We start from the raw sequence: 61,490 nt of genomic DNA, 5'->3' as shown, positions 1-61,490 counted from the left end.
CATAACAAACATTCTCTTCCAACAACTGAAGAGACGGCTTTATACATAGACTTCACGAGGTGGACAACACCGAAATCAGACTGACTACATCCTTTGCAGCCAAAGGTGGTGGACATCTATACCGGTAAAAACAAGACCTGGAGCTGGCTGTCGTCCAGATCACGAACTTCTTATTGCACAATTTAGGATCAGACTCAAGAGATTAGGGAAGACCCACAGATCAGCTAGATATGAGCTCACTAATATTCCTAATGAATATGCAGTGTAGGTAAAGAATAGATTTAAGGGACTGGATTTAGTAGATAGGGTCCCGGAAGAACTATGGACAGAAGTTCGCAACATTGTTCAGGAGGCAGCAACAAAATACATCCCAAAGAAAGAGAAAACCAAGAAGGCAAAATGGCTGTCTGCTGAGACACTAGAAGTAGCCCAAGAAAGAAGGAAAGCAAAAGGCAACAGTGATAGGGGGAGATATGCCCAATTAAATGCAAAATTCCAGAGGTTAGCCAGAAGAGATAAGGAATTATTTTTAAACAAGCAATGCGTGGAAGTGGAAGAAGACAATAGAATAGGAAGGACAAGAGACCTCTTCCAGAAAATTAGAAACATCAGAGGTAAATTCCAGGCCAAAATGGGTATGATCAAAAACAAAGATGGCAAGGACCTAACAGAAGAAGAAGAGATCAAGCAAAGGTGGCAAGAATATATGGAAGACCTGTATAGGAAGGATAACAATATTGGGGATAGCTTTGACGGTGTGGTCAGTGAGCTAGAGCCAGACATCCTGAAGAGTGAGGTTGAGTGGGCCTTAAGAAGCATTGCTAATAACAAGGCAGCAGGAGACAACAATATCCCAGCTGAATTGTTCAAAATCTTGCAAGATGATGCTGTCAAGGTGATGCATGCTATATGCCAGGAAATTTGGAAAACACAAGAATGGCCATCAGATTGGAAAAAATCAACTTATATCCCCATACCAAAAAAGGGGAACACCAAAGAATGTTCAAACTATCGAACAGTGGCACTCATTTCACATGCCAGTAAGGTAATGCTCAAGATCCTGCAAGGTAGACTTCAGCAGTTCATGGAGCGAGAATTGCCAGATGTACAAGCTGGGTTTAGAAAAGGCAGAGGAACTAGGGACCAAACTGCCAATATCTGCTAGATAATGGAAAAAGCCAGGGAGTTTCAGAAAAACATCTATTTCTGTTTTATTGACTATTCTAAAGCCTTTGACTGTGTGGACCATAACAAATTGTGGCAAGTTCTTAGCAGTATGGGGATACCAAGTCATCTTGTATGCCTCCTGAGGAATCTGTATAACGACCAAGTAGCAACAGTAAGAACAGACCATGGAACAACGGACTGGTTTAAGATTGGGAAAAGAGTACAGCAGGGTTGTATACTCTCACCCTACCTATTCAACGTGTATGCAGAACACATCCTGCAACATGCTGGGCTTGATGAATCCAAGGCTGGGGTTAAAATCTCTGGAAGAAACATTAACAATCTCAGATATGCAGATTGTTAATATGTTTTCTACTACAGATTAAGGTTACTATGGTAACTAATCATTTTGGCCGGGTGAAGAGGTTGAATTTAATTGTCCCCTTTTCATGTGTTAATGGTTGCATTGCCTAAGGGAGGAACTTGCCTGAACTTGTTTTAGTTTCAGTTTCCCTTCTGTGTAGGCTTGCAGAGAATATGCAGCTGAGAGAAATCTCTCCTCTTAGCAAACAGCCTTTAAATATGTTTGCTTTCTGTAAATAAAATTATTTTTATAGAAATGCCTGGTGTGTGACTTTTCTGATCTCTCCTGGGCCAAAGGCTTTCTAGCACTCTGCAACACAGATGATACCACTTTGATGGCTGAAAGCGAGGAGGAACTGAGGAGCCTTATGATGAAGGTGAAAGAAGAAAGTGCAAAAGCTGGCCTGCAGTTAAACCTCAAAAAAACCAAGATTATGGCAACCAGCTTGATTGATAACTGGCATATAGAGGGAGAAAAGGTAGAGGCAGTGGCAGACTTTGTATTTCTAGGCGCAAAGATTACTGGAGATGCTGACTGCAGCCAGGAAATCAGAAGACGTTTAATCCTTGGGAGAAGAGCAATGACAAATCTCAATAAAATAATTAAGAGCAGAGACATCAAACTGACAACAAAGGTCCGCATAGTTAAAGCAATGGTATTCCCCATAGTAACATATGGCTGCGAGAGCTGGACCATAAGGAAGGCTGAGCGAAGGAAGATCGATGCTTTTGAACTGTGGTGTTGGAGGAAAATTCTGAGAGTAACTTGGACTGCAAGACGATCAAACCAGTCCATCCTCCAGGAAATAAAGCCAGACTGCTCACTTGAGGGAATGATATTAAAGGCAAAACTGAAATACTTTGGCCACACAATGAGAAGACAGGACACCCTGGAGAAGATGCTGATGCTAGGGAGAGTGGAGGGCAAAAGGAGGAGGGGCCGAGCAAGGGCAAGATGTATGGATAATATTCTAGAGGTAATGGGCTGGTCCATGAAGTCACGAAGAGTCATAAGTGACTGAATGAATAAACAACAAAAAACTGAGCTTCTTTCTCATGCATTCTCTGTTTTCCAGGGTTAAAGCATGTTTTTTGTAACTGTTGTCTCTGCCTTGTTTCTCTAATCCAGTGTTTCTCAACCTGGGCAACTTTAAGATGTATGGACATGCTGGCTGGGGAATTCTGGGAGTTGAAGTCCACACATCTTAAAGTTGCCCAGATTGAGAAACATTGCTCTAATCTGTACACCAGCTCAGAATGAAACAAGGTTAAAGGGGCTGACAGATGCAATTCTCTCCTTTCAAGAAACAGCTAACTTATTCCTGAAGTCAATCTTTCCCATTATTTCTCATTACATTGTGTTTCCTACAGGCCTCACATTTAATGAAATATTAATAGTAAGGATCAGGCTAAAAGAATGCTTTTAACTTCCAGATTCTTTAAAATATATTAGTTTCTGCATTTCAATAGGTAGCAGTACCCTGGATGACTTGGTTTGGACTTAGAGCCTAAGAAGCATCAGGCCTGCTAAATATTTGAATGGGAGATCATCAAAAACACCAGGGCAAAACTTTTCTACCACATTGCCACTAAATGGAGAAGTCTGTCAAGTCACTATGAATCAAATGCAACTCAAAGAGATGTTACTTTAGTATATTATTTGCATTACTATGCATCAGCTGTTCAAGGTAGGGCAGGTCAAGAAACAGACACAGGAATTCTAAGAATGCTAGTTCATTTTGTAGGATATGTTTACAGAATCTTGAAAGCCTGTCCATAACCGTCACTGCCTCTTTTAAGGACAACAAGGTCAAAGTCAGGACTTTCCTGAGTCTCTTTCTCATGCTTTTTACTTTCCCAAGATTGAGCAACCATTTCACATCTCCCAACTCTTTCTCAGGGCTGGAGCTAAAGTCCTCTTCCCTAAGGGAGAAAGAGAAAGAAAAGTGTATCTTGTAACCATTATGCAATCTTTTTATAGGTTATGATCATTTAAGAATACTTTAATCATTCCTGGCCAATTCCTATTGATATTCTATTTTTAAATAATGGAAGTTAAAGTGATCACTTCAATCACAAGAAGACTGATGTACTTCCTTAATGAGAGGCATAAACTAAAGTTCACAATGGGATTTAACTGTAATTAGGAAATGAATAATAGCCTAGAAGTGAATCCCATATAGCCCCAAATCTTGCCATTTAATGATCAAAGGGGGAAAAACCTCTAGTAGAGATCCTATATATTGTGTGTAATGAACCACATCTCCACACATCTTTCAGTGGAAGAGAAAATGTTCAAGAATAACAAGAGGCAGAATAAAAGAAGGAAGATGATCATCCATTAACCTGGCTGCTTGAACAAGATGGATCACCTACCATAAAACTTTCCTCTTCCACAGATTGCAGCCCATTTTGGCTGGATAACTCTAGTTATGGCATGAAAGGGACAAAGAAAATGTGATGCCCAAGTTTCTTGTTAAAGCAACTGTAAACTTTGCCATTATTCAAAACCAGCTGGGCAGAAGACATTATGACAACTGAGACAGAAGAGAAGGAGAATATTCTAGAATTAATAGATCAATCCATTTTCTTTCAGATGGTAACTGGGTGTTTATGAGATGAAACAGTATCCCCTTTACTATTTTCCTGCTGCATTTTATATCATGTACATATTTTAAAGTAATTTTAAATAGCCATCCAGAGTTTTTTGGAGTGGGTGACCATAATAAATTTAATAATAATATAAATAGATAGATAGATAAATAAGTTATATCTGTCAGAGCAATTGTATGTGAGAGAGAGATTTTTTTTCCCCCTACGATAACACCCTTCTGAAGTCATCATCTTGTACTGCATCTGCTGTCAGAGATAAAATATTCAATTCATTAAGTTTGGCTGCAGGGCTTAAAGGTAATCAGTTTGTCCCATGTTCTTTCTTTTATATATTTTTAGGCAGAGGACCATTAGTGGTTTAAGAGCCAAACTCATTACTTGTGCAACTTTGCTGAAATCTTAATTTTATGAGGGAAGATAAATTGATCTTACATATATAATCCCATTTCATGGCACAGAGCAATTGAGTGTGTATTTCCTGTTTTGGTAGAGAAAGCTGAAATGAAGATGGAGTTAATTGGTAACTCAGGAAATGAACTGTAAACAAAATTACTTCAGGAAATCTTGCAGCTAATTCTCTTTCTCTTGCAAATAGAATGGGGATTTTTATTGTGATAACTGCAAGATTATCAGAACTGACTCCTATTTCATATCACTTGCTGGAATGAAGAATGTCTGATGTCCTCACATTTCTTTTTCACATATGGGCAAGACAGAGTCTGATGGTGAAATTATAACCATTGCTCATTGTAACCATTATAAATAGAATTAAGTATTACTACTTTAATTACAGAAATAAAACTTTTAACTATAATGAGCTTTCCTTTCTTCTTAGGAGTTGATTTACTGCTTCATTCTGTATGAAAATTAGTTTTAGTGTTATGAATAATCCTAGGCAGACAAGTTTTACATTCTGCCAGATGTGAGCATCACCAACACCTTTCACAAATACATATATTACTCTTCTTTTGTCTGTTTCTGTTTTACTTATATGGCTATTTACATATTTCGGGGGGGGCAGGAGAGAGAAAATTCATCTTCAGCAGAGGACATACATTTACATACAATTTACTCTTATTCAGCAGGTAGCAGCTGTTGACCAAGTCTGTCTGGGCTTGGAAGCCTGGTTAGTACTTGCTGGACAATAGAAAAAAGTGAGCTTTTTTTTTTTTTGTAATCATAGAGTAAGAGTTAATTTTGTAATTGTACTTATATTTGTTGCAGAAGAAATCGGAAGCTGCTTCTTTCTATATATAAAGACCTGGTTAGTACCTGGATGTGAGACGTGGTACTAACGTCTTTATCACTAATAGAAACCTAACTTTTCTGCAAGGATGGCCAGTGTTGAGGATGTCCACATGTTGGATGGGGAACACATCTGGCTCCTGAGCTAGATGTTTCTCTTCCTTGCTTTATGACCTTTTGGGAATGATGTATATAAGATCCAAGTTGGAAAAATCATATTGGAAAAATGCAATGGTAAACCATGACCATAGTGTTGCCAAGAAAAGTTCATTGGCTGTTTCCTTGTAACCACCAGGAATCATGTTTGATCTGAAGGAAACTTTAGTTTTGCTAACATATATCTAGTTACACAATTGTGGCAAGTTCTTAGTGGTATGGGGATACCAAGTCATCTTGTATGCCTCCTGAAGAATCTGTATAACGACCAAGTAGCAACAGTAAGAACAGACCACGGAACAACAGACTGGTTTAAGATTGGGAAAGGAGTACGGCAGGGCTGTATACTCTCACCCTACCTATTCAACTTGTATGCAGAACACATCATGCGACAAGCTGGGCTTGAGGAATCCAAGGCTGGAGTTAAAATCTCTGGAAGAAACATTAACAATCTCAGATATGCAGATGATACCACTTTGATGGCTGAAAGTGAAGAGGAACTGAGGAGCCTTATGATGAAGGTGAAAGAAGAAAGTGCAAAAGCTGGCTTGCAGCTAAACCTCAAAAAAACCAAGATTATGGCAACCAGCTTGATTGATAACTGGCAAATAGAGGGAGAAAATGTAGAAGCAGTGAAAGACTTTGTATTCCTAGGTGCAAAGATTACTGCAGATGCTGACTGCAGTCAGGAAATCAGAAGACGCTTAATCCTTGGAAGAAGAGCAATGACAAATCTCGATAAAATAGTTAAGAGCAGAGACATCACACTGACAACAAAGGTCCGCATAGTTAAAGCAATGGTGTTCCCTGTAGTAACATATGGCTGCGAGAGCTGGACCATAAGGAAGGCTGAGCGAAGGAAGATCGATGCTTTTGAACTGTGGTGTTGGAGGAAAATTCTGAGAGTGCCCTGGACTGCAAGAAGATCCAACCAGTCCATCCTCCAGGAAATAAAGCCAGACTGCTCACTTGAGGGAATGATATTAAAGGCAAAACTAAAATACTTTGGCCACATAATGAGAAGACAGGACACCCTGGAGAAGATGCTGATGCTAGGGAGAGTGGAAGGCAAAAGGAAGAGGGGCCGACCAAGGGCAAGATGGATGGATGATATTCTAGAGGTGACGGACTCGTCCCTGGGGGAGCTGGGGGTGTTGACGACCGACAGGAAGCTCTGGCGTGGGCTGGTCCATGAAGTCACGAAGAGTCGGAAGCGACTAAACGAATAAACAACAAAAATCTAGTTACACATTTAGAAATGAATAGCTTAGTCCATTTTTGATTATTTAAGGTTCCCCACATAAGAGGTTTTCTTTTTTAACAGACATGCTCTGTAGATTCTGCCTGCTGCTGTATTGTACCATTTCAGCATTTTCTACATTTGCAGTTTACAAATTAGTGTCTAGGATGTGGAAAGGGGGAATCCTTCTCTAGCCCTCTTTAAAAACCTCCCTATACTCCAAGGCTTTGTGGGTGACATTTAATGTTTGATCAGTAGTAAGAAAACAGATATGCATATTTGTCTGTTTTGAGAATGCTTGTGGCTGAATCTTTAGTTTCCATGGAAACCGTATCCAGTGTCATTTGTAGAAGTAAAATGTCAACAATTTTGATGCGACTGAAGTTGCCAGAGGGCTGAGAGAGCTATCTTTCAAGATGTTTATATGTTCTCACTACTACTGTTAAAAAAGTCTGAGATGTCTAACTATCAATTGTACAGACACGACAGCCATAAAGTTAAAGGTGTGCATAGAAAAGAAACATATTATGAAGTTAAATACTGAAATGATATTGCTAACCACAAGAATTTGACACTAATTTCTATATTATTAATGCTTTCCTTCTTCAAGTACCTTCATTAACTCTCCAAATTTTAAATGTATCAAGTCTAAAATATCTTGGATCTTATATACATCATTCCCAAAAGGTCATAAAGCAAGGAAGAGAAACATCTAGCTCAGGAGCCAGATGTGTTCCCCATCCAACATGTGGACATCCTCAACACTAGTCATCCTTGCAGAAAAGTTAGGTTTCTATTAGTGATAAAGGGAGATGTTTTTAAAAGTCTGTGGCTGCATATAAGGAAAATCAGTGTTTAGAAGGTCATGGCTGGGGAAGGAATGGGATAAGCAGAACAATTAGGCTTTCATAAAGCTTATATTGATGCTAAATTGTCTCAGGGAAATTACAGGAGCTGAAAATAGGGAGGGAAATTGGATTATTATAAGGTAACCAGATAACTGGACACTATGGTTTGTTGTCTCATTCCTTCCTCTATTCTGAACCACTCAGTTCTTACATTAGCTTGTTCACTTAAAGGTTCCACCAAAGAAGACCCAGATGTTCTGATATATGCATTAGCCTTAAATATATTCCACATTCTGGAATGATTTATGCAATCAAAGGTCTTGCTGTAGTCAGTAAAAGAAAGATAAACCTCCTCCTTGTATTCTGTTGTGCTCTCTATTATTCATCTGATGTTAGCTATCTGATCTCATGTCCTTACGCATTTTTTGAAATCCGACTGTTCATCTGGTATTTCTGTATGTATGGCTCTATTCTTCTTTGTCAGTTCATAAACAAAACTTTGTTTGCATGAGGAATTTGTGCAGTAGTAAAGCTATTTGCACATTACTCTTTTTCAGTATAGATATAAACATTAATCTTTTCTAATCTTTAGGCCACATAGTCTTCAATATTTTTGACAAATAATTGTTAGCACTTTCACTGCCTTTTTTTCTGCATCTTTAAACATTTTAATTACTATCTTATTTGCATTTAGTGCTTGATGATGCCAGAACGACACACACAGCAACAACATCATACAAACTGTTGTTACATACTTCCATTCCCTTGCACTCCTGCAGACAACCATGGTACTTCCCTATCTAACAGCTAGTCTATTTCATTGTTATCTCCTTTTCTAGTGCAGTCCATTCAGTAAATTTCACTTAATGTAATCTCTGTCTACAAAAATGTTTCTGTCATTTTACAATCCTGTTTTTAAAGGGCTCAGTACAGATTTTTGCAACTTTTGTCTCCTTTGCTTCTATTAGGTATAGGCTGGTTGAATCTTCCTATCTTAGCTGAAATTTTTTGTTTGATTTCTCTGATCTTCTTAAAGAAAATCTCATTTCATTTTCCTTATTATTCTGTTTGTTGACATCCTTGATTTGTCATTTCTTAGTGAGACAGTGAAAGTCTCTCTGTCTGGTTTTCATATGCTCTTGTTGCTCAAAGTATTGTGGAGCACCAGAAATAGACATTGCGCATGTCCTACGTGACAGAACAATAGTAAGTACAGACAGTAGTTACAATAGTAAGTACTTGACAGAACCATATATTGGGACCATAACAAAGGATCTTATTTCCTTTAGGGCACAAAACATATGTAGTCATTAGAACTGTTAAGTTTATAGTTAGGGCTGTCCAACTGAGAACACGTTTTATAGAACACATTGGGGTTGCATGTGAAGGTAATGAATTCACTTAGACACATACTGTTTTGTATTTTAGTACACATTTTAAGTGTCTGTATTCTATATCATCGTACAATATTTTATCTCACTCTTTATTTTATTTTACTTTATTTTATTTAATCTTATTTTACTATATCTTACCTTAGCTAATTTTATTGTATCTTATTGTGGCTGACACCCATTGTTTTGATATGGTCAATTGACTAAGTTAAACTTACTTTCTTACTTGTTGCTCAAAGCATTCATAATCTATCCTTGGCTATCTTGATAGCTTGCTCTGAAAGCCACTTAAATCTTTGAAATTTTGGGAATATTTTCACAGCATCTCTTATCTCTTCAGATTCTTTTTGCATAGGTCAAGTGTACCAAACCTGTTCTTTATATTGATCTTACACTGTGACTGTAAATGAAATGTTGCTGCACACCTATTCTCTTTAGTTTTTGAAGTTTAACATATATTTGATGCCAATAATTTATGATCTGTCTATAATCTGCACCTGGAACTGTTCTGGCTGACTTAATTGCACTTCTCTATCACTTGTTTTCTATTACATAATACATTTGATTCCAATGTTGTCCATCTGGTGTTGGCCAGATGTGGAATTTGGAGTTATTTATTTATTTAGAACATTTATATCCTGTCACAATAAAAAATGCTGCATTTTTATTTATTTATTTGTTTGTTTGTTTGTTTGTTTATCAAATTTGTCACTGCCCATCTCCTCCGAATGGAGGGACTCTGGGCGGTTTACAGCATAAATGCAGGTGTTCTTGCAATGAACAAATAATTACTTTAGTAAAATTCTATTAAGTTATTGCCTGCATTTTGTGTTTGCCTAATTCAAATTTCCTATAAATCCAGTTTTTTCCATTCCCCCAACTTGTACATTCTAATCACTTATTAGTACTACCATGACTTTCTAGAGGCTACATTGAGCATTTATTTAATTTGCCACAGAACTCCTTAATGTCTTCCTCCATTGCATTTATAGTAGGTATATATACTTGTATGACATTGATACTCATTGGTTATCTATTAATTCTAATATATATGATCTTGTTGGCTGTTAGGCTCTAGTCAATGACATATTTAGCAATGTCCTTTTTGGGTATTATCACCATTTCATTCCTTTGTATGATCATTTGTTCTGAATAGTATATTTTAAAGTGGTCTGTTATGGGTCTCCTAAGCTCACGTCTACCTAAAACATCCAATTTAGTATGTTTCATTTCTACCTTAACAATTTTGAATTCATGCTTTTCACATTCCATATTTCAGTTGTGTGTCCTTGTAAAACAACAAACTTCTCTTTCAGACTGACTTTGTTACGTCCACATCATCATATTCATGCCTTTTCATGAAAGCTTGATTAGCTTTCTCATTAACTGAAAGAGTGCCTTTCAACCTGGGGAATCTCATCATTGGTACCTAAACTTGTCTGAATGTTTCTAGTTTGTCCATACAGTTTTCTTTGAAATGATACAGAAATGTTGCCATTGCCTTCCTCTGGAATTGTTTTATGGAGTTGTTATATGGGTTCTCTCATGCCTTCAGAGCCCTACCCAATTTCACCATGTTGTGGATTACCCTTAACCTGACTCCTCTTTTGACTTTATAAGTAAGGGTGAGCATGCAGAGGTTTACATTCCTGCAGGAGTCATTCTCAGGATCTTTGGAACTGCTGTGCCCTTCTCCTATATCTAAGTGAAACAGCACAGCATTTCATGCAGATCTTTTTATTGTTACTGTATTCCTTTAGTTTCATAAAACTAATACCTTCTTTTTGCCTTATTTCTTTTTCATTAAAAAGAAGTCCTGTGCATCTCGGTTTAAAGTAAAATGTAATGACTGCCGAAGAGTCATATCAGTTAATGGATTTCCAGAAGATGTAGAATCCTTATTCCTGTATAGTAACTTGCCAGTTAGCTTTATCATACTGTGATTAATTCCACTATTAATGCTTCATTATTCTCTTTGGCCTACAGAGGGCTCCAGAAGAGTTATTGAGGAAAATTGTCACACGCATTACAACTTGAGTTTAAAACGCCACAAAGGCAGAGGTTTAAAAGTAAAGGTGTCAAAGAAAAAGTATTTGCAATATTCTCTAATGTGGAAGACAGTGGAAAATAATATGAAAGCAATAGGACAGAGAGCTGAGGATCCTAAAATTTCATCTGAGGCAGAATGTATTGATTCGTTTTAATATAAAAGAAGGTTATACTGCCTGTCATGCAATGCATTTCCAAGGGACATCCAGAATTTTTAAAAAATATACTTGAAAAGAGTAACATACAATAATACAAACATGCAAAATGTAATCACTGGGTTGGAGAGGCCATTTAGGCCACCAAGTTCAATCCCCTGTTCAACATCTCCGACAGCTAACTCTCCAGCCTCTGCTTCAGCTTATCCAGTGAAAAGATGATAATAGGTTCCACTTCAATCTGTTATTACTGTTAGGAAATTTCCGTAACATTCGTTCAAAATCTGCCTTCCTATAACTTAGGTCCCTTATTTTATGGTGGGATAAGGAGATATTGACTTTCTTGGTAACATCCTTTCATGTACGTGAAAGGTATTATCATATTTTGTCTCATCCCCTCATGTCTTCTCAAGGCCAAGTGTACCCAGTTGCTTCTATTTCTCTGGACAGGACTGGACCCCTCATTATCCTCAATGCTTTCTCTGAACTAATCCTTCTTAAGCTGTAATGTTTAGAACTGAACACATTATTTCAGTCTACCCAATGCAGAATAAAGTAGAAGTATTATTCCCAGTTATTTGGAAACTGCACTTCTGTTGGTACAGTCTGAAATCGCAGTTGCCTGTTTTATAGCCACATCATACTGCTGACTCACATTCAGTTTGCCGTTGGCTAATATTCTAAGATCATTTTCACAAGTACTATAAACAAGTGAGGTATCTTCCAAATACTTGTGCATTTGATTTGTTTTCTAAGTGAAAAACTTCGCATTTGTCTATTAAAATTAATTTCGTTAGTTTAAATTGTTTTTAATTTCGTATCTATCTTCTGGGTTATTAGTTATCTGATGCAATTGTGTATTATATACAAATTTTACAAGCATAACCTACACTTCATCATCCAGTACAGAACTAAGGACTGATGCTTGTGAGATCCCGCTCAATGCATCCTCATAAGGAACAGTTGTTAACCACCCTTTGAATATGGTTTTTGGCTAACTAGTAGTTGTTGTTGTTTATTCGTTCAGTCGCTTCCGACTCTTTGTGACTTCATGGACCAGCCCACGCCAGAGCTTCCTGTCGGTCGTCAACACCCCCAGCTCCCCCAGGGACGAGTCTGTCACCTCTAGAATATCATCCATCCATCTTGCCCTTGGTCGGCCCCTCTTCCTTTTGCCCTCCACTCTCCCTAGCATCAGCATCTTCTCCAGGGTGTCCTGTCTTCTCATTGTGTGGCCAAAGTATTTCAGTTTTGCCTTTAATATCATTCCCTCAAGTGAGCAGTCTGGCTTTATTTCCTGGAGGATGGACTGGTTTGATCTTCTTGCAGTCCAAGGCACTCTCAGAATTTTCCTCCAACACCACAGTTCAAAAGCATCTATATTCCTTCTCTCAGCCTTCCTTATGGTCCAGCTCTCACAGCCATATGTTACTACGGGGAACACCATTGCTTTAACTATGCGGACCTTTGTTGTCAGTGTGATGTCTCTGCTCTTAACTATTTTATCGAGATTTGTCATTGCTCTTCTCCCAAGGATTAGGCGTCTTCTGATTTCCTGACTGCAGTCAGCATCTGCAGTAATCTTCGCACCTAGGAATACAAAGTCTTTCACTGCTTCTACTTTTTCTCCCTCTATCTGCCAGTTATCAATCAAGCTGGTTGCCATAATCTTGGTTTTTTTGAGGTTTAGCTGCAGGCCAGCTTTTGCACTTTCTTCTTTCACCTTCATCATAAGGCTCCTCAGTTCCTCTTCACTTTCAGCCATCAAAGTGGTATCATCTGCATATCTGAGATTGTTAATGTTTCTTCCAGAGATTTTAACTCCAGCCTTGGATTCCTCAAGCCCAGCATGTCGCATGATGTGTTCTGCATACAAGTTGAATAGGTAGGGTGAGAGTATACAGCCCTGCCATACTCCTTTCCCCATCTTAAACCAGTCCGTTGTTCCGTGGTCTGTTCTTACTGTCGCTACCTGGTTGTTATACAGATTCTTCAGGAGGCAGACAAGATGACTTGGTATCCCCATACCGCTAAGAACTTGCCACAATTTGTTATGGTCCACACAGTCAAAGGCTTTAGAATAGTCAATAAAACAGAAATAGATGTTTTTCTGAAACTCCCTGGCTTTTTCCATTATCTAGCAGATATTGGCAGTTTGGTCCCTAGTTCCTCTGCCTTTTCTAAACCTAGCTTGTACATCTGGCAATTCTCGCTCCATGAACTGCTGAAGTCTACCTTGCAGGATCTTGAGCATTACCTTACTGGCATGTGAAATGAGTGCCACTGTTCGATAGTTTGAACATTCTTTGGTGTTCCCCTTTTTTGGTATGGGGATATAAGTTGATTTTTTCCAGTCTGATGGCCATTCTTGTGTTTTCCAAATTTGCTGGCATATAGCATGCATTACCTTGACAGCATCATCTGGCAAGATTTTGAACAGTTCAGCTGGGATGCCGTCGTCTCCTGCTGCCTTGTTATTAGCAATGCTTCTTAAGGCCCACTCAACCTCACTCTTCAGGATGTCTGGCTCTAGCTCACTGACCACACCGTCAAAGCTATCCCCGATATTGTTATCCTTCCTATACAGGTCTTCTGTATATTCTTGCCACCTTTTCTTGATCTCTTTTTCTTCTGTTAGGTCCTTGCCATCTTTGTTTTTGATCATACCCATTTTTGCCTGGAATTTACCTCCGATGTTTCTAATTTCCTGGAAGAGGTCTCTTGTCCTTCCTATTCTATTGTCTTCTTCCATTTCTGCACATTGCTTGTTTAAAAATAATTCCTTATCTCTTCTGGCTAACCTCTGGAATTTTGCATTTAATTGGGCATATCTCCCCCTATCACTGTTGCCTTTTGCTTTCCTTCTTTCTTGGGCTACTTCTAGTGTCTCAGCAGACAGCCATTTTGCCTTCTTGGTTTTCTCTTTCTTTGGGATGTATTTTGTTGCCGCCTCCTGAACAATGCTGCGAACTTCTGTCCATAGTTCTTCCGGGACCCTATCTACTAAGTCCAGTCCCTTAAATCGATTCTTCACCTCCACTGCATATTCCTTAGGAATATTAGTGAGCTCATATCTAGCTGATCTGTGGGTCTTCCCTAATCTCTTGAGCCTGATCCTAAATTGTGCAATAAGAAGTTCGTGATCAGAACTACAGTCAGCTCCAGGTCTTGTTTTTACCGACTGTATAGATGTCCACCACCTTTGGCTGCAAAGGATGTAGTCAGTCTGATTTCAGTGTTGTCCATCTGGTGACGTCCATGTATAAAGCCGTCTCTTAGGTTGTTGGAAGAGAGTGTTTGTTATGCAGAGTGAATTGTCTTGGCAAAATTGTATCAGCCTATGTCCTGTTTCGTTTTGTTCTCCCAGGCCATGCTTACCTGTAATTCCAGGTGTCATTTGACTGCCCACCTTAGCATTCCAGTCTCCTGTGATGAAAATAACATCTCTTTTAGGTGTGTTGTCCAGTAGGTGCTGCAGATCCTCATAGAACTGCTCTACTTCAGCTTCTTCAGCATTTGTGGTTGGGGCGTATATTTGGATCACTGTGATGTTAGATGGCTTGCCCTGAATTCGAATTGAGATCATTCTGTCGTTTTTTGGATTGTATCCAAGCACTGCTTTCGCCACTTTACTATTAATTATGAAGGCTACTCCATTTCTTCTGTGGTCCTCTTGTCCACAGTAGTAGATCTGGTGGTCATTTGATGTGAAGTGGCCCATTCCAGTCCATTTCAGTTCACTGATGCCCAGAATGTCTATCTTTAATCTTGACATCTCACCAATAACCACATCCAATTTGCCCTGGCTCATAGATCTTACATTCCAGGTTCCAATGGTGTGTTGATCCTTGGAACATCGGATTCGCCGTTCACCACCAGCACCGTCGGCTGCTAGCCGTCCTTTTGGCTTTGAGCTAGCTGCGTCATCACGTCTGGGGCTAGCTGAACTCATCCTCTGTTCCTCCCCAGTAGCATTTTGACCATCTTCCGACCTGGGGGTCTCATCTTCCGATGGTATACCGACATATCTCTGGTTGTACTGATCCATTTAGTTTTCACGGCAAGAATACTGGGGTGGGTTGCCATTACCTTCCCCAGGGATCGCATTTAGTCTGACCTCTCTGTCATGACCTTCCCGTCTTGGGTGGCCCTTCACAGTTTAGCTCATGGCATCATTGAGGTGCTCAAGCTCCAGCACCACGACAAGGTAACGATCCTTTGCTGAAGAACTAGTAGTTAAAGTACTGGATTAGAAGGTAGAAGTTCTAGTCCTGCCTTAGGCATGGAAGCCATCTGGGTGACTTTAGTTCAGTCACCTCTGAACCCAAGGAAAAAGCTACTTCCACAAAGGAACTTGTTCCTGTAGTCATTAGGAGTCAGGGGTGACTGAATGGACTATAACAACAAGCCATCTGGATATTTATTTATCATGCAATTCAGCCCACACAATAACACACAACACACCATAAATCAAACATGGACTCTCAGACTTTTTTGCATGCTCCTAAATTGGAGCCAGGTCAGCATATATTGTATTTTGAGGTGGGCATTCCAGAGAATGGGTGTTACAACTGAAGGAATCCTCTTCCTGAATAGCTACAGGAAATAGTACAGTCAGAAAGGATTCTGATGAGTATCGCAGTTCTCAAGCAGATTTATATAAGGGAAGGTATCAGGTATCAAGGATGTTTAGGTTTTATACTAGCACCTGAAACTTGATTTTGTAGCAAACCATTGGTGTTATATGACAGGATATGCAATAAACTTAAGATACAACCCAAACCTCTGAAGGGAGGAGGCCTCCTCACAATACAAAATAGACATCTATTTATGCTAGCTATGCAAATAAAAACATTTTCATCTAATGATACAACTGGGCTTGTGCCTGCAGAAAAGTAGCTCATTCGGAAAGGACTCCTTATTCCCAAGTATAACATATGGGTAACCAAAGTCCCACCCAAAATCAGCCAAGGATTAAAATTACCTCGGTACATCAGTCTCATTCTTCTATAATACTTTTTCAGCAAGTTTCCATGCACTTTTGGAAAAGTCTAGAAAAGCCAGATTATAATTTCAACATTCTTGCCAGTTTAAAGGATTCGTTGCATATCTTCAAAATAAGGAAATCTAAGTTCCACAGTCAGTATAGGTTGATAGAGTTTACAAATCCTTTGGAAGATGTTGCAGACACTTTGAAAAATAGGGGTCATTTATTTTACTGTAGGATTTACTATGCTGTATCATTTCATTGGTGTTTGATATACTATGGAAATTTAGGAGAATTCTTCATCTAAATGCAACAGTAATGTAGTTGTGCATCTTGTAGCCTCTAGATAATGAAGTAATTATATGGGACTTTATATTATTTAATTATGCAACTAACTGGATACAATTTATTAAAAATGTAACCATATGATATGGCTCAATTCTATGTTGATTTTACATTATCCTTTAAGTTTTACCTTAAACAGGAACCACACTATATAAAGAAGTTACTGTATATTCCCTCATTTTACAGCTACATTTCTACCAAGATCCTCTTTCCATTGCCAATACACTTAATGGCATGGTTTTGTTTATGAAACTGTATAGAAATGGTTCAAATATACTTGTGTCAGATCAAGCTATAAGGTCTGTATTATAAAGCATCACTCAGATGCCTGGTAGGGTGGCTTAAAAATGGCTTAACCACTTGAAGTTGCCTGTAAGCTTGTTTGAATAATGTTTCAATGAGACATTTCATCACTTCTATTTCTGAATATGTACTACTTTCTCTTTTTGAATATGTGATAATTTGTACAACAGATATGCCTGCTGAAGCTAGTAATGCTTCTTGTTCTTACAATTCTGTTTAGATTTTTATGCAAAGATTGTGTTTGTGTGTAATCATACAACAAAAACACAAAGTGTGTTTTTGACTAAAATCATAATTTGCCAAATTATGCTAAATATTTAGATCTGTTGCTATAAATCTATATTTAAATTTATTGCTAAATCTAAATATAAGTTCTCTTCAGTCCAAGAAATCTGAAGAGGAAATGACTAAGGTTTCGTTCTGGAAAAATTCCTTTATAAAATAATGCTAATAAAATATGCTGACTAAAAGCAATATTTACAGGAATTTTATTTCATGAACTAATTTATCACTGTTATACAAATGGAAAGAAAAGCTACTTATGCAACATTGCATAAGCAGTCACATTAATGGAATGACTTTATGATTTATTTAAATGTCTGAGGAGGATTTGAAGGTCAGCTGTCATTGCTGAACAAGGAAAAAAGGAAAGTCTTAAGAATGTTATGAAAGCTGTTTTGTTTATTGAGAACAGTACAATTTTCTGAAAGAGTTCTGCTTGTTTCTGTTACGTTTGCTGGAAAACACAGGCTCACATAGTGAGCGGCTTAAATAACCAGGGATTACAGAAGGATTTTCTACATGTATGTCCAACATATTAATAATTTTCTTGATTAGCCAATCATGCGTTTGAGGAAGAAAGTTATAGAGCTCCCCCATTTCTCTGGACAATTAATCAGTTACAGAATAGAAACATTTTCATTGTTTGGCAGGAGAGTACATAGCCAAGTTACCATGGTAAGTTAGTTAACAATTGACTATACTGTAGTTACAACCCAGGAATGTCATTGTTTCCATGGAAAGACTCAGAAATAGTATGTATTATAGAATTATACTGCAGATTTTATAATATGCATGTGATCATATCTGCGTTAACAAATAGGACAATAAATTATGTGGGATGAAGTTTTCCATCACCATTGAAGATATGTAACACAAAATGATTTATATAATTATTTTTATTGAACTAATAGGGTAGATTAGCAAAGTTTTGATTTACATAGTAGATCATTTTTTCCAGGCAGAAAAGTATATATTCAGCACCTCTTGAAGGTATATTACATACTTTACCATGTACAAATCAATGCACCCCTATGTGAAGGAACACATTATGTCTTTCCTAGTTCAGAAGCCATCTTGCACATTTTAAACATCTGAAATAAATTTTATTGACGTAACTAATATTTCTATTTTTTTCCCAAATCTACTAATCATAAACATACAAATACTAAATTATTATAAAACCAGATTGTTGTGCCTTCACTTTAGTTCTGGCTGATCGCCTTTCTCTTTCACCTGTTAATAGGGAGCGAGAAGAAATCCAAGCAGTGAATCTATGGTAGGATCTCTTCTAGTGACTTACAGTGTGCTCTACCATATCTCAGGATTGGTGATGCAGTATAAAGCCTATCATCATTATTTTGATTTTGGTACAACAAAAATGGTTGGATGATTCTAGAAGATTACATAAATTATTAGTGGAGATTCTGCTATAAGGCTAATACTGACAACACCATTGTCTTTCCCCTATGACTTTGAAATCTGACAATAATTTATCACCTTAATTAAAATAGGCTTAGAACACTAGGATTACTAATGTGACAATTATTCAAAATCCAAAGACCAGAAGTCATCTTCTCCCTCTCGCCCCAATTAATTGGAAGATTTAAAACAGACAAAAGAAGAAGGTACTTTCTCACTCAGCTCTCAATTAATTTATGGAAGCCACTATCAAAAGATGCATGAAGGCCACTAACATGGGTGGCTTTAAAGGGGGATTGGATAAATTCATGGAGGACAGGTCTGTCAAGTGTTATTAGTCTTGTAGACTCAGTGTGACCTCCTGGTTGGGGCAACATGCCTCCAAATACAATATGAGCAAGTGTATGGAAGTAAACACAGAAAATGTCAGAGCAATACACTACAGATCAAGTAGTGGTAAGTATATGGTATGGTAAGTCTGGTAAGTATAATTAAAATTGCCTTAAATTTCATGAGCATTTATAGCAGTGTTTCTCAACCTTGGCAACTTTAAGATGTGTGAACTTCAACTCCCAGAATTCCCCAGCTGGCCATGGGGAATTCCCCATGCTTGCTGGGGAATTCTGGGAGTTGAAGTCCACACATCTTAAAGTTGCCAGGGTTGAGAAACACTGATTTACAGCATTACAATCACCTCCAATCCTCCTGAGGAATTTCAGACTTCTGGACTGCATAATTGGATGCAAAAATATAGTTGTGATAGGGAGTGTCTGGGTTTATATAAAGCTATTTTCAGGGAAAGGTAGACAATGGACCTGATTTGGGGTGGCATGAAATAGTTATTTATTTTACTGGTGATTGTTGCATTTTTAGTGCTGGGAGCTGGAGTGACATTTTCTGCCTCTTGCCAAAACAACCCATCCGCTTTGGGGCATTGTAGATTTTTGCATATGTGTTCCTCCATCTCATGCAACTCTCTTGGATACACTTATTTCATATTTTTGGTCCCTCCCCAGGCGCCTCTGCAGTTAAAAGTCCGGACAGTCCGGTTTGCCTCAGCGTACAGTACAACGTTGCTTGTGTCTGGAGGCCCTCAGCTCGGACCTGTGCATCAAACTCCTGCTTGGAGGGCGGCAAGCTGCATTTATCTCTCTCTCCCGACCAATCGAGGCGCGCGCTTTAGCAGGCCCTGCCGGCTATGCCCAGTTCCAGAAATCGGGAGCGAAACCAAGCCGGAACCCAAGCCTCCCAGGCATCAAACAGCTCCCCTGGGCGAAAGAGGCCGGGCCTGGCCACGCAGAGACCGACCCCCTTTCGCAGGCCTCGTCCGCTCCTCACTCCTGCCTTCGTGGTCGTTTCTATGGAAAGGAGGAGGGAGCGAGGGAGGGATGCTGCTGCTGCGGCTGGGGATGGTTATGTCAGGCGGGAAGCGGGAGAAAGCGGGCGGCGGAGGGAGGAGCAGCAGCAGCAGCAGCAGCAGCAGCGAGAGCACCGCACCAGCTCCTGCCGCAAGGAGCAATGCTGTACCGCGGAGCAGGATCCTGGTTGCAGTCCCAGAGCAAACCCAGCGGAGCGGCCTTCACCACCCTCTTGCTGACAGGTTGGTCTCTGCGGAGCCCCCGCTTTGGCCCGGCCCTTCCCGCTTGGATGGCGCATCCTCCTTCGGCCACGGCCTGCCACACCGCTTCTCCTCGTGCCCGATCCTGGCCAAGCGGGGGCTCGCCTCCCTCCCTCCTCGTCCCTGCCCTGATGCTAGTCTTCTCCCGCTGCCCCTGCCTCAGTGGCTCTGTGTTTTTCTTCCACGAACTGACGCCCGCCCTTCCCGAAGTAGCAGCCCCGAGAGGGTTCAGGAAAATGTGCGGACAATAAGGAGGGAGCAGTTGGGATAGTTGCCTTCAAAAGGCATTGCCTTCCCTGGCCAGATGCCATTCTCTTCCCCGTTTCATAGCATCAAGGCATGTATGGAAAGATCCATTACCGGTCTTTCTCACAATAACGGTAAAGACACAAACATGAGCAGACTACCTTATAGAGGAATATATTTAATAAGCATCTGATCTAGAGTGATAAGGCCTGGTGTGTTTAACATATATGGAGAGGCTCCAAGATTTTTTTTATCTGTTACATTTTAAAGAAAATTGGGAAAAATATGGGTTGCAGAGGTGGTTATAGTCCCCCCACCCCTTCCCCTCCATATAATCCTAAACTGTATAAGTTCTCATTATCTTCTGTAAAGGCTGATGGATACAGGCAGCTTTCTTCTGTTGCAGACCAGACCACCCATTAGCAAAGCTTTTTGTCAGCCCTGAGCTTGGAATAACAGGCACATTTTTCCATTTTTGGTTATGTGGATACAAGCGGAGCAATACCAGCAAATGGAGATGAGAGTATCCTGCTAACCAAAAAAGGAAAACATGTGTAAATGCTTGTCTCAGGAAGTGAAGACATAGGACAAGGCCTCCATAAGAAATAAAACCTTGGACGGGGGTAAATTCAGTGGTAGCACAACAAAAAAATAAAAGTGTCACCTCAAATATCTGGGGTTTCTCTGCTTTTTTGTTTGTCCCCATTGGCTAATTGTTCACTTTCTGATAATGTTTGATACATATTGATGATTAAATAACTGCTTGCCTTTAACATTATGGTAAGAGTGCTAAGGATACATAGCATCAAGTATTAAAATGATAGAAAAAATATAAAGTGGAATATGCACCTCTGAGATTGATTGTTTCTTCAGATAATAGGAATTTGTGAAGTTACCTTAAGCCAGATAGATCTGTGGTCTATGTAGTTCAATACTGGCTAAACTGCAGCTCTTTAGGGATGTTTGTTAAACCCAGAGCAATTTACATATAAGGCATGTCCTATATCTTCAAATGTTGGCATTCCTCAGTGAGCAACATATTTTCTTCTTTTATAGTAATTTTATTAAAAATTACAGTTGCAACAATAAAAAACTAAAAGAAACTAAAAAAAAGAAAAGAAAAAAGAAAAAATAGAAGGTGCAGAAAAGAAAAAATAGAAAAGAAAGAAAAAATAAGAATATAGTAAAGAAAAAGAAAAGAAATATATAAAGAAATGACTTCCCCCTTCATCACAAGTATAAACAATTTTAGTAACTTACTACCTTCTCTTAAAATACAACAAATGTTCTCTTCTTCCCTTATTTGTCTGTCTGTCTGTCTATCTATCTATCCATCCAATTTGTATAGCTGCCCATCTCAAACTAGTGAGTCTGGGTGGCGAACAATCGTAAAAACAATTAAAACAGTTAAACACAATACAAAAATAAATACAAATAGCAGCCAAGAGACATAATCTGTCGGTGTCAGCACAACCAGGAAATGGAGCCCTTCACACACTCAGGACCCCAGGCCTGGGCACATAGCCAGATCTTCAAGGCCTTCCAAAAGGCCAGCAGGGTCAGGGCCATCCTAATCGCAGGAGGGAGGATGTTCAAGAGGGCAGGCGCTATAGCAGAAAAGGCACATTTCCTGGTCCCCACCAGCCGACATTCCTTGGCTGACGGGACCCAGAGCACGCCCATCCGGCTGGACTGGATTGGACTGGTAGAAACACTTGGGAGAAGACGGTCCCTCATTTCTTATCTATAAACAAATCCTTAAAGCCTTGTCATTTCAGTCCTGATGTCAGCAAAAGTCCATTAAGGGTTACCAGAGATAACGTATCTATTTTAACCTTGATCAAATAAATCAACTTTAAATTCTTTCCTTTTGCTTTTAACAATCTTGATCTTTAGTCCCTTCTAATAATGTCCTAGAACTTGACTTTTCATTTTAATTTGTCCCTTCTCACAAAATTATTGAAAGCTTTAACAAGCCTCTTTTGTAAATCCAATATAGGAAAACTATTCAGGTCACTCTCTCAGTTTGTTATTTGTATATCCCTTTTAATTATCAAGACATTTGTATGTCCAGTGTAGCATCTTTTTCCTTGTCATCTTGTAGCCTGTCATTTTTAAATCCACTTTCAGATCAATCTCAATCTTGTCAGGTAAAACTCGTTCCTCTTCTGTAACATCTTTTAAACACAGTCTATCTATAGAGCCCAAACTCTTAAAATTAACTTGTCGGTCCATTGCTCAAAAATACCCTTCAGTATGTCCAATGTTAAAATATTTTGCTTCATTCTGTATTTATAAGTTGAATTAAAGTGTTCCTCTCCTTTAATTGTAATATTTAGTTCCTTCTAATTCCCTCTAGCGTCCAACCTTCAAAGTCTCATCCTATCATGTTTTTTTAAAAGAATTAAAAACAAAAGCATTTTTCCATGGGAAGGATTCTTATAATTAATTCCAAAATCTTATTTCAAATCCATCTAGACCCTTAGTCTGTAACTTTCCAAAATCAAAGTTCTAATCACCCTTTTGCTGTTTATTCCAAAAAAATTTTTTTTGAAGTCCTTAAACTTGTATTTAAAACTTCTTTCACTAAGGATTGAAGGAAACTCACCCGGTGTTTTTAGACTTGTCGATCCAAAGGTTCCAAAAAGCAGTTAACAAGCAATTTCCAAAAGTGAATAGAAAAGGAAGTATGCAAACCCAATGTCCTTTTAAAGGTGCCAACCATGGTTTGAGCAAGATCACTATTCCCTCATCTCCCAGAGCTCTAAACCTGCCAGAGACCACTGTCTTGCGATTTCCTTGTGAGGAGCAACTGCCTGGAGCACTTGTGGGCAATCGTCTTCTCCTTGTCTGGAGAGGAATTACGAAGAGCCGGTCTACTTGCCGGCTCTTCATTCTGCTGCGGTCATCGGCTCCGCTTTTGGCAGAGCTGTCTTCAGTTCGCCATTTCTTCCCTGGAAGTCCACAGTGGGCCAGATATCTTCAATGGAGACAAATAAGAAGGCATGTACAGTATTTTGTATTAAGTTGTTTTATTGCAAATACAAATGCTACATTGGGATCAGTAACAACGGTTATACCTTTTCCCAGAGATGTGAATTGAGAATATGCCAGACCATGCGTGCAACATATGTATGATGTGACTTCATAGACTGGGATAGAGTCTCATGCTTTGTGGCCTTCTTTGTAGCCCTATGCTCTGGTGGCCTGAAAGGAGTCTAAGTTCATACAACTTTTTATGTAGGCTGTGTACAAGTGATTAAATGCCTTGTCTTTTGCTAGATTGACAAAATTGTTTGATGAGAGCTTCATGCATAACACCTATCTTTCAGCAAGCTTTTGGTGTTTAGATCTTGGGATGAATATGCACAAACTGGGAAGATCAGTTCCTGCAATGTTGAGAAGACATAGTGTCTGCTATTGAATTTTTTAGTATAATGTAGGATACATAGCAACTTAAACATTTGCATTAAAATCCATAAACTCTTAAAGAAAAGTAACCAAATACTTCAACAATGAGAGCTTCTTCTGTAATTACAAATCTCATTACAGATGAAAAGATTTTGGGTTATAGAAGGCTATGAATGAGATAGTTACAGTTTTAAAAAAAACTGGGTTACAGGGGATTTGGGTATGATTCATTTTAATGTGGAAGTCACAATTTGGAAAGCACATTGTGTATCTTCTTACTGAAGTATATAAACATGGGTGTTTTAATATTAAATTATCATGAATATGTGATCTTAGATATGTAAGTGATTTATAAATATGTGTTCTATACTAAACTAGCATTTTCTTATATCTCATTCAAAAATTACTCTTCTTTTATATTTCATATTTTTGTAAGATTCTATCATTAATTTGGTTGCATACAAATGCAGACTTGACTGTAAGTATGTCTATCTTCAGGCCATTGCTTTATGAATAGTATTTGCAGAGAATTGCAAAGCAGTTTTTAGATAATCAACCTCATTCAGAAGAACACTGAATGTTTATAACTTCCTTTAATCTGCTCATAGGACATTGGAAATGCTTATGATCTTGTTCATGAGCGAAACTGCTTTCAGTGATATAAACAGTGTTGGCCTTGAAAATAGGATTGATTGTACTAAAGCACTTTGTAAGGAGCGTGTGCACATACTATCCAATAAGTTCAAATGATTGGATATCCTAAATTTGATGCCTGTAACTCTGGCAGTGTCTCCAGTCCTTTTGGGACACTTTAGAGTTTTAGAAAGTTTCATGGACATTATTATAGCCACAGAACAGCTGCTTATAAGGTTTGGTGAATCGTAAAATTTACTGCATAAACACTCAAAAGAATATCACAGACTGCAGGGCAAATATCACAAAATACACTTCCTTTAAGAAATCTCTTCCTTCTTCCTCTCTCACACACAAAACTCATACTCTTCTCCCCATATGATCTTTAAAGGTTTTGCTTGTTTCACACATGTGTACTGTATGTATCCATACATTCCAAGCACACAAATATATACCTTATTAATTTTTCATACAAAAATGCATATTCTTCGCATTAACTTCTGCAGTTAAGTGATTTGTATAGGAATGTAGTGACATTATGAAAAATAGCTAAAGTCAACATACAAGAAAAATAAATGAAAAAGTACTCATAACAGAATGTTGGAAAATGGTAAAGGCTACAAATGATAATCAACAGCCTTGTGTGGTGCAGAGTGGTAGGTGGCAGTATTGCAACTGAAACTCTCCCCACGACCTGAGTATGATCCCAGTGGAAGCTGGATTCTCAGATAGTCGGCTCAGGTCGACTCAGCCTTCCATCCTCCTGAGGTTGGTTAAAATGAGTACTCAGCTTGCTGGGGAAGGTGACAACTGGGGAAGGCAATGGCAAACCTCCCTGCTATAGTCTGCCAAGAATATGTTGTGAAAACGTCATCCTTCCAGAGGGTCAGACATGACTCAGTGCTTGCACAGGGGACCTTTTACCTTCACAAGTGATAATGGTGTTCCTTACTTATATCAACCACCAGGAGGCAGTATACCACTGCTTCCATCCTATGTTGGACCTCTTCAGTCTGTTCTTTCTATGGAATTCTCCTCTACTTCTCCTCTACTTGAGAATTGAATGTATGGACCATTGCACTTTAGATGATTCAGTACAGTGCATTAACTTTAGGAACTATCCAGGTCCTGGTGCATAGGGAAGGAATATATAGAATATATCAGAAAGGTGTATCAGTTCATTTTTCCTTAAGCTCTCAGTACAGAGAGATATAGATGTTATGTTAAGTATATCCCCATATACAATGTTTTACAAGACTTCCATACACACCCGCTTGGAGGGAGGGGATTTTTTTTTTACCCAGTATATATAAATATAAATATTTATATATATATATTTTTAAGTAAATATAAGCAAAAATTTATAAGTAAATATAAGCAAAAATATAAATAAATTATAAATAAAAAAATAGGATAACTTGAAAACCTACTTTGGTCCCAGGCCTGGGGTTGATGTTCGTCATCCTTTAATGCCCCCTGTTTTGTTTTGTAGGTTTTGTTAGCAGAATATTTTAGTCTGGGCTGCCTGTTGAGTTAGTGTTTCTTGCTGTTATTTTTTTAGTTTTGTATGCCACCCAGAGTCCATTGGAATTGGGCGGCCAATGAATCAATCAATCAATCGGAAAATTGTTAAAATTTGCATGTGGTTGCTTATGCTATGGGTGTGCAATTTTAACATGTATGTGAAGTCCTTGACTATAGAAAGAATGCCATTGTTGTTTTCCTTTGTGAAGACTGCTTCTGTCCTTGACTATAGAAAGAATGCCATTGTTGTTTTCCTTTATAAAGAAAAAGCAAAAAATGAAGGCAAAAACCATATGGGGATCAGTGTGTTAAAGGTGCCTGAGAATACATCTAGAGCAATTCTGATTGAAAGGTGTGACAGTGAGCAAAATTTGGGAAGTGCATTATGTTGGTGCAGAACAGATTTTTGCTCTTCAGCATGTCACTGAGCTGTATGATTATGACAAAGTTGGTTGATTTAAAGAAATACATTAAAGAAAATGTATGACAAAATGAATAGTCTTGGATTATGGAACATTTTGCACCAATATGAAGGTTTCTGAATACAGTTAAGCACTAAGGAAGGAGTAAGATAAGGGTAAGTGGTGCCCCTTTGGTTGTTGAATGTATTTATGGATAAATGTATAAGAAGGCTTTTGGTGATGTTATACATATATGTTGGCTGTGAATGTATGTATTCTATGTATGTATACTTTTGTCTGCAGATGATGCCACATTGCTGACTGTAAACCTTGCAAATTATTCCAGTTTGCAGTGAATGTAAGATTAATTGTATGATGCAATGAAGAGTAAAGATATGAAAATTAGTCTATCAAATGCCTAGGTAGTTGCAGTTTGCAGGGAGAATGGAGTTAACAGTTGCAAGGTAAATATCTAAACTGAAAAACTAGACTGTGTAGATGAAATTGCATACTTTGGTTGGTAAAGCGTTTAGTATGGGAAAATGGATAGAGAAATTTTAGTGTGTGCAAATCCTGGTAGAAAAGTGGTAGAGAGTATATTGTCAGTTGCAAGGAATGAGTATTCGTTGAAAGAAAACACAGAGGCTGCTTATAACAGTATACGTCTGCCCACTTTCTTATATGGAGGTGAGAGTTCGATATGTCAGAAGACGCATAAAAGTAAGTTGAATCCAATGGGAACTGAGTAGTTAAGAAAGGTATGGAATAAAAGAATAAAAGAAAAAGAGAGGAATTAATGAGTCCTGAATGAATGTGGATTGAATACAGGAGGGGCCAGCATTAAAGAAGTTATTGAGGGGATTTGGACAAAGACAGGATACATGAAAATGGAATTGCAAAATAAATATATGAAGGGAATGTGAATGGGTGAAGAAGAAGGGGAAGACTGAGTCAGTTGTAGTTGAATGAATTGATGAGATTGTGGAAAAGAGAGTCAGGAAGTTTAAAGAACAAAATATATGAAGTCATGGATGAACATAGCGAAAGCAAGGATAAATTTAGCTATATTCCTTTTTCTTTTTCTTAGGTCTTTAATTTCTTGGTCTTACTATTTCTTGCTCCTTTCTTACATTCTCTAACAGAGACTATGGGAATTTTTGGATGCTTGCATTTGCTGGATTTTTGCTGTCTGAGTTACAATCACTTGGGCAGTGTTGTCTGCATATGTCAGAATATGTTCTTGTGTATATGATATGGCTATCGCTGTGCGAAGATTGGCTCTTCCTTTATAGAGTTGATAGGGATGTTGCTGCCTTGCTGATATGTGCTTGATGAGAATTGATTGTATTTGGTGTGATGGGAGAGAGGTGTGCAGATTGGTCCCGTCTATAATTTGTATAATTTTTTATAGTTCTATAATTTTCTGAAAAGTATATTTTCTATAAAGTATAGAAAGTACAGAATAGTTTGTATAACTACATTATAGTTTTTAATGATGATTATTTTATATTTATTTTATTGGTTTTCTTTTTAATAGAGTGTTGTACGCTGCCCAGAGTCACTCTCTGTGAGATGGGTGGCTATATAAATATGATACAATAATAATAATAATAATTCCTCAGTGTTTGTGTTAAAAGTGCATAGGATGCTAGCTAAGCTAGGCACTGGCTTGTTAAAACTATGTCCTGCTTCTGGATGGTGGAAAGAGAGCTTATTTTACCAAATAGTCCTAAAAAGGTGCAAAGATCAAAAGTTCTATGTATCAATAAATGACTGGCTTGAGTGATAATTCTGAAAGTCTGTTTTCATATCCAGCAGAATTTAAAGAAATGTTTTGACATGGGAACGTGATTATCATGTTCCTTTGTTCATCACACAGATGAAGGATGGATTTGTGCCTTAGTCATGATCACAATCTTCTAGAAATGGGGTAGATTTTAGGAGACATACTGTATGTAACAATGTACAAGTGAATGCTCCAACCCCAGATTGTTACCAGTGTCTTTTGCCAATCAGTATCAAGCTCCCTTCCGGAGATAAGGACTACCCAGCAAGGAATTATTCTTTTATTATATGCAAAACTTGTTTAATAATAACATACAATTGATAGTCTCTGAGCAGGCGGGAGAGATGGTACAGAGTTTTATTGTCCTCCTTGCATTGTGGACTGGAAACAGTTATGCCAATGAATAGGAACCCAGGAGCTCTAGTTAATACTTTTTATAAGGTGGAAAGTAAAAGTTTCAAGAATTGCAGGAAGTATTCTCCTTTCATTTCAAAATTACCATATATAGGCAATTTTGAGGCAGAAAAACTCTTGTACATTTCCTCCTACTCTTTCCATGAAAAGGGCTGGACCTTTTTGTAAAGGAGAGGCAGTTTGCATCTGCTTATTGCTTAGATAACTGGCACCTTTTTTATCAGTGTTAGAAGTGATTCTCACACAACCTGTTAGTTTTCAGATCTTTTACACTTTTTCACTGTACTGTACCCTATGAAGAATAGACCTGGGCTTCCTTTTCTCACTTGGTCTCATCCTGTCTGTTGAAGATACGGAGTTGCACTTCTACACTCTCTGTATTCCTCTTCTCCTGTCTACAAAATTCCTTCTGGTGAGGCTGGGATGTTCCTGCCACTAATGGAGCTCTGACAATGGGTGCCTGACCTGAGATAAGTGCACTTCTATTTCTGGCAAGAAATATCCATGATTCTGCTTCAGAGCAAGAATATACAGGCATTTTCTGGAGGATGTGTTCACTCATGATTGGGTAGAGTTTCTTTTTTAAGCTTTTCCCCCAGTTTCTTTTTTAAAATAAAATACTCCAACATTTGTAACAAGTTCCCGATCTTATGACCCCATGATGGGGAGGGTAATGTTAACTTTCCTATTTCTGGAGTTTCCCTAGTTGCCGGGCAAGTTGCACCTGATGAATGGTTTCTCTTTCAGCAGTATCCGCTTGGGGTGCAGTTGAAGTTTTAGAATTGCATATTTTGGAAATTGACTTTTTTCCCCAATTCCTTCTTGATTCAGCTGGTAATCTAATTCATTAATTTGTTTCCATGGTACTTTAATTATTTGCTTACTCATCCCTTTGGGGGACCTTGCTGTTATTGATTACACTTTTTTTTATGTAACTGTGAAATTATTCATTAAATATTTAATGCAGTGTTTCTCAATCTCAGCAGCTAAGATGGGTGGACTTCAACTCCCAGAATTCCCCAGCCAGCCATGAATCTGCATTAGCCAGCTAATGAATCTGAACTTCCCTGTTACTTTATTATATTGGCATGGAGGCTGTCTGTAGTATTCAAGGCATTAACAGCAAGCAACACTGAATGTATTTTATCAGTAGATTTATCCTAAAGAGGTCTCCAGCGTATAAGGTGGTTAGCTCTGTGCTCTGGTACTGTATGTGTTTTAGCAGTTTCTGCTGGGCAGCAATATGGTCCCAAGCTTTTACATTCATTCAATGACTCGGTGTTTGGGCCAGAGATTAAATTATTTTGGAAGGAGTATTGACTATTTCCTGGGATAATTTGGACATCATCTGTCCATCTCCACGAAATCAGTTTGCTACTCATCCATATGTGTGATGCACAGAGACTATTCTACACAGGCTGCTGTGGTTTTTCAAGCAGCCTCTGTGTAATCCCACAATCCACCCTCCACTCCCTCGCCAGGTCCTATAATAGGTATTTTTAATCTCCTATGCCACCGTGGCAGTTTTCATGGAAGTTGAAGCGAAAGGCAGGAACTGCACCCAGGAGATTGTACTTCTGGGGGTGTGGTTTCCTGTCTACCTCTGCTGTAGAAAATTACAATTATGGCTACTGCATCCAGAGCCACTTGCAGTACCAATTACAGGTGAGCAATCAGATGTTTGTTTTTAAAATGGTTTTATGACTTTGTTCTGAATTCTACAGATTTTATGCCATATATTCAAAACATCAGAAATCATGTTTTTAAAGCCACTGTTTCAAGAAACCAAGATCTAACTTGAAAAATTGTTGTAGTTGAAGACAGAATATCATGAGTGAAACCAAGGTTTAAGAAATGTGTATAAATTTTGAAGAACCATATCAATGTCAAATTAACAATCTCTCAAACTCCATTTTAGAGGCAAATTGGAGAAGAATTTGAGTTTATGAGATCTTTAAGTGAACTGTTCTTAGGGTTGCAGGGGGTGGGGCTTGATGTCAAGAATGTCTTTTAAGCTGTTTATTTTTGCATTTCTCTGGAAACAAAAACATTCAGCAGGCATTATTAACTTAAGGCAGACTTAGTAACATACTCTGTATTTTAAAGATATTGGCATCTCCATGTGAATCTCCCTCTTATTCTCTACCGTGTATGGAACTGAAGAATGATGCCTGAACATCAGGCTATGCTGTAATTCTTAAGAATTCTAGCTTAATTACAATAAACAATACAATAAAATAGAGAGTATGTTACTTGAAGCCATTTAGTGGCCTGCTAAAACCACTGAAATGGAGCAGAGCTTAACACAGCTGAGAAGCTGGCACAGAAAAAGAATATCTTAAAATAGCTTTAATGAGCATGTCAGAGAAATGCAGGTTATTGATCTTACACATTCAGCCCTCCCATGCATAAAGAATCACACACTTAGACATAGTAGGTTTAAAAGTAAGTGAAAGAATATCTTACTTATTTTTATTCTTGGTCCAGTTACATTCATGTTTGGTAAAAAAGATGAAACCTTTGTTCTTCTTTTGTCCCTATACATAATTCACCCTTAGCCCTACAGCTGCTAAGAGCTGCGTGGCAGAAAGGGGCAGAATCCTTCATCAAGGCCTGAGAACATGGCCCTGATGAACGGAGAGCAGAGCAGCATGCTTGCTTCTCCCTTGGTGGAAGGAGGAAGAGTGAGAGAGAGGAAGTGGGAGTGGCAACAAACAGCTTCCTCAGAGTTGCATTGTGGGTCAAACTCAATTTACATGCTAAGCACATGCTAATGAGGCATGCTGGATTTGCCTGGACTTCCAACATTACTAAGTCTGCCTTAAATTAATAATGCCTACTGAATGTTTTTGTTTCCAAAGATATGTACTACCGATCACTCCCACTTGGCTCCTTCTTTAAGTAGCAGCAGCTTAATAAATCCAAGCAATTCCATCCATGGTTTGTTTAGCATTATGTATGAACTAGGAAGTCTGTCTTGTTTCTCTTCTAATAAGCCAAAGATAAGAGTGTGCCAAATAATATTCTGAAGTGTATTCTGACTGGTGGCCTTTGACTTCTGAGAAACTGTTGACATAGTATTAATTTCTTTATCTTGCATTTGTTTTACTTTGGAAAGCTTTTTTCTTACACCCTCCTGATGGCATAAATGGAATGATTAAAGGGAAGACAAAGCACGTCATCAGTTATGTTAGCAGTAGTGTTAAGGCTGCTGAGAAAAATGGTGAGTTTAGGCATTTAAATGGGATTTATCAACTTCTTGCAAAATTGTATGTGATGATTCACAATGATGATTGCATTGTGTTTTACTGACAATAAGATGTACAGATAAGCAACAAGTATATAAACATCTAATCTTCTAAATGTTAAGTTTTCTTCATTCTAATTTTTTGTTTGCTACTAAATTTTCAGTTAAACTCTTTGTGGATTTCCTCACTCAAATAATGGCTCTGTGTAAAAATATTACAAATTCCTCATTACTGGCATCTCCTTAAACACATTAGTAATCTGGTGAGTGAGTTAATAACTTGTTTATAATACTACTTATTCTCATTATTCTCATATATAGAACTTTCATTTTTGAGGTTATTTTAAATGTCAGGATCAATTAGGGAAAAAATTGTTCCCATCATATTAGGTTTTGGTTGTAGTTTTTGTGGTTGTTAGGTACCTAAGAAAAAATAGAAAAAAAACAACAGAAGGGCAGTCAAAATAATAACAATAAAAATCATCCCAGTCAAAAAGGAAGAATATTAAGGCAGATAGGCAAACTCATTTTTTATTTTAATATGAAACATTTTAATTTGATTCCTGGAAATTAGAAGGGTAAGAGCTAAATGGGAGAGGAACTAAACAATTAGTGCACCATTTCTAAGAACACCAAGATTAAATTCTAGATTCTTAAAGTATGATTTGGAAACCAAATGTTTCTGTAGTGTCACTGTCTGTTAGCATAGTTAATAAGTTAAATAGAGTACCGGTCAGACTAGGTATAAGGCAATTTCCTATGACAAGGCATCACCTATAGTGGGAAAACAGACTATCCCAGTATACTGTGGAACTGCAGCAAGAGCTTTCTGACAAAGCTAGGAAAAGGGGAAAAACAAGTATTTTTCCATTTGCAAACATAACCAAAGATGAAAGAGTTTCTGTAACATTTGAGGTGGGATCCCTTTGGTAACCTAAGAACTGACAATAGCTAATTTGGGATTAATGTGGTGGATTAATTTGGGGTTGTGGAAGCCTGTGGAAGTCTGTGGAAGGTTGGAATGTCTAACGGAAGCTTGACTCAATCCCCACTTCTTATGTCCGTGTGTCCTACTTCATTAAATAGGTTCATTTGGAGCAAGAAAGTTTGTAAGATACTTGGTTCAAGGCGGTTTATAGGTCAGGAGCAGCACTTTGAGTGGAGCCCAGAAACTCCTTGGTGGCCAGCACAGATCCTTAAGAAGTGATGAGGCATATTTAAGTAGCAGTGTGGACAGTGTTTTGAGCCAGTGACTGATGCATACGATATCATTCTGTGAATTATGTGTGTTTGTGTGTATGTATACTGGATTGTAGGATAGTAATCTACCTAACAGATAGCAATGGAGCATTGCTCCCATCCTGGTCAGATGACCTAAATGGTATGGCATATTGGCAACCTCATACTAGCTGTGAAGCTGGATTAAGTGAAATGTTGTTCTACCTTCTTCAGATTCTTGGTTTGCCATGGAACTGTATTTTATACTCAATATATGGAAAAAGTGAAGTGCTTTTTTCTTACAACATAAAAATATCAGTATGAAGTTCACCTGAAAGAGCATACATAGTATTAAAAAAACCTGTAAGGTCCATTAATTTACTGGATAACAGATTACCATATTAGGAAGCACTATTTTTAAGCCCTTCCATTTTGATTGCCAAAAGGTGCTTCAGCAGCTACATAATTCCATGAAAAAATGCAACTGCTTTAAAGAGTTGCAGACAAGTGCTAAATTCATACCCCTGACTGTTCTAAAGCACTTTTTTAGAATATCTGAGGCGTTGCACAGCCATGCTATCCTGATTATTAATTAACAGCAAACATGGTGGGGCAGCTCTTCATTTCTGCCTAAGGTGCTCGGAGCCCCACATAGTGTGGTCACCACATTATTTTAACAGTGATATGATTGTTGCATCAGGTTTGGAGTCCTTCTGGTAAACACCTCTACTGATTAGCATATTGGACTAAATATGCTAATGAAATGTCTGTCATGACTGGAGACAATTAGCTGGTTAATATGAAAACACTGTACAGGAACATCTGCATCAGAAAACATGAGACAAACCTCATAATGCAGTATATTTAATTAACATGCTTTGAAGACTGGGAGGTTCTGCATTTGTATCAGATGTGGAGAACAGTGTTAGATTTCTTTCTCTCCCTTTGAGATGAGCACTGTACAAAAATGCCTAATGGTTAGTTTTATTGGCACGTGGAGAGTGACCTAATTGAAGTAGAAGGTAAAATCTTAGTTTCTCTCCAATTAGTTTGTAGAATATGAGATTTTTGTGGAATGAATCAGGAAATTGTATTGTAGGATACATTGCCCAGTAGGATGCTATGAGCTGATCTTGCAGCACGATCTTATGTGCCTGCAGAATTACAGGTCTGTCCAGTAGAACCATCCTGTTTGGGGGATGTTTCTCTACAGCTCCTTTCCCACAAGAAAGTATTGCTCCCATCAGCCAACTTATGATATTCCAGAGCTCCTACCCAGGATAGTGTAATGGTTGCCTATTCTATAACACTATCAGACTCATGAGCAGGAATTCAAAGATACCTGATTTATTAAAGAATAGCATGCAGGATCACAAAGAAAGCTGAGAATGATTAAAGCGCACCAAATTCAAACTGAAAAAGCCTTGGTGCAAATGAAACCCCTCCCCCCATAGAATCTTCTCAAGTTCACAATCCCAGGTGCTCCTAATGGCTTCTGATGGTCTGCGGGGAAAGGCCTTGAACAGATAACATAATTCCAAACACATTCCATTCCCCTGATTTCACATACAGAGCTTGGTACAAGGTCTCACAGCAGCTTCCTCTGAAACAGAAACGCGCGTCAGCGCCATGGCATGTGAAATGTTACGATGTATAAACTACATTGAATCACTGAACATGACAGAAGAAATCACTGATTAAAGTATTTGTTTGCATACCTAGGGATCATGTGGAAGGTTGGACATTGTGTAGTGTAGGATGGGCAACCTGCAGTGACCACTCCGTATGCAGACCTTTAGCTAATTTCATACAGTATATCCTTTGGCTTAATTTCAAAAGCTTTCTGCAGGTTATCAGCTCAGACTTCTGTTATGGGCTATATGTTTCTTTCCTACAGCCTTTGGCTTGGGAGAGAGTGAAGAAATGGTCAGATTTTCTTCTAGCCCAAGCAACATGTCAAAATGCCAGGTTGTTTCTAGTATGTAAAGATTATAACTAAACATTCATATGCTTGACAGGTTCACAAAGGGCACTATTGGTTAGTTAGCTAGTTTACATTTAAAATAGGTTTAGCTTTACCAAAGATGGCAGTATAGCTGGGTATCCTAAACTGTCAGGATGACCTAGGTAATTAGAATTATACTTAACTCTCAGTGAAGTCAAATGGAAAGTAATTTTGTTATGATGTGGATGAAAGATTAAATAACAACTCTTTATCACCCACCTCAGAGTTATAAATAGTCATAAATATTGCATCTAATGAATAATGTATTTTACTTATTTTAGACATTACATCTTCTGTGTATCCTTGATTCAGTGAAAGGGTAACTGGGGAGGTTCATCTGCATATATCTTAAGACACAAGGAATAGAAAGTGTATATTATCTTCCAGGTTTGTTGAATGTAATAACCTAATTGTACTAGTATTGCTTTTCACTACTACTTGTCAATAACGTTCATTGTTGAACTTTTAGAAGCCAACCGAAATGTTGTCCTCTTTTATGAGGTAGCAGTTCCAAAATATGAACTCAGTCTTAATATTATAGAATTGAATAAATGATCAAAGAAGTTTGTGAAATGTTGATGCAGGCACAGATGAAACTATAAGCATTTATTTATGTGGAATCATTAAGAGATACATGTGTATTTCACTACCTCATTGGAATCAGTCCATACATGACTGATTTTGGACTGATTTTACCTTGCTTTCCTATGAATACAAAGTTTTAAATTAATCACACTTTACATATTTATAGGTAAACAGTAAGACAGTTCAGAGAGAGTAAATGTTAAAGAATGTGTTCCCATTCTCTATTTTTAAAGAGTTCCTCACAGATTTTTATTTTTTTATAAAACTGCATTTTATTGTTTATTTTATTTAGATTTTTATGTATTTAGAAGAAAACAAAGACAAGAAAAATAATAGTAAAAAAGGAAAAAAATAAAAGTAATGCAAAAACTATATCTAAGCTTCTCATACATATATATTTGTGTATTTTAAATTTTACACAGTTTTAATAAAGGATAACCATAACCATAGACTTTTAATTCGGTAATGCTTATTTTTCATACTGATTAAAATGCAGAGGCAGGCTTAAAGACAGTGGGCAGTGTATGCCCCATTACGTGGTAGTGACCAGAACTGTGCCCCCTCAACCAAGCTGAGAGATGCCCTTGATGAGTTGGGACCTTGAAATTCACAAATATAAGACTCTCAGTGGCATTTGTTATCAGTTTCCCTAACATAGTTCGTAAAAGATTGAAAATATTGCTAAAAAGGGGATTGTGGGGAGTAAGGAAACAATATGTTTAATCATAAATTTTAGTATTCAGAGGCCTTCTGAAAGTTCTTTAAAACAGAACCCTCCCTTTGCTATGCTTCTCTGTGGTATTTACTTTTAACATACTAAGATTGCTGCAGCAAGCATACTTGGAAGTAAAATCTATTGCCATAAGACTTATTTCACAGTAACTAGATAAATTGAGACATACCATGAAAATACTTTTTCTTTTCATCAAAATATTCTAAAACTATAGCTGCTTTGAATTATATATTTAACTACATGCAGACTGACTTGTGGTAAATTGCTTCTTGGGTTTTATATCATTAAGACTGAAATTCTAAATTGTTCAGTATCAGTGTCCACATATATGAAGAAGAGCTGTTAAGATATATAAAAAGGCATAAAATATTGTTGGGTTTGTACTCCATGTCATCTTTTTCAGCTGGGTTTTAGTAAGCAAAGAAAATTGTATTTTCCATGGGTCTGACTTTTTCATGTTGTGTCCTGTCCTGTTCTCCTGCTTTTCAGTATACACAATTCTCTCCAAGGTGCATTCTGATCGAAATGTATACCCTTCTGCTGGAGTTCTCTTTGTTCATGTTTTGGAGAGAGAGTATTTCAAGGGAGAATTTCCTCCTTATCCAAAAATTGGTAAGAAAAGTTTATAATTATAAATGCATATAAAAGTGATGCAGCTTCTAGTTTAAGTTCTATTTGTAGAGAAAAAGTAGCATATTTATATACAGATGAAGCCTACATCTCTTTAATCAGATGTACTGTAAGTCCCAATGAATTAAATGTAGCTGGGCCCCTAAATTTGTGCTAGGGCAGGGGAAGAGGAGGCATTGAATCCAAGAAATCTAATACGGCCCTAAATAATACCATATTAACAAAACAAAACTGAAACTTGTCCCATTGATTTCAGCATACCTAATTTATGCTGCTTCCTTCTCTGTTGTTGACATTTTATAAATGCTGTATTATTTAAGGCCAAAAGAGTCACAGTGCTAAATATGAGACTTGTTGTCATGTCAGATTTTTTTAAATAACAGTTGTGAGGACAACAGAAAATGAAGAGGGTTAATCTTCCAAAAGGTAGCATAACCATCACTTTCTCCACAAAGTTGCTAGCTCAAGGGCTACTGGCAATTTATGTGCAAGAGAGAGAGAGAGAGAGGGAGAGAGAAAAGGAGGTGTGAAAAGATTAAATGTGCTGGTGTCTCAATAAAAATAGCATTGTTGAATTTGTTTGAAAATAATATCTCTCTTTCTCTAAGATTAATAACTGACACATTTAGCATCATGAATCTTTTGGCCTTGGACTAAGAGCAAATGTCGTGAATGTAGCATTAAAAAGCCTGCAGTTTTTCTTGGGTATCATCAATTTGCATTTTTAAAAAAAAAAACAAAGTATCTCCACTGTTGTGAAACATGTTATTATTCTGTTTTCCATAATACAGCAAAATAAACAAAACATACTTTCTTAACATATTTAATGCTTGTTTGTTATTTAGTATACAGGAACACAGCAAAGCCTTCACAGTTAATGAAACAACCTCATTTAAGCTACAGTGCCCATTTATTTAAGACTAAGCCCAATTGAATCCACTAATATTGGAATTTATGCAGTATTAGGAGGCATTGGCGATTGGTGAATATTACATTTTTAGGGAGACAAGATCACACAACTATACTGTTGGCCAAAACTGTAAAAAACTATACCTATACTTTTTTGGGTTAGTATGAATTCATCACCATAATGAAAATAGGAACTAAATTATTGAGGATCAAAATAGGAACTAACTAGTAGGAATTTATCATTGGCATGAACATAAAAATATGTGTTTGGATGGTGGAACTGTATGTTAACATGGCTGTCTTGTTTATCCAGGTGAGATAAACAATGATCCCATAACATTTAATACAAACCTAATGGGTTACCCTGATAGACCTGGCTGGTTGCGCTACATCCAAAGAACACCATATAGTGATGGTGTGCTATATGGATCACCAACTATAGAAAACATGGGCAAGCCAACTATCATTGAGGTATTTACCTTACAGAATGTTTATTTCAAAAATGCATTAGATATTTTGACACAAACATGCCACCAGAGATAATGGTGATGGTCTAAACTTGCATAACTAAAAGGAAAGGACAGCATTAACAGCTGGAAATTACATTTGAGTATATATTCTATTGAAAATAATAGTTCTTAAGTGCAGAGATATTGAGCTGTTTTCAATACTATCTGCTTAGATGCAAGAACCACAACATTGAAAGGAGACTTATTCCAGGCAAGTGGATAAAGGGTTGTATCTTAATACAATTTTTCACGTATTGGAGAGCAAATAAAAAGCATATCCTTAAAAAGAGTCACCTTCTAGATACCATTAATACTGTTGTGTTGCTCATTAAGGGCCTTGCAAGATAAGTCCATCAGTACCTGAAATCTGTTTGCAAAAGTGGCTAGATAGATATGTAAAATGATTATGGGATTCATTGTATGTAGTCACTTTAACTGCTATTGATGTACATCTTGGTGCTATATAATACAGGAATGCCCCTTAGTTCTCAAAGTTTGTTCAGTCATAGTATAACTGAAAGGAGACTAGGAGTAGCCCCCCTCCCAATGTAGACTGTTTCTCTTGCTTTCTGTCCGTCAACAAAAAAAACCATCCCACAGGTTTCTCATCACCTAATTCTGGCTCTTCTGAACATTTTCTGTTTTATATGCATGTACAGCTATATACTATACTGACCCCCGAACAGTGAGAAGTTTAAACAGAAAAACAAACTGCCTCTATTATTATATTTGCAGCAAATGTAAGAGAACCCTGATTATTGTTTACTTATTATCATGTAACAAAATGTAATGGGTTACTGTTTTACTTTTTTTCCCATTAGATCACTGCTTATAACAGGCGTACCTTCGAGACAGCAAGAAATAATTTGATTATTAATATAATGTCAGCAGAAGGTATGTCCTCAGGAGTTATCTCAGCATTTTGGATGGTACAGCTGATAAATAATGTGAAGCAGTTAAGTTGTTACTGAATAATTAAAGACAGAAAAACATTTTGCAAGGGGAAAAAGGTATTTGACAGTTTTTCTTGTCTAGTTAATTTCATTTAAATGGATGTTAGTAAGTTAGTTCCTTTAAAGAGGACCGCTTCATCCTGATAATCATACCTCCAAAATATTGGCATTGATGGCATCAGCGTGTATTTGACCAGTATATTGTAAATTGCTTAGAATGCAGAACAGTGTCTAGTTAGCTATATGCAACTCATGGTAACTCAAGTGACTTAAACAGATGAAAAGAACCCCATTATCCAAATTTGTGTGCACTTTAAAGTGATATATGTCCTAACAGCCAGGAACCATGCTGAGACAAGGAATAGGTCTCTAGTGTTTTATTACTGCTACATAACAGAGAATCCTAATAAACTGAAGAAGTGTGGGAAAAACCCAGACAGATAAACCCCAAAGACTAAGGCCGGCCCGATCTGTGTCTCTTTGAATGGCCACCTAATTCCTCAGTACTATGCATGCGCTTAACAGCCTGGATGGGAGCCCCCTGCTCGCCATCCTCACTCATGACAATATTAGTTGAAAAAAAATATTATGATGAGTAATTAAAATATTTTTTTCCAGTCCAGAAAAACTGACTGTAAATGAATTCCAGCTAGGATGCTTCAGAAATTGGGAGTTGTTATACATGAACAGCTCACCAATATGTTGATGGAAAGAAAGGATGCTTAGGATATTCAAAGTATGTAGGTCAGGGGCCCCAGAGGGCCTACTGACACTCCCTTTGGAGGCAATCTGCCAGGCTCCCTGGCTCCCTAAGCATTTTTTTTCTTTAAATACTCTTTCAGTTAAAACAAAAGGAAGAGATTGGTGTAGAAGGGAACGTTATGGAGAGTAGGAGCTAGAGGAGATGGCAGAAGGCATTCTGTTAAATTATTCAATACTCCACGTGCATACATTGTCCAAAAAGATTAGGTACCCCTTATGTACCATATTGCTAGCATAGCCATTTGATGGCAGAATGATCCAGTATTAGGACTACATATAATTGCAAACTGTGGTTTCACTATTCCTGAGCCTTCAGCTTGTGCATTTGGATTCCCTTCCAGACTTGAATACACTCTGGTTTCTTACATCCAAATTATGCAAATCATGGCCTATCTCTAAATGAGAATGATGTAGTGAACTTTCAGTACTGGTTCAAAAGCAAACTGGGTAAAGCTAGAAGGAAGTTGAAGTGACAAAGTAGAGAAAAAGAGCCTATACACCAGAGGTACCAGCATGAATAATCAATCCATGTTTTCCAGTTATGAGATGTAGCACTCCCAGTCTTGTAACCATGCTTAAAAAACTGGGCCTTTCTTGTGCGTGTTTATATTTGATCATGCAGCTAAAAGGATGCCATGCTGTATTTCTGACTTACTATTCCATCTCTTTTAGTAAATTTGAAAAGTGTCTAAGACACAATTACTTTTCTCTTTGCAATTAGATCTTCTTTTGCCATATCAAGCAGAATTCTTCATTAAAAACATGAACGTGGAGGAAATGTTGGCAAGTGAGGTTCTTGGAGATTTTCTTGGAGCTGTGAAAAATGTATGGCAGCCTGAGCGACTGAACGCCATAAACATTACCTCAGCTCTTGATAGGGGAGGGAGAGTGCCCCTTCCTATTAATGACATGAAAGAAGGGTAAGATGTTATGTTTCTGTTAGCAATAGCAACTATTTATTGAAGAGTTTAATACCCTTTAAAATTGTACAGTGGAAAGATTTTTTTTAAACAATTCAGTAAAAAGCTATGGTGGCATCTGGACCAATGAACAAGGAATCCCTGTTTCAGGGATCTAATCCATCTCTCTCTGCCAAAAGGAATTATTCTCCAAAGCTTGGGGATGCAAGAAGGAAGGACATGATGATTTTAATTTGCTTCAGGATGATGTTCTGCCTTGGCATGAAGCCTGACTCCAGAGTGGAATGGGCAATTCAGTGTGGTTTTTAACTGTCCTGAGGCAAGACAAACATTACTAACTGTCTCCAAATCCTCTGCAGAGCTTTGCCTCCAATCTGTAGTTTGGGAGCTCATTATGATGGAAAAGATGGATCTGCTTGCCAAGAAAGAGTGAGAAAAAGAGTAAAATAATACCTAATATAATTTATTTTTGCATCTTGGTGGGGAAGGGTGGGAAAGGGAATAACTGATTTCAGAGATCAATAGTCCTGTCTTGTCCCTAAATCTGTCCATTATTCAATTTAAATGAAACTCCCCCCACGACCAGAGTTCGATCCCAGCGGAAGCTGGATTCTCTCTCGGGTAGCCGGCTCAGGTCGACTCAGCCTTCCATCCTTCTGAGGTTGGTAAAATGAGTACCCAGCTTGCTGGGGAAGGTGACGATTGGGGAAGGCAATGGCAAACCACCCCGCTCTATAGTCTGCCAAGAAAACGCTGCAAAAGCGGCATCCCCCCAAAGGGTCAGACATGACTCGGTGCTTGCGCAGGGGACCTTTCACATCACATTCATTGTGTAGATCATAAGAATCTCCCATTTATAAATAATATTAATACCTTTTCTTAAGTCATGATGACCCTTGCAATCAGTTCCCTAATTGCAGCTTGTGGATGGACAGCAGGAACATGGAATGTGGAGAGAGTAACAGATAAATGTCACTACAGTCATACTTTGTTGCCGACATTCTCTTCGGGGTGGTTCTTCTCTAACTGTGCTCTCTTGTGAGAACAGCTTGTTATCTTTTTGACTCTCTTGCAGGTTCTTTTACTCACTTTCTAAGAATTAATCTTCTTTCTCTTCTCCCTTTTCTTCGGCAGTAATTCCAAACTTAGTTATTTTGCTTAAAAACAATATTTTTTTCAGTTCTATTAGATTTTACTTAATCCTCCTTATTTAATTGTCTTTTCCACAAATCATTCATTAATTTGTTTAGTTTTATTGTTAATTATTTGAAAATGTAAATGATGGAGATGATCATAGCTACCTTCTTCCTGTCTTTTATTTATTTTATTATTTATTTATTTATTTAGATTTTTTTATACCCCCTTTATTATTTTTATAAATAACTCAAGGCGGCGAACATACCTAATACTCGCTCCTCCTCCTCTTTGCCCCACAACAACAACCTTGTGAGGTGAGTTGGGCTGAGAGAGAGGGACTGGCCCAAGGTCACCCAGCCGGCTTTCATGCCTAAGGCGGGACTAGAACTCTCAGTCTCCTGGCTTCCAGCCTTAACCACTATCCCATGTTACATTTCGGCCCTACTGATAGGAGTGTCTGGCATCTCCCACCATGAGCCATGCTGGCTGAAATAGATGGGACAGATTCTTGACAGCCAAAGCTCCCTATCACTAATTGAGGGGGGAGGGGAATCCAGTAGCACACACTGTATTGCGATGGTGATGCTGGACTAAGACTAGGAAAGCACAGATTCAAGGCCCTATGCCGCTGTGGAAATGCACTGGTTAGCTTTGGGCCACTCTCTTGAAGCTCCGCCTACCTGATAGAGTTGTTCTGAGGAAGAAATGCAAGGAAATCCCCATGGAATCCATCTTGAGCTTCATATATGAAAGGTGGGCTGTACAATAAAATAAAACAACAACAGATGTTCCTCTTATCAACCTTGGCAGATTCCAAAGCCTGTTTTCTCTCAGTGTTAAAAATGGTGTCAGGAAGGCTGAAACAATTGGGAGAATGCATAGCAGGGGACTAGAGTAAACACAAACCTCCAAATTTATGAGAAAAGGGCAGATGTAGGAGAAAATCAGCCTTCCACTATGTCCTAAAATTTGGAGTAATGTTAGCTCTACTCTTGAGCTAAAAAAAATCCCACCCATTTTTTATGTAGGAAGGAAATAGTAAAACAAATGCGAACAAAACATACTAGGAAGACAGTAGGAAAATGCAAGTATCTTTCCAGCTTCACAGTGGCCCTGCCAAGATGCGGGACTATGTTGAGCGCTTCAAAAATGCAGCCGAATTAGTTTCCTAAGGGCCTTTGTATAATAGGTGAAATCCAGTATAATGCAGTATAATTCCTTTTGTCATCTTACAACCCACTCCTCTCATCTTTAAGATCATGACTGCAAGGAAGAGGGCAAATTGTCTGCTTTCTGACTTCTGATTATGGAAGAAATTAATAATAAGCAGACAAATGCAGCTGGATTTCAGTCACAGTTTTTTTATGCATTCCTTTTCTATCTTTTCTTGATTATTTCCAGTGTATGTGCTTTAAAGCTACTTAACAGTTTGGAACTGTTGAAAAGAGGCTGAGAAATAGAGCCTTAATATGTTATTAACAAACCTCACACTTAAGTGAGTTAACGTTTTTATTTTTCCAAGCAAGCACAGTTTATATTTGATTCCTAAAAACACTGATTCTTTAGCAGAATATTTTTAAACAATGTTTTAATTTAACTATGCTCTGTTTTCAATCTGCGGGTTAAACCGCTGAGCTGTCGATCGGAAGGTCGGCGGTTCGAAACCGCGCGGCGGGGTGAGCTCCCGTTGCTCGTCCCAGCTTCTGCACACCAAGCAGTTCGAAAACATGCAAATGTGAGTAGATTAATTGGTACCGCTTCGGCGGAAGGTAACGGCGTTCCGTGAGTCATGCTGGCCACATGACCCGGAAGTGTCCTATGGACAACGCCGGCTCCAAGGCTTTGAAACGGAGATGAGCACCGCCCCCTAGAGTCGGACACGACTGGACTTTACGTCAAGGGAAACCTTTACCTTTACCTTTAAAAACACTGATTCTTTAGCAGAATATTTTTAAACAAAGTTTTAATTTAACTATGCTCTGTTTTCAATCTTAAGAAAATTTATATTTGCTTTCAGAAAGTACTTTGGTGAAATTGCAAAGCATGTTTTTATTTAGTTTACTGCTTTTATGTACCTGCACTTGATAAAACTACAATATTTTATGCTATTTTTTATTACTCTTGTATGAATAACTTGCATTAGAAAACAGTGGTCAAAGTGCTAAGACTGGAAGTCCTTTTCATTCACAGAAAGGAACCCTGGGATCCAACTGATTAATTTAAAAATTGTCAGTGACCATCCTAAAACTGTTTACCATTTCTTTGCAGTGTCTATGTTATGGTTGGTGCAGATGTTACATTCTCCTCCTGCTTAAGGGAAGTAGAAAACCCACAGAATCAGCTAAGATGCAGTCAAGAAATGGAACCTATAATAACTTGTGATAAAAAGTTTCGTACTCAGTTTCACATAGACTGGTGTAAAATCTCTTTGGTGAGTTATTGATTGGCAGTATTTCAGAAATCATAGCCGTTCTGTGTTTAAAATACCATTGATGCACATATGATTGTGCACATAAATTTCTGATCTGTGTGATGAACTTCATGGGAGGGGCATAGTTTCCTGTCACTCACAGTGTTAATGCTCTGCCATGTCCTTGCTGGGAAAATCTGTAGTGCTTGTCACCAGTATACCTTTTGGTGAAAGGCATGATGAAAATCTAGCTTACTGAAGAAAGCTAAACTGGTCATCTATTGTGCTTGTTAACTCTATGGTTATTCTGTCTTATACTGTTTCATTATTTACATCTTTGCTTTTAACCAGAGTTTCCCTAGTAGAAGTAAAACAGATTTGAAATTTCTATAATAAATGGCTTTGATGCACAGTACTTGAAAATAATCACAGGGAAATAATTGTACATATATAAACACACATGCATGAGTAATGAGTAATTTTCTTTTTTAAAAAATCCAAGATTCATTCCTAGCATCTCCAGGAAAGATACAGTACTGTTGATCAGGATCGATCAGCCTCCTTTAGCCCGTAGTATCATGGAATTATGATAGCAAAACACAGGTTCAAAAGGCTGGAATAGATAACACAATAGGTAGGCTAATGGTGTGAGTTGGCATAAGGCAGCTATCTCTGCCCTTTCGTTTATTATTGCTACAAGTGTTATTATTTAAAGAATAACCTTTACTTATTTTAGAACAAGAAAATTATAATTAGTAGCTCTTTTAGCTGGATTTGTGGGATGAATTTTCTTACTCTTGGTCAAAGAAGCTACAAGGTGTAGTCATGGTACAACGGGTTTTAAAGTTAAAGATATAGACACTCATAAAATTGAGATTGATTTCAATGATTTCATTGACACATTCATGCAGTTTTCTTTGCAACAATATGGAATTGGCTTACCATTGCACTCTGGAATATTTCTACTTCCTAATCTAGTTTACAGCCTTGGGGTTTCCTGGTAGTCTTCTCTGCAAGTACTAAACAGATTCAGTCCTGATAAGCTTTTGCAGATTAGCCAAAATCAGCTATGTTTAGGAGTCTTGGATAAAATTTTAAACCTGGTATTATCTAAGTCCTTATATCCCAAACATTTTATCTGTGATTGTGTGTGCAGGGGTGGAATATGCACATTGATCAAAAGAAGTTGACACCTGTTAAATTGAAGCGGTGCTGCCATTGCATACTGTTCTAATGGCTGTAAACCAATTACTTGAGTCTGTAGAAGTTAAAATACCTACGCCCCTGCAAAGTCTCCCGTGATCATCTCCAGGCACCGCTTCCAGTACAGTTGCCCTGAACCCTTGTAAAAACAATTCACCCCTGTGTCGTGTTTCCTGGAAAAAAAACTATGACATACTGTAATTGGAGATGCATGCCAGGAATGATGGATCCTTATCTCTGGCTTTTCAGCCTGCAGTATTCCAGGATGTAAAAGCCAGGGAGTAGGCATTCAATTTGAGCAGGCAAAAGTGCTACCGTAGATATTTCCAGAGAAAGTCTGGATCTGTTGCAACCCATGGCTCCTGCACTTTCATTGGCTGAACAGTCTATTTCATTGGCTACACTGGGCCAGAGTGCCCCTCAATAATGCTGGACTGGGAGTCTGTAAGAGCTTTTCCACATTCTCTTTATTCTGCAAGGCTAAGCACATATTTCTAGGAGGTGTGTTTGGATCTTCAAAGAGAACAGATTTGGTGAAACGATCAGATCTTCAGGGGATGTTAGAGATACTGGATGCCTTCAGGGGGTGTTGGAGAAGGAATCCTATTTCTGCTTTTGTAGCCATCTATGGAGGATAGAGGAACCAAATCAATCAATGGGCAGCTGTTTGATGCACTGTAGATAAAGTTTAGCAAAAGCCTGAATAGCCGATTGTATTTTTAAATCTGGGATAAGTTTATTGTTGCGGTTAGACTGTCTGACAATTGACCAGCATGCTTTTAAATCACAATTCCTGGCACATGCATAGGGAGCGCCCACGCATAATGCTAAGTCACAATTTGTAAAACATAATTTATTGAACAAGTCATGATAGCCTGATTTGTACATCAAGCTAAAGACAAACAAACTACTGTGGCTTAAATTTAAGGGTGAATCAGGCTATGACAGTCCAGAAATCTCCTATACAGAGAACCAGCATGGTGTGGTGGTGAAGGTGATGGACTGGCACCAGGGACACCAGGTTCAAGACTGTCCACAGCCACAGAATGTCACTGTGTGATTTGGGGCCAGTCACTCTTTGTCCAACTTACCTCATAGGGTTGATATGGGGAAAAATAAGGAGGGAGCTCTATGTATGCTGCCTAGTGCTCCTGAACAAAAGGCAGGATATAAATTTAAGAATAAAATAAATTAATGAACTGAAACCAAATCTTGGTTACTACTGCCATCTGAGCCAAAGAAAAAGAGAGGAGAGGAAATGTACACTGATCGTGTGTGTGTGTGTGTGTGTGTGTGTGTGTGTTTCATGCAGGCACATTTCTGTGTAGTTTTGTCTTAAGTGAAATTATTTGTTACGCTGTGCTGGGCCAAATATGTAAGTTGGTGTAGAGTACTTCTCTTGACTCATTTTTTTGTTCAAACCGCTGGTCTGTGAAAGAGTGCTTACAAGAAAACTAGTTCAGTAAACTGATTTACTATAATGTTTTTGAACAGATCTTATGCCTTATATTAAAGTAATTGGGCAGGTTACCTTATTTAGGCCTCAACAGTATTATAGCTGAGAAATCAAGATTTTGTAATGGACCATGAGCAATATAGCACTCATTTATTTATTTATTTATTTATTCATTCATTCATTCATTCACTTTGTATAGCCACCCTTCTTAAAGCTGTGACTCTGGGTGGCGAACAATCATAAAAACAATTTAAACAGTTAAAACACAATACAAAAAAGAAATTAAATACAAATATCAGCCAAGTGGTATTATAATCCATTTGGTGAAGAGAGAAACCTTTCTCTTTTGTTAGCCATTTTGTGAGAGTGCCAAATAAAGCAGATCTATTATTCAGATTTCCTCATCTTTCCCCAAATATAACTGTTTCCCAAAAGGTGTGGATTACTTTGATTTAGTACATTTTTCTTTTTTTTTTCCTTTTTTTTTTTTCAGCTATTGCCTGCATGTTTTTCCAAAGAAGTCTAAAATGCTTTTTGTACTTTTGGTATCAGGTTGATAAAACACAGCAAGTTTCTACTTATCAAGAAGTGATCCGTGGAGAAGGCATATTACCAGATGGTGGTGAATATAAGCCACCTTCTGAAAATCTGAAAAGCCGAGACTATTATTCAGACTTCCTCCTTACTTTAGCAGTTCCCTCTGCAGTTGCCCTGGTGCTTTTTCTAATACTTGCTTATATTATGTGCTGCCGGCGGGAAGGAGTGTGAGTACTTTGAAGCATTAATATGTTGCTGTGCGTTTTTTGTAAAGTTATAAGTTAGAAGCACGCAAAAAGAATATTAGGTTCAGCTTAATTCAGTTCATAAAAATAGTTCTTCATATTTTCTAAAACTTGCAATAAAATGAAATTTCTACTGTTATCTTTCAAGCTAGCAATCTTAATTTGTTAAGAAACTGCAAAACAAGGAATCCATTTTAAAAAAGAAAGTTAACATGTCTTATTTGGAATTAAAAGTAGGAAAAATGTCTTCGTAATATTAAAATAAACTTTCTTAAGATTGTGAACTGAATTTTAGGATAATAGAAGCCAAAAAAGCATTATTAAAAAGCAGCAAGCAACATATCATCAAATCCATTTTCTATTATGGTCATAGAGCAGCATAAAGAAGCCACATAGTCCTCTTCCATTTTACATGCACATGTTCTGCAGACTTTTTAGTCCAGCATCTGTTCTGCATATTCATGTGTCTCCATCTGTGTTTTTCCTCTTTTTCATTCCTTTCTATGCCTTCACCCATGCTTCCTCATCAACTTGTGGTAAATGCTCCTAAATGATATGAAACCAAGGTCATGATTCAAGCTGCTTTTATGAATGCAGAAGCACACAATTGCAGACCTAGCTGAAGTGTTCTGTGAAGGGTTGCCACTACTGGTCCCACAGTTGAAAAGGGATCTTCTGCTTGAGGGCAGCTTGGCTGGTGGCTGCTGAAGCTGCTGTGGCAGCTCTTCAGAGGGCCATGCCAATTTCTGGCTGTGCACCTTCTTTTATGGCCTTTTTTGAATCATGACCTGTTAAGATAAAGACCAGCATTTCCATATCATTCCCTGTTTCCATCAGCGCTTAGATTTAATGTTCCAAATATCAGTGCTATTATTTAATTCATAACTTTTGTTTTATTTTTAGGGAAAAGAGAAACATGCAAACACCAGAGTAAGTGTCTTCTTCTTTCCTGTTATTTTCTCCCATCATTTAATTTAACCATTTCCTGGGAGTTTGTCATGCTTCATACATGTATATCATTTTCATTCTCATTACCTTGTCTTCCATTGCCAAGTTAGCTGCTTTAAAAAAGTACAATCATAAGGAATTGAGTAGGTCAAAATAAAAAGGGCTAAAAATTAATAATAAAATAGATTAAAACCAAAATTTGTAGTTCAGGTTTTGAAATTACTAACTCTTATATCTAAAGGCAGTCTTCCACGGCCTAGTGCCTTGCAGATCTGCTGGACTACCATTCCAGAATTCCTAGCCAGCATTCTTTTGCTAGCTGAGAATTTTGGGGATTGTAATTCCAATTTATCTGTAGGGTACCTCATTGGAAAAGATACGTATGGGATAATTAAAAGACTAAAAGTCCATTTTGTGAAAGCAGTACCTAAAATTCAAAATGTTCCTTCTCTGAATAACAAGCTGAACACTTATCAAACTAAAAACAGTAATATATGAGCTTGATTAAGTCCCTTCTGTGGAACAAACTTGTAACAGCAGGTAGGAGGAACCTCTGGCCCTCATAGTGTTGCCAAATTACAAATTCCAGGAACTCCAGCAAGGTTGGCCAAAGAAAGCTGGGAATTGTAGTTCAACAACATCTGAAAGGCTATAAATTGCTCACCCATCTAAAACCAGGGAATTTGTTGCCCTCTTGCTGAATACATCTCCCAGCATTCCTTACTGTTAGCCATGCTGGTTGTGAATGATGGAAATTGTAATTCAGTAACATCTGAAGGGCTACTGTTTTATAATGTCAGTTCTATAGCACAAATAGGCTAAACAGGACATGTAGATTATATTGAATCTATCAAGCTTTTCCCAGAATTAAAAGTAAAAATAAAGTCAAACTAGAAGTGATATAAACCGTAGGACTGAAATTTAACAGGTCCAGTGTTCTAAATAATAGCCATGTATTTTTGCGGCAGCCCTTCACCCCATTAATTTTCCAGTGAATATTGCTTTTTACCCTAAGAGAGGCTGCCATTAGTATCAATGGAAGTTTCTTTCCTGGAACAAATTTCAGCTGTTTTGGGGGGGAGGGAGATATTAATCATGATGATCAAAAGAGTTAATACCCCCCACTGTATATTGTCTTATCATGATCCCCCTTTGCAGTTGTTATGTTGGAAAAAAAATGTATATCAAATGCAGTTAATTTCAGATTATCTTTTGCTTCCTGGTGAGCAAATGGGAATAGATTTAATGGGCTGAATGAAACTTTGCAGGTTTTATATAGCCAACTTCCTCTTCTTTCTTTCTTTCTTTCTTTCTTTCTTTCTTTCTTTCTTTCTTTCTATCTATCTATCTATCATCTATCATCTATCTATCTTGTTTGAATCATATCAAACAATTACTGAATGTTATTTTGGGTATAAGGTAGTCCTCATTTAGCAACTGCCTTGTTTAGCAGCTGTTTGCAGTTACAACAGTGATGAAAAAGTAACTCTGTGACCAATCCTTGCATTTACAACCTTCGCAGATCTGTAAAGCAAAGGAAAGCTGAAGTAAGATAAATACAGTTTCACTTAGCAACCACTGCATTTAATGACCAAGTTGTCAGTCCCAATTGTGGTTGCTAAAGAGGACTACCTCAGTGTGTGTGTACCTGTGCCTATATATGATTTCTTTCCCCAAAACATCACATTCATTAATGTTTTGATATAAATCATATCTTTTGAATCTATTTGACAGTAATTTGTTAGATTATTTGAATTTTTTTTTTGCAGTATTCATTATGACAAGATCAACTAAAAAAATGTTTCCTTTGATCTAGTATTCAGCTGGTCCATCACAGTGCAATTCAGAAATCCACAAAAGAACTTCGGGAGATGTCAAAAAACAGAGAGATAGCATGGCCGCTCTCAACACTTCCTGTTTTTCACCCAGTCACTGGTGAGATTGTACCACCTGTTCACCCCGACAGTTATGACAATACTAGCATGCCACTGATGCAAACCCAACAGTAAGTATCAGTATAGATTGCTTGAAGCGAGGCACTTTAATTGAGTTTTGATGGAGATCTGCTGACTCTTTTTGTCTGCAAAGCTAGTATTAGGATATTATAAGACAGAGTCTCCAGCCTAGCTGTGGCCTCTACATGGCTTGGAACTAAGCTCTCAGAATGTTGGCTGAGGATTCTGGATTTTATTCCCAGCTCCTCTAGAATATGCAGAAGTTGGGAAAAATGCTTGTAGAACAACTTGGGCTTTACATATTGAACACATTCTTGTAATTTACCTTTTGTCATATGTTTCCCATAACAGTAATATACATAGTTTTTAAAGAAAATGATTGAATATTATTACCCAGTTAATAATGACCTGCAACATTTGGTAGTCTAATTTCATCCCTGTAAGACAGGGCTCTGCAACCTTGTCCATTGGGGCCAGAGGCCGTGACACTGCTGCCATTGCTGGGGGACTTGTTGCTCTGTGTACACCGAGGCAGCTGGTGAAGCTATTGCCAAAATGGCTGCCCAAAGAGGTGACAAGTGCTCTCCCCCTCTCTGTAGTGGGCCGGGTGAATATACTATGTATTATTTTTTGGGACCCCAGGCCAGAGGATTTTAGGTGGTGGGCCATCTCTGGCCCTTGGGCCAGAGGTTGCTAACCCCTACTTTAAGACAATGTTTATAGTTCAAGAAAAATTTACTATGTCTGTCAGAGATAGTTCCAGGGGTGAAAAAAGGAATATTTTTTCCTCTTTCTTCCAGTTTTCCCAACATTTCCCTAAAGTATCTTTTAGAATTTCATGATACCAGGCTCAGATAAATCATAGATGCAGTCAGTAAGTGAACAACAAACTATGATGTTAGACTAGTTAACGTCCTAAAACAAGCCTGATTTATTCATTGACTTGAATTGAGGTAAGCCCTTCCCCCCAAACCACAGCACAGCAAGGCATTTGTTAATTGTGCATGTTAGTAATGGAGCACAATGGTCAAAGCGAGCACAAGATGGAAAATGAGATATGACTGAATGAAAAGATATCCCTGAGAACAGAAGCTTTATCTGTTGCTCATCAAACATTTTATGTGTAGCATATTAAGCGTAAGAGGCAAAGTTGCTCCAAAGGTTTCAGATAATTCAAGACCTTGACTGATATATTGTATTTAAATCTATTTAGCTTTATTGTAAACTGCCCAGACTTCCTCTTTTGGGGGAGATGGGCGGTGACGAAATTTGATAGATAGATAGATAAATAAATAAATAAATAAATATCCAAAATCTGTACATTGTGGGCTTCGAATAATAAGAACCAGCTTGGGTAGGTCATTTTTGGCATTCATAGATCTAAAGATTGCTCTAGAGGCAGTGGATAAAAATAAATATAAATGTACCATTTTATGCTGCTGAATTCCATTTAGTGATTTTTTTAAAAAAAATTCAGTATAAAAAGTCCAGAAATAAACATTCTTTTAAAATTGTAAGTTAATAAGCATAGGTGATTTATTGATTAGGTGCCATCAAGTTGGTGTTGATTCTTAGGAACCACATAGATTTTCTCCATGACAATCTGTCTGTAACCTAGTCTTTCAGGGCTTTCAACGGTGCACCCTTCACCACTGTTAACTAAGTCCATCCACCTTGCTGCTGGTCATTCTCTTCTTCTCTTTCCTTCCACCTTTCCCAGCATTAGAGCCTTCTCCAGAGAGCTGGGCCTTCACATAATGGTCCGAAGTAGAATAATTTGAGTCTGGTCATTTGTGCCTCAAGTGAGAAGTTAGGGTTGAATTGTTCGATGATCCATTTGTTTGTTTTCTTGGCTGTCCATGGAATTCTCAGAAATCTTCTGCAACAGATAGACATAGGTATTTTTTGTTTATTAAGTTACTTATTGTCAACAAGTAGAATGATCCTTATCTTAAATATCTAGAGGGAGATTGCTCCTAACTTTAATGAAAATGGATGATAGTATTTCATCACTTCTGTTTGTTGAAATTCAACAAAGAGCTGTTCTGGAACTGTAAAAACTAACAAATTTGGGGGACATTAGTTTTTAGGGATTAGATTCTACTGTATTCCATAAGATATAGGGTTATTTTGAGTTGGCAGATATTGATAATGTTGATAAAAAGAGAAAATGATGTGTAAATATGAACTAAAAGCAATGAAATGCAAAGGATAGCAGAAGGATGATCACAGTATCATAAGATTTCCTGTCTTTTGAAAGAACTTTTTTTTTGCTTTGTAAAAGCAAGTAGGATAGCCAAATTGACCCAAAATGTGATTTTTATAAATCCCAATTTACAACTATTTTCCATGTACAATATAATTTTTTCCGTTTGGAGGATTAATTATGATTGCATTAGGTTATTACTCTGAAATATGTCTTTAACTTCTTTTTACACATAGCATCATTCATTTTCTGCCTTGCAAGTGTGTGTGTGTGTGTGTGTGTGTGCATGGATGCAGAGGAAAACTGTCACTGTAACCACATTTCAGTGAAAATAAGTGCAATATTTTTGTGTTCTTAAATCATTTTTATGGATTCTGAATTACATCACAAGGCAGATCATTGGCATTTACTGTTTACAAATATAATAGCATATTAAAAGTTTTTAAAATTATTATTTATAGGAACCTGCCTCATCAGACTCAGATTCCACAGCAGCAAACAGAAGGTGATTGTTATTTTTTTAAGTGAATATAAACTAGCCATGTTATAAAAAAGACAAAGAGACATGCACAAAAATGGAAATTGTGGTGGTTCTGAAGTCAAACAAAATGTTGTGTCCCAGAAGTTCTGTCAACCTGTTTCAGGCTGGTTGTAATTCAGATAAAACAAAATCTGGAAAGAGTTGTTTCTTCTAGGTTTGATGAAACAAACACAAAATAGTTTTGGATGTTCTGTCTCTAGAAAACAAAGGGATTCAGAACAAGCCTCTTGTTCTCTGCTGATCTTCTGTAGAGATACAAAAAGCCCAGCTCTAGGAGCATCCAGATTATTGCAGTTCATCATCACAACAGCAGCAACAATAACAGTAGCAGCAGCAACAACTAACTACATTGATGATGGCTTGTTGAGTTTAGCCATGCTTGTGCACTCTGTGCATGTCCATTTGTCTTGTTGATTGTGGAGTTTTCAAAATATCTTTGAAGGTGAAGGCATTCACTATATATACAAAGCCTCCAGAATCTCACCACCAAGAGGAGCCAAGGATGCACACACATTAAACACACAGTCACCCAAGCATCAGGTTAACCAAGCCAACCTGTACTGGTACTTTTTATATTTTCATCTCTTGTCTGTGAACATAAGCACAATAGTGTGTGTGCGTGCACAGATACCTTTAATGCTATTTCAAGCATTACACCAGCTTATCTTTGAAGGCCATACAACATTAACCCACCAACATGAAGTCCAACTTCCATGTAGGAATCTTTACGAAAAACAGCAGTAGCTTACCTTCTGGGCAGTCAGAGCAAAGGTATGATAAGTAGGAAGAACAGTCCTCTTTTTCTTCAGTCTGGGCTGTGTGGTCTGCTGCTGGCCAGAGCATCATCTCCATGCTGCATGTATGTGTGCTATGTATATCCTGTTTAATCCAAGTGGGTCAGGAGCAGCATCATTGGCCATGCATGAAGATAAGTGTGCCATTCCAGTGGGTTGAGTGAGGGTTGGGAGCCAGGAAAGGGGTAGAGGAAGGAATCTCACTACAGGGACTAGATGGTGCATGGACTAGATAAACCTACATAGACTTTCCTACAATATGAGCCTCAGTGGCTGCTCAGAGACTGAATAATTCACATGGATCTCATTTAGTGCACATTTCTCAGGTGATGTGAGTCAACATGACTTACTTCAGTGAGGAAATTAGTGTGGCCCAGGTGAGTTGGTGTCTCAGGGACAGGACTCATCTGAACCATTGGCTGTACCTAGGCAGTGGGAAGGCTGATGGAGAGTAAGGGAAAGGGCTAGCCTTCAGCTGTTCCCCTATGGCAGGTAAGGGGAATTCAGCAAGGTGAGATTCATCTTAAGAAAGATTAGTAGTTTTATTAAGCCATTGTTTAAGCATAAACACCATTAGGTATTACCATGTATCTGCTTTGGAAAATATCCTTTTGCTTGGATTGGTAATTGGTGGGCAAGAAATGTACTGCTAGGCAGTCTGGCCAAATCTTGACATTGGATGCCCCAAAGTGGAGGGAAGTGTGACTGGGCTTGCCAGAAAGTATTCCATGAACTAACTAGGACCTTTGCTGCTGCTGCTGCTGCAGCAGGAGTAGTGTCTGCTGGATAGCCCAGCCCCTCTGCCTGGCCGTGGCCTGGTCTTCTGTCCTTCAGCTGGGCCACTTCTGCAGCCATAGTGGAGAATCATCTCCCTTACCCTTGGGTCACAGAATCTGGCAAACATGAATGTGTGTGTGGAAACAAAGGGCTTCAGCTGCTGTATAACTCCACCATGAACAAAACAAGGTATATGGAGAAAAAGCTCTATGTAGTGTGCGTGTGTGTGTTTGTGTGCGTGGAGTAAGCAACAGCATCAGTACATACATATGTAGCTGAAAGAATTCCAAAGAAGCAACGGGCCTTATTTTGGAAGAGGCCCGGAGGGTTGGGAAGGGGGTAGTTTAGACTCAAAAGCAGAGAATTGGAGGGTTGTGGAAATCTCACACTCTTTCTAACTAAAACCACCACCCGCCTCACTACACTGAATCAAAAGATATTTTCTGACCCCAGCAGAAGAACCAGCACAGTCAAGGTCCCTTGTAGCAATTTCTTCTTTTGTAGCTCACTTTTCAGTCATCTTCTATTTAATGACAGTTAAATCCAGAATGACGCCCTTGCTGTGCCATGCACTCTGTAATGCCTACTACTTTTCTCCAAAACTCCAGCCAGATCACTCCACCATGCATCCTAAGCCAGGAGAAATAGGGACAAAATTAGTCCCTCCTGCTATGGTCCAGACTGAAGAATTCAGAATATAAATGTTTAACACCCAAATTGCAAAAGACAGCAGAACATCTAACCACACAGCTAGAACAGAACAGAACATTCAAAATATGTTGGGGGCAATAACATTTTGGACTGTATACAAATCCAGCCGGTCCTGTTCTGGATTCTGTCTGTAGCAAAACATCTGAAATGTATGTTTCAATTCACACAGAGCATCCATAACGGGCTGTTCATTGCATGAATGTTTTGTGCAGGAAAGTTTTGCAGATCCCCATTACAGACCTATTGCAATCTTTTTTTCTTTAATCCAGTATTTCATATTTCTTGGACCATCATTCCCAGAGCAGAGTGAGAAAAAATGGGGAGATTTGCATTACTGTTAATCATCAGAATGCATCAAGCAGCTGCATTAACATACAGTATATAGAATTGTTGGTTGTTTCTACCTTTTATCTAAACATTGCAGGCAGGCAGGCAGGAAGTTAACTGTTGGAGTATGCAGAACATGGGGAAAATGTTTTGTTTTGAACCTGGAGGTTCACCTGGACCATCGCAGGTGAGCTATGGCTTGGCAAAGCCAAAATCTGGAACACTTGATTATTTGAGGATTTGGACAAAACAAAGTCCAGATTGGTCCAATAAGGTGACGTTTGTGCAAATCACCCCCTCTCTCGCCTCTGCAGGTCCCAGTTGTCATATTCCACTCATCCAGTTCCTCTCCTTCCTTGCCTGAGCTGCTGCCAATGTCTCACCAACCCCATCCCACTAGCACCCTCCCTCCTTTCAGCTGCAGTCACTGTCCCAATGTGGCATGCCCCAGCAAACTACTCACCTTCTTGATCTTCTGGGTGCCTTCCCTCTCCTCCCTCCCCATCTCCTGTGAGTTAACTGATGTTTTGGGCTTTCTGCTGGCTCTTCTCCTGGAACAAAACAGCTCCATTTCATCCTGTGCATGAAAGAAAACACCCCAGTTTTAGTATAGGTAAAAGCTACCTGAATCCAGCTGTGCTGTTCAAGTAATGGTTCATGCAAAACATTTTGCACATACTTCATAACTGGCAAAAACTAGATCAAAGATTCATTCAAGTGGAAGAAAACCAATTCAGAGTGGCATCTTAAAAAGTAATCTATTCTAAGTGTCTCTGGATGACAGTCCACTCCATGCAGCTGCTGATGTGCTTGGTAACTGTCCATGTGGGATAATACTCCATGCAGCTGATAAATCAGCGATGACCTCAAAAACTTACGGTACTGTAAAGCAGTTCATCAGTCTTTGAGGTGCCACAACACTCTAGTTTTTGCTGCAACAAACTTTCAAGGCCATTCCTCTGGAAATTATGACAGGAATTCATTTAAGCAGCAGATCTGTATTCAAATTTATTTATTTTTATTACTGCTTTCGGGGATTACAGGAGAATTTCGCATGACAACATTTCAAAGATTGGAGGCAAGTATTACATTAGTATTGCTTTGCTTTCTGTCTGATGAAAAATAGTGATAAAAGAAGAATCTAGAGCTCTCCTCGGGTTGCTAATCTAGTTTCCAGCAACTGCAGCCAGCACGACCAGTGGTAACAGGTGCTTGGAGTCATAGTTCAGCAACACTTGAGGAGCTACATATTCTGTCCTCCATTTTGTCAATTCCATATTTTGTCTTTACTTCTACATATTCCAAATACTGAATATTCTAAAGCTTGCTTAAAATGAAGTTCAGTAGATAGGTTTCTTATTTAAAGCTGGTCAAGGTTCATCCTGGATTCTCCTACATATAATTTAAACCTATATTAAAATGACTTCTGATCTAATGCATTTATGAATTGTCATTTACAGGTAAATGGTATCCCTGAGGAAAGAAAATTTACAGAAGCGATTAATTTGTAATTAAATAAAACAACCAAGACAAGTTTTCATTTCCTTATTTGCTCCAATGATACATGAATTTTCCTGATGCATGCCTGCAGAATATACTGATGTCAAATAGTATCAGTTCCATATTGTTACATGTACTGTATGTTTTTGTATTTCAGATATTTTCAATGAATTTGTAAAATACCAATTTTTATATTTGTGACATTAAAACATTTATAAGACATTCAGCTATTCATTATTTCAACTATATTCCATTATGTACAGAAATACTGTACAAATAAGATGAATGTCAAATCCAGAGTAATTTCTGAATTGTTAAAGTATTACTTGTTTTTTTTGTACTGTGTAACAATGTCCAGTACTCATATTGAGGTTTTATTATTGTTATCAAGAAAACTGAAATTAGAGCATGTTGCATTTTAATTTAATGGAGTCATTTTACAGGAGGTTTTGAACTGTGTATAATTCTTTTTCTGCCATGCATTGTGTATGGAAATTGTTAAATCAGAAACCTACCAATTCCGGGAGATTTCATTAATTAAGAATATATTCTATTCTTAGCACTAATCTCGATTCCCTCTGTGCTACTATCCCACACAGTATTTTCAGGATGAAAATTGGTTTCTTCAGCATTAATTATTATTCATTACTCCAGCTACATCTAATTTAATGAGGAAATGAAGTTATTTTTTAATTGCAATTCATTAAATATTTCTAATTCTTAATGACCTCTCCCCAAATTCATTGCATATTTTTCTGTTACAGATTCTAAATAAATTGAAAGGATTGACTTTGTCCAATAAGATGCTGATGATGATAACCCTCGCCAACTCTCTCATTCTCTCTCTCTATATATATGTATATGTGTCTGTGTGTGTGTGTGTACATGTACATGTGTGTGTGTGTGTGTGTGTGTGTGTATGTATATATATATATATAGGGGGGGAGAGAGAGAGAGAGTCTCGTGAGAAAGAGATATAAATCATACCAGTGGCTGGAAAGGGCTGGACTAAAAGACAGCACTGAGGCACTGATCATAGCAGCACAAGAACAGGCACTGAGCACCAGATCCACAAAAGCAGAGGTCTACCACACTAGACAGGACTCGAGGTGCAGACTGTGCAGAGAGGCCTCAGAGACAGTCCAACACATAGTGGCAGGGTGTAAGATGCAGGCAGGAACAGCATACACTGAATGGCACAATCAAGTAGCTGGCATTGTGTACAGGAACATGTGCACAGCGTATGGGCTAGACCCTCCCAAGTCCAGATGGTAGATTCCACAGAAAGTGGAGAATGACAGGGCTAAGATCCTGTGGGACTTCCAGATCCAGATGGACAGAAAGGTACTGGCCAATCAACCAGACATCGTGGTAATAGACAAGGACCAGAAAACGGCGGTGGTGATAGATGTAGCAGTACCAAGTGACAGCAACATCAGGAAGGAGGAGGAGTAGAAGCTGGATAAGTACCAGGGCCTTAAAGAGGATCTAGAGATGTGGAAAGTGAAGGCCAAAGTGGTCCCAGTGGTGGTAGGAGCACTCGGGGCCGTGACTCCTAAGATGGAAGAGTGGCTCCAATACATTGCAGGAACAACATCAGAGCTCTCTGTCCGGAAGAGTGCAGCGCTAGGAACAGCTAAGATACTGCTCAGAACCCTCAAACTCCCAGGCCTCTGGGAGAGGATCCGAGGCTGATGAAGACACATGCCACCCATTGGGGTGAGAAGGGAATTTTTTTAATATATGATGAGGTCCCCAATGCCCCTGGCCCTCTCTCTGAATGAGGTCCCTCCCCACAAGCCTAATGGCATCCTAAGGACTAATAAACCTTTTTGCATAATGGGTTCTCAGAAGCTAGTCTTATTCTCAGATAGTTTCTCCATCAACTTTTAAAGATATCCTTTCATATTGTTACCTTACCAGAAATTGTTCTGCTGATTAAAGGACTCTGGAATGGATGAATTATTATTCCAGAAATTACCAGTGAATGGTGAGGGAGAACTGTCTTACATTCCTTCAGAATGCAGTGATAAAGCGAGCCAGTTTGGGCTAGTGGTTAAGGTGCTGGGCTAGAAACCAGGCGGCTGTGAGTTCTAGTCCTGCCTCAGGCATGAAAGCCGGCTGGGTGACCTTGGGCCAGTCACTCACTCTCAGTCCAACTCACCTCACAGGGTTGTTACTGTGGGGAAAATAGGACGAGGAAGGAGTATTCGGTATGCTCGCCACCTTGAGTTATTTATAAAAATAATAAAGGCGGGATAGAAAATAAAAAGTGATGTTAAAAATGGGCACGTAGAAGCAAAATGCAAATAATGAAATGGAGGCAAAAGATACTACTACTGATTCAAGGAGGATGGATCAGGAAATCAGGATCCACAATCAAGAGTCTCTGGATGTATGGCTGGACAGGTAATATTCTACACACGAACGGATTTTGTACTGTGTAAGCATGCATGTTTGTGCTTATGGTCCAGTATAAAAGCTTCTATCAACCTCTTTCCTTGTTCAAAATAAGGCATTAGCTCAATATCCCAAGAATATCTTCCCCATGAATTTTTTTTTTTCTGTGAGTTCTTCCATGGACCAAGTTGGGCTAAATATAGCCACCCCCAACATATAATTAGCTTACGCACTTACCAGATAGGAACATCCACTGAACTGAACTGGATTTCCTACAAAGTAAACACACACAGATTTATATTTGCTGAACCAGTTTTCTGCTGTTTTTGTACATGAAGTAATTTGTGTGTGAAAGAATGGCTTGTACATACAGATGGGAATCGATTTTACAAATGGAGTGGCTTACTTCACTAGCAACAAGTGCACACTTTGTAGGAAGACAATGCCTTGTTGGCTGAGGAAAAAAAATGATTTGCAGCCAACTTTTGATGAAAACATGCAAAGAAAAAAATGGGTCTGAAACCAGAATATTAAAGACTGAGGTGGTGGTGCTGAACAGGGAAAATGGTGAATAATTATACATAAATGATGAAAAATTAGAACAAGTAGATAACTTTGTGCACCTTGATAGCATTTTTGATAAAGATGGAAAAAGTGGGGTGGCAAAAAAAAAATTAAGATTTGCAAATATTAATAGAAAGGGAGTAAAGGCCTACTGCAAAGAGTGCCTGTCCCAAAAAAAGCAGAAATGACTTTTATAGAAGCAGAAGCTTCTTAAAGAGTGATGGGAATAGATGGAAATATCGTACATTTTCTCCTGCGTGGCTTCCTTAACGTAAAGCTGGAAGATTTGCTAACTGAAGAGGCTTGCTTAAGGCCCCCTAATTGCAAGAGACGAAAGGGACCTGGGCCAGAAGGCTGGCCTTTTCTGCCCACCCGTCTCCAGAGATAAGCCTGCCACCCCCCACAGCACTCTAGAGAGCCTGAAGACTCTCCTGTTTATGCAGGCATTTGATCTGAGCTGATAGTGACCAGGCAGCCATTTTGGCTAACTTATCCTCAGTTGAGTATGATGAATTTACTACGGATTGTTTTGTTTGATTAACCACCACACAGTATTGACTGATTGGGACATTATAAAACGTGTGATAATAAAAAAATAACTATTCGCTTTATTCTATGATCTGGCCAAGTCACCTAAGGGTTTACTGAAAATGTGAAAAGACCATTATTCTCTCTGTTAAGGAAGAGGTTCAGATTCTAAAACAGATTTCTC

General features: G+C 38.2%; 1 protein-coding gene across 3 annotated transcripts; it reads left to right on the top strand.

The window, feature by feature from the left end:
- The first annotated feature begins 20,007 nt into the window (after positions 1 to 20,007).
- On the top strand, positions 20,008 to 58,538 carry SGCE (sarcoglycan epsilon). 3 transcript variants are annotated; one of them, XM_063303656.1, is made up of 12 exons: positions 20,008 to 20,163; positions 36,874 to 36,996; positions 38,237 to 38,394; positions 39,254 to 39,326; positions 40,869 to 41,067; positions 44,473 to 44,635; positions 47,826 to 48,037; positions 48,959 to 48,985; positions 50,820 to 51,008; positions 53,626 to 53,669; positions 57,358 to 57,392; positions 57,775 to 58,538. In XM_063303656.1, the coding sequence occupies exons 1-12, from the start codon at positions 20,082 to 20,084 to the stop codon at positions 57,823 to 57,825; spliced, it is 1,356 nt and encodes a 451-aa protein (XP_063159726.1). In that variant the 5' UTR covers positions 20,008 to 20,081; the 3' UTR covers positions 57,826 to 58,538. The 3 variants fall into 3 exon arrangements, with proteins under 3 accessions (XP_063159726.1, XP_063159724.1, XP_063159725.1); XM_063303654.1 differs by lacking the exon at positions 57,358 to 57,392 and adding an exon at positions 56,733 to 56,824 and having other exon boundaries at positions 20,009 to 20,163; XM_063303655.1 differs by lacking the exon at positions 57,358 to 57,392 and having other exon boundaries at positions 20,009 to 20,163.
- The last annotated feature ends 2,952 nt before the right edge of the window (positions 58,539 to 61,490 follow it).

The sequence above is a fragment of the Candoia aspera genome, chromosome 4, assembly GCF_035149785.1.
Source record: "Candoia aspera isolate rCanAsp1 chromosome 4, rCanAsp1.hap2, whole genome shotgun sequence".
Classification (NCBI taxonomy): domain Eukaryota; kingdom Metazoa; phylum Chordata; class Lepidosauria; order Squamata; family Boidae; genus Candoia; species Candoia aspera.
Note: the sequence above shows the minus strand (reverse complement) of the source record. Positions and strands in the feature narration are given on the sequence as shown.

What these genes read in the sequence shown, in the direction of transcription:
- SGCE (XM_063303656.1), top strand. Translation starts at nt 20,082, where the DNA reads ATGCTGTACCGCGGAGCAGGATCCTGGTTGCAGTCCCAGAGCAAACCC. An exon ending in CCACTGATGCAAACCCAACA is followed by an intron (nt 51,009 to 53,625) that starts GTAAGTATCAGT and finishes TATTATTTATAG; the next exon opens with GAACCTGCCTCATCAGACTC. An exon ending in TCCACAGCAGCAAACAGAAG is followed by an intron (nt 53,670 to 57,357) that starts GTGATTGTTATT and finishes CGGGGATTACAG; the next exon opens with GAGAATTTCGCATGACAACA.